Source organism: Onychostoma macrolepis, chromosome 14, assembly GCF_012432095.1.
Source record: "Onychostoma macrolepis isolate SWU-2019 chromosome 14, ASM1243209v1, whole genome shotgun sequence".
NCBI classification, from domain to species: Eukaryota; Metazoa; Chordata; class Actinopteri; order Cypriniformes; family Cyprinidae; genus Onychostoma; species Onychostoma macrolepis.
This window is the reverse complement of record NC_081168.1, coordinates 26,593,312-26,665,400: the sequence shown is the minus strand read 5'-3', so window position 1 is coordinate 26,665,400 and position 72,089 is coordinate 26,593,312. Positions and strand designations below refer to the sequence as shown.

Sequence of the window (72,089 nt, the reverse complement as noted above, 5' to 3'; positions counted from 1 at the left end):
TGGTTGTCTTTTTTTCCACTCTATTTCTATCTCTGCCTTTTCTAGAGAGTAATGCACCTTTTTTCAGCTTCCTCATCTGCTGGGGAGAAAAAAAAAAAAGTTTACGAGACCAAACAACAATCCAGGCAAATGCTGGTAGTGCCAAAAAAAAAAAACATATAGCAAGTAGAGAAGGCATCTGACCCTTGAAAAGCAATGCCAAGCTGCAGTGAAATCAAGCATACGATATTTGAATTGAGGGATATTGTCAAATTCGCATATGTCCATGCACGGCACCCTTCAAAGAGGCTTTTCTGATCTCATCATCTCACCCCTGAGATCATCCCTTCATCTGTATTTAGATTAGATGTTCCCTTCATGCTTTGCACAGTATGTATAAACCCTCTTATTGCAAGTCTATCATTCTCATATTCGTTCTTTTCAAGTGATCCTACAATGCAAGTCTTTTTAGGTGTCTTTAGAAGCATTTGACGAGACATTACTTAGCTCTTCCATTCACAATGACTGCTGCATCGGCCCATCACTGCTGAATCACATGTGTCGTAGAAGATTGCTTAAACGCTCACTTTTCTGTCAAGATGAAACCACACATTTGCACCGGCAACATCAAAGACCAAAGTCTTGTAATCATTCAAGGGGTGTCCATGCTGAATTTTGTATCTTCTTTTTAGGTTTTCTACTGCACTAACTTCACTAAAAAGTGCTTCATTCTTTTGTTTGACCACTGAGATGGCAATCAGTTTGCAGACAACTTCATAAATACAGCAAGTGTGGAATCTTTTTAGAGCCAAATTGCTTCTGACAATATGTGTCTGCTGGTTTTCTTCCAATATTATTGCTCATGATCATGTATCAAAGGAAAATGTGCTCCTGGAATGATTTTCGATGTACAGTCACTATTCTATTGGTTTCAGAAGTCATTTTTCTGTGAATGTTGGGATAGTGGATTCCCAGCACTCATTATCTGAGATAAGAATGGTGTATGCTCACCTACATTTGTTTGTGCAAAATATGATTCTGATATAAAAATGGACTACTGCTCGTGAAGCAGAGCTGTACTTATACAGGCTAACTTACTTACATCTTAAAAATGTAATAGTAAATGTTGTAGAATTTAGGTTAATTGTTAGTTCATGTTAACTAATGGGTAACACTTTAGAATAGGGAACACTTATTCACTATTAACTACAACTTTTCCCTCAATAAATTCCTAATTTGCTGCTTATTAATAGTTAGTAAGGTAGTTGTTATGTTTATGTAAGGGATCTAAAATATGCTCATGCAGAATAAGGCATTAATATGGGCTTAATTAGTACTAATAAATGGCTAATATTCTAGTAATATGCATGCTAATAAGCAACTAGTTAAGAGACCCTAAAATAAAGTGTTACCAACTAATATATATATATATATATAATATTATTATTATTTTTTTTTTTTATGAAATCTTACTGTAAAATACTATTTTCATTTTAATAATACTATACTGTTACTACTACTACTAATAATAATAATAGTGAGATTTTAGTTTGGGGACCAATTGTCACTATTAACTAACTATTATCTGTGAATTTTCCTCAATAAACTTTGAATTTGCTGCTTATGAATAGTTTGTAAGGTAGTTGTTATGTTTATGTAAGGGATCTAAAATATGCTCATGCAGAATAAGGCATTAATATGTGCTTTACAATGACTAATAAACAGTCAATATGCTAGTAATATGCATGCTAATAAGCAACTAGTTAATAGTGAGAATTGGTCCCTATACACACATACATACATGCATATTGTCCTCTTTTTCCTTTAAAATACTGTTGCAATCTCGTTGAAATAAGCTGCTTAAAGGGACAAGATGAAAAAAACCTGAACAAAAATTCTCACTTCTTCAAAGAGGTAATGGGCTCTGACGTTAATAAAGCCCATCAATCATTTGCATTTAGCACTGCTCATGTTTTGTGTGTTTCAAGAGCTACCATCTGGGTCACGGTGCCTGCAGCAATATTCATTGTTTTTGCAGCAGAATTTGTGCTGGTGCTAATTGAAACTTGAACAAACAGACATGTTTTGTTTCTGTTAGACGGATAGGGTCTCTGTCTCTCCGTTTCTGTCCTTTTAATCAAAACTGAGAATAGAGTAAAGGGGATTACTGAGCCTTTTGAGATATGCTATGAAAGCACAGAGTGCTCTCAAAAAGATAAACGGGTGTTATGAATCCCAGGCTATGAAATGTTTACAAAACAAGATGCATAGTCTGGTATTACCTATGAAACAAAGAAAATAAAAATGTTTGTGTATCATGGATTAATTAATGATGAGGTTTGTTCAGTCAGAGAGGCAGGAAAGAAAAAGACCAAAGACTGTTAAATTACTTGCTAGTATACTTATTTATTTATTATTATTATTATTATTATTATTAAGGTATATTTTAACTGATCAGTGTTCTCTGGACAAGAACATTTTTCAGTTTCATAAAATGTATTATTCACAACTTATCTTTTTCAAAACATTGTTTTAATAGGTTTGTTAAGTTACATTTTTTATGTTTCATGAATTGTTTACTTTTGAGCCCATCTCAAATTCATTTTTTTTTTCAAATTCAAATGAGCTTTATTGGCATGACTTGTACAGTATTGCCAAAGCATTGTTCATTTACATGAATAAGGAACAAACAATTATATAATACATAGAACAAAAATGGATCTGTAAATTAATTAAGTAAATATGTATATGTATACTTCTTTTTTTTTTTCCACAAACAAGAAAAATATTTAAGACATTGTTAAAAAAATAAAAAATAAAAATAATAAATAAAATAAAATAAATAATTAAATAGATAACCTTTGTACAACATGTAAGAAATGATCTTGCTTCAGTTTTGTCCGCTGGCTGATAGTCTTAGTTTGTGACAGGCTGATACATATCTTGCTGCTGTTGTGATCGTTTTGGAATTTTTCCCTAAAATGTGACTTAATTTTTCTGTATTTAGTAATGTCATAAAATTTGGTTTAATTTGTGGAAATATGCAGCTCTAATGTTGTGATAGTAATCACGGTGCAGCAAGAAATGTTCCTCTGTTTCCACCTCTTTCTGCGAGCACAGTGAACACAGTCTCTGTTCTCGTGGCTGCCATCTTTGTCTGTGTTGTCCTCTCTCTATAGCCAGACAGTGACACTCAGTCTGTACTCCAGTGTCTTTCTTAATTTGTGATCTTTTACACAGCTCAGGTATTCTGCTTGTTTGTAGTCTCTTTTCAGGTGTAAATACAGCTCCATCTTCTTTTGTATTTTAGTGGCATCTTTCCAATAGGCAGTGCAGTTTTGTTTTTGTAACTGTGTGATTTGGTTGGGCCTGATTGTGCTGTGCTGGTTTGGGTGTAGTGTGAGTACCAGCTGTAAAAGTGTGCTCTTCTGCAGGTTCTGCTGCTGCCACTACAGGGCTTTGGCCTGGTAAGAGCTCGGATCACTGCATTTCAGGTGCTGGTGGAATTTCACAGCTCTCTTTTGAATATTAATTAATAGTGGGTATTGTCCTAATTCAGCTCTGCACAAGTTGTTTAGGTTGCTCTGTTAACTTTTAAGATGTTTTTTTTTTTTTGAACAAATTTGGGTGTGCATTATTTCAATTTCTTCTTTTTCCCATTTAGAGAAATCTTGGGTTTTTAGAGGTCCCCATATCTCATTGACATATAGTGCAATTGGTTCGATTATTGCTTTTAGGATTTTTAGCCAGGTTTGAATTGGAATTTCATACTGAATTGTATTTTTGATCATGTAGTAGACTCTCAGTGCCTTTGCTTTCAGTGCATTTACAGCCAGATTGAAGTTTCCTGTTGAGCTGATTTTTAGTCCCACATAGGTGTATTCATGAGTGTGTTGGAGGACCTGGTTTCCTGCTCTGAAAGTGTATTTATTTTCCTTACACCTGGGCAAATAAACCTTGTCTAACTCCTCGTCGTTGTGAGAAAAATTCTGTCCGTTTGTTCCCTATTTTTACAGCACGTGTTGTTTTTATAATTGGTGCTGATTAGATCAAAAGTTTACCCTCCAATCCCGTTTCCAGTAGTTTTACTTCTCTCTCTCTCTCTCTCTCTTTGTTTTAAATATGGTCTTGTATATAGTGACCCTGGACCACAAAACCAGTCATAAGGGTCAATTTTTCTGAAAATCTGGAATCTGAGGGTGCAATCAAAAATAAATAAATAAAAAATAAAAATATTGAGAAAATCACATTTAAAGTTGTCCAAATTAAGTTCTTAGCAATGCATATTACTAATCAAAAATTGAGTTTTGATATATTTACGGTAGGAATAAAAATTGATAATTTTGACCAATACAATGTATTTTTGGCTAAATATACCCCAGCAACTTAAGACTGGTTTTGTGGTCCAGGGTCACATATTATATACTACATATGGACAAAAATATTTGGACAACACCTGACAATCACACCAACAGGAACACTGGATTCTAAATACATGTAAATTATTATGAGTTGGTCCGTCCTTTGCAGCTATAACAACTTCCACTCTTCCGGGAAGGCTTTCTAAGATTTTGTAGTGCTTCTGTTGTAATTTTATTTATTTATTATTATTTATCCAGTGGAGCATTTGTGAGGTCAGCCACTGATGTTGGACAAGAAAGCCTGTCTTGCAAAATCTGTTCCGGTCCATCCCAAAGGTGATGGAAGTGGTGGAGGTCAGGGTTCTGTGTGGGCCAGTCAAGTTCTTCCACACCAAACCCATCCAACCATATCTTTATAGACCTTGCTTTGTGCACAGGGGTACAGTCATGCTGGAAACACATTCAATGAAGCTCAAGCTGCACAGTTTTTGTGTTGATATTAAAGATATGAAATTTTGACTTTTTTTTTTTTGTTTTTGTTTTTTGCATTTAGTTAGGTTGCTGGCATGTCTGCCAGCTCAAAAAAATAAATAAAAAAATAAATAAAAAAAAATTGTTATGGGCTTTCTGAGTCTGAAATTGTGTCAACTGATTTATTTGCCGAGTTACAAAAAGCAATTACTAATACATATACTTTATGCTTTTACTGTACAGTGTATGAATACTAAATATCTGATTCCAAAAGGTCACCTTGACTCAGTGACCCCTGGAGTCATTGAGTCATTGGGTTTCTCTTAGTGGTCAGCTGTCTTTTGACAACGCTATGCATTACTTACAGTGTCCTGAATGACATTCTCTTCTCCAGTTGCGGATTCCAGGCTGTGACATTTCTAGAGGTGTTTGCTTACCTCCATCCCGCCAGTCACTAAAACGTGCCTCTGTATATTTTGTTTGTTTTCTGAAACTAATAAACAGAAAGTTAATAATTTTTATAACAAGCTTTATGATTAAAGTGAACTGTTTCATGAATAATGTGTGATTGACAAAAGGGGAGTGGTACTTTGTCCTTTAATGCAAGACTAAAATTAGCTGTCATTCGTTTTCCATCCAAATGACAGTGACCTTTAACAAAAGAGCCATTCAGAATGATTCCTCTGAGACGGTGATGTCCGGAAATAGATTGGACTGGGACAAAATGAGGAAGTGATATGAAAAGATAAAGTGAGATTATGTGATGTGAAATAGAAGCAAGCAGGGACAAAATCTGAATGAGAGATGAAGTTTGAATGTCTGAAAGTTTTTCATTAGTGTGACTGCAAAGATAAGCTGTTTTCAAAACAGTGCAACAAGCAACTTTTTTCTAATGAGTAGCAGTGTAGTGCAGATGCTTTATTAGCGGATACAAACCAGAATGCTGCCCAGGGACCTATCATGATGTGTGTCTAATAGGCCTAGTGGAGTTCAAAGTTTGGTTTCAACCATGAACACTCTTAAAAATAAAGACTCTTCATTGGCATCTATAACTCCACAAAGAATCTTTCCACAGCACAAAGTGTTCTTTAGAGTGTGAAAAAGCTTCTTTAGATTAATAAAATGTTCTTCACACAAAATAAATTAATGGATGTATGAATGAATGAAGCTCATTGAAGATAAGTGACTGCCTACATTTAATGCACTTTGAGATGCAGTAAAACATAAAAAAAAAAAAAAAAAACTTATGTTCCATTTCAAATTACTTTATGATCACAGGGGCAGATCACTGATTAACAAAGACTTATTTTTACTTAGTTATTTGTATAAATACTGTTTTGACATCAAATCACTTTTACCATAGTGCATGATTTATAAACAAATACATTTTAACGTTTACATCACATAATCTGCTCCATATTTATGACTTTTTTGACATATTAAACTTGCTCAGTAGCTCACCTGGTACAGTATTGGAATTGTGATGCAGAGCAGAGAGTCATTCCACGAAATAACTCAAAGCTTTGTTGAAGGATGCTAACATGGCATGGTTGCTTCAGCAAATGTGTTTTAAATAATAAACAAACATTTGCAGTGGAGAAAAATTATATAGCTTATAGCACCTCTTGTGGCCATGTCGTCTGAAAAATACAGCGAAATGTACCCAGAACAATATATTTCAGGTTTTGCAGAAATGTAGCAAGAGTGACATATTTCCAATGAACTTGGGTAAAAAAAAAAAAAAAAAAGGTATTTTAAGAACTAATCCCTTAAAAGTTGGTTCTTCAAAATGGTTCTTCTGTGGCATTTCTGTGAAAATCTCCCTTTGGATCCTTTTTTTTTTTTTTGTAAGAGTGAATGTGGCTAAAAAAAGGCACTGACTTCTTTGCAAAGTCACTGAAATGCACTTGAACCAAAGTGTGCTCAGATTGTGTGACATTATTTTTAAGAATTTATGATGCTCAACCAATAAATATATATAATATATATATATATATATATATTTCTCTATTTTCATATGAATATTTTCAGTAGCTCATTTATCATTTTGACAGCTGTACATTCATCCTAGTGACTCAGACGGTGGGAGAGCATCTGTGCATTCCCGTCAGGACATGAATAGCCTGAAAAAAGAGCTTGTACCTTATTCACCAACCTTGATAAATAAATAAAGATTGAACCTCTCAGAGTCGTGCACACCTTCATGTTCTGTCATTGCCAGTGATTTACGCTCAAATGTTGAATTGGACCTGACATGTGACATCAAATTTTTAAGGCATTGTAAGTGATCTCACTGTACACAACCCCTGTTTTATTGACATGATTAAAATTGCATGGCCTACATGTTGAAATATGTGCTGTGCTGAAATGTGATCTTGATGGACACTGCAGCACCATATCTATAACCTCATTGTGTCCATGATGTATGCACTTGCCTGGCAGAATCAAAGAGCCTATTTGTTTTCCTGTCATTCTGCCATGATCCAGTATATAATCACTATTCATTTGGGCTATACATTAAAAAAAGAAGAGAAAAAAAAAAAGAAAAGAAAAAAAAAGCCATCATTCTCTATTGTTAAAAGCATTCTGAAGCAGAAAAATTATTCTGGCTATACGTCTTACAATGATTTACTGGGTTTATTTAAACAAATGAATGACAGCAAACAGATCAATTGACAAACAAACAAATAAATACATGGAAAAGAACTGACAAAAGTGAAGAATTGGTCATTGCGAATTTGATGTAAAGGCTTCATCTGGTTAGAATGGCAGTTTCACGGAAAAACATTCTTAAGTATATATATATATTTTTTTTTTTTTGACGACAGACAAGAGGATAAGAACGGGCACTCATGTCAAGCTTGATGAGGATATTGTCAAAAGGTAAACTAAATTCTAATGAATATCAATGCAAATTATAATACAACATGGATGCAGAACTGTCATTTGCTAATTCTATATATTTTTTTCACAGATCCTGTGATAAAGCAGTCTTCAAATACTACAGTGTCGGAATTGCAAGCCCTTAGTTGCAGAAAACAATTTACTTTATAATATACTAGTAGTGTAATGCTAATGCATTTTCTAATGAGCTGAAATACAATTGAAATGTACTTGAAGTGCATTAAAATGCTTCAAATATACTCTAACTGTAGTTCATGAAGTATTAAAAGTACATTTTAAATGTTTTGTTAAGAAATGCATTTAAATTGCACTAAATATACTGAAAGTGGTTCCATTTTATCACAATTTCAATATTACAAATATATTAAAATGTGTAACTTTAAGCATATTAAGTGCATTTCAAGATGTTAAAGTGGTTTCAAATAATACATTTAATATGCACATAGTATAGTTTAAATATATTAAGTGTGTCTGAAAAAGCACAATTTAAATGTTTCTTTCTCACCTGGGCTGCTGTGCAACATCAGGCCCAGGTTTCTGTATTTAATCACTTATTTAATTATTTTGGAGGCTCTTAAAAGTGTGAAATTAACATTGCACTTGTTTGACTGCTTTGATGTCAGAGTTCAGGTCTATAGTAAAACTGCAAACACTTTTGAGGGCCTGAAAACACAAACTTTTTGAAACTGTGCCACCATGCACATGCGTATTACATGTTCAGTCTATAGGTGTGTGCGAGGTGTGAGTTTAGAATGGGATCATTTTAACAATGTAATCTCTATGCAAAGCTTTCCAAAAATCCAAAGGAAAAACGTTCCATCAGGCAATCAAATGAGACCAATGAGAATGTTAGAGGTGCTTGATTTCAAACTGATTCCACACCCTCAAAACACATCTTACACCATCAAATGCTCCATCAGCACTTTCTCTAGTGTGTAGGCACAACCACATCGGACAGACAATGGTGTGTGAACATAATAAAATGTACTGTACTGTAAAATAGATTCAATACAGCACAATGGGCACATTTACATAAGAGGACCTGGATCCCACTCAGTCTTTGATTTGCCAGTGCCCAGTGAACAATGAAGTGTTCTGCAGCTGATGGGCCATTTCCTATTCTATCTTCTCTTTAACCTTCGCAACAGCCTTCTTTTCTTACCGGTAACCAGACAGTTACTCATGACACACTTCAGTACAATGGAGTGTGTGAAACAAATGGGAACAGATTGTATGCCATTCATAGCCAATTAAAAGATTTGCACCAAATATGTTGCCCGTAGCACCTGGAGTGGATGGGAGATTGTAACTATCGCCTCATTTATACTGAAGCACGGATGGTTTGAGGCTAGCTGTGCTTTGCATGACAGTAATGACTGTCTATGTCTAGTTGGCTTTCAGCAGCAAGTTGTTGTCATGGCACCACTTTGATCACATCCGTGTTCTCTTTTCTGTTTCTGTATGATGTATCATCATTGTAGTTGATTAATCCCATTACTCTGGTGTCAGCAGGAAACGTGTTGATGTGGATTTTGTAATGCATCGTAGAATGGGATGTTGATTAAAATGAAGGAAAGTGTTTGTCAACAGCTCAGCACAACAAATATAATCATCTGTGAAAGGTTTTATACATTTCTCATTTATTGTGCGCTGTCCATGGTGCTGAAGTGGCTGGATGCTGAATATGCTTACATGCTGAAACACTGTTTGGCAGTGCTAAAGAATGCATTGTAAATAAAGTTATATTGACATATATGGATGTGCAGACACACTCTGTCTCTTGCTTTTCATCACTAGCTCTCTCTGCACATTCACATTTCAGAAATGCAGATCATTTAAAGCATGTTCAAGGGTGTTTGACAGTGTGCAAAATATAGTCGGACACTTTGCATGTGGCATTTTTGAGTAGCAGCTTAACTAGCTTTCAAATTGATTTGGTGCAGCGCTTCATTAGAGTCAAGGGCAATCTCTGGAAAATAAATAAATAAATAATGAATTAACAGAGGCAAACAGCACCATAAATTTTCACTCTAATAATACTTTACTCCACTGGGCATTGTGCCAAAGGGTAACATATATTATTTTGCTGAGCGAACACCCTTTGTATTGCTTTATTTTAGTGTACCTGTACACAGACACACTGGCCAAATTCTGACTTGCAGTTTTTTAGTCAATTCCTCAGTGACATATTTAGCTTGAATTTGGACTCTCAGTGAGCATATACTGACTATTTAGAAATGTATGTAGAGATAACATGTATTTATTATCAGTGACACAGATTTGATTATTTTAAATTACATTTATTTTAATTCAGTTCAGTTATATTTATATTTAGATTGAAAGTATACAGTTTCATCGTCACTCAATCAGTTATTATTAGACTGTAAAAAGTGGTAAACGGCAATTGTTAAAGTGCTATTTAACCCTTATATTTCATTTTGCTGCTATAAATTAATGTATTTATTTAGGGTGATTTAATGCTATGTTTTTGACATGAATAAAACCAGTTAATTTAGATAACCATCAGTGTATTTTATTGAAGAAGTATACAATTGTGTAAAATGTAGAAACTATTCATTCATTCATTCATTCATTCACTCACTCACTCACTCATTTCCCTTTATATAAACATAAAAGCCATAATGATCAAATCTAAACTTTATCAGCTGTGTGCTTCACACAGTACCATCTAAATTAAATAACTGCATTTATATAATTGATATTATTTAGTATCAGTTTGAATACGTTAGGTTGCACCAATGGAAGTAATTTTCTGAGTCAGATCAGCCAAGAATAGGACAAGAAGGAAACTGCAGGCTGTTTTCACAATTTACAGTTTGCAGTGAAAGTCAATACTAAGTACACAGCATGTTGTATGTGTGTGTGTGTGTATAATACTAGGGAATAAATAAACAATGCTAAAATACTTATTGTTTTAATGTACAGCTTTATTTTGCCTCTTTTAATCTTTAGGGTAATGCATTACGACTATAATTAATAATTACAGTGGCTTTTACTTCTTATGTAGATATTAATTAAGAGAAGAGTGTCGTCTCCAGTGAGCCTGTCCGTAGCTTGTATTCCTAAATTGGTGATGGGAGCCATGGGAAATGAACTATATTTTACAGCACCCCTCAGCTGGATGTGTCGTGATGGTATTTATGGTGCCGTAATGCTATAAAGCCGAAAAATGGGAACATTTATGAAGTGACGGTAGAAAGGCTTTCATCCATCTCAGGCGTTGCGCTGTATGTTTAATTTATATGATTGGCAGTAACAACCCTTTTTTGGCCTTTACTGACAATGTCAGTCAGTTTTATGATCTTTGCCTATACAAAGCACTATTAAGATGATGTGACAGGTTCAGCGAAGGCCAGCCTTGAAAAGATCATACTTTGAAACACTTCAATAATAATAATAATAATAATAATAATAATAATAATAGTAGTAGTAGTAATAATAATAATAATAATAAACCACTTCTTATTTCTTATAAATTTTGAATAAAAATATGTGCACAAATAAAATTCAGATTCAGTCCTGATACATTACTTGCTTCCCTCACTGTGTGACTGTGTGTCTGTCGAATAAAGTGGCATAATTCCTCTCAAAATGATGGATTTGTACATGCAATTATTTATTTATTTATTTATCTTTGCATTTATAATGAAAACGAATGTTTTGTGTGCATAGCTACGACAGCGTTTATGAGAAATGTGAAATGTTTACAATAGTATTTTCACCAAACAAAACTCTCATGCTGGGATATTATCTGCAAGGTTTAATTTTATTCCAACAAATGTTTTATTGAAATAATATTGTTGTATTGCTCCACACTAAAATAAGGTGCTTTGCATTTTGCTTTTCCAAAATATTAAGGAGACAAACCCATTTGGCAAATTCACACAACTGTCCTGTCCAAACAAACAACGCTGAAACATTTCGGCATTAATTACCATTTCAGATTTTTTTTATTATATATTTGAGGGGGAAAGATAAATAAAAATAAAACTGCTACAAAATATGTGCATGACTCACCACTCGACTATAGAAAGGTGTTTCTGTCCTGATTGTTCTTCTTTTAAACAACCAAACCTCATGAGCTGGACTATTTAGTGGACATTTATCATGTTTAAAGAACATCAAGGTAGGGAAAAATTGCTTTGGCTTCACAAAAGAGAAACATTATAGCCTTAAAGGGCTTCAAAATGAATCCAGCATATCCACTTCAAAAGTTACCAAAAAGTTAATTTTAATAAGAACGAAGCATATATGAGAGCTACAGTGGAAGAAAAGACTGTGAAATAACAGGAAAAGTGGATAACAACCTATGAATTTGGGTCTGTTTCTCATAATAAGTGACATTATATGACTTCAGAAGACTTGGGATATAGAAGAATATAGTCAGGACAACTTTTAGGGCACTTATTTTTAGCCCCTATTAATTTCAGTTTTATTATACTGGGAAAGAGTGGCCTGTTCATTCTTCAGCATTACATTATTACATTAACATTACATTTATTAATTTAGCAGATGCTTTTTGCCAAAGCGACTTACAAATGAGGACAATAGAAGCAACCAAAACCAAAAAAAAAAAAAAAAAGCAATAAAGTGCAGGTGCTAAATAAAATATAATTATTTAATTATACATAATAATTAATAAATATTTATAATAAAATATAATTATACATATTGTAAACCAAACGGGTCTGAAACAACATGAGAGTGAGTAAATGATGACAGTATTTTCATCTTTGGGCGAATTATCCCTTTAAGCATTCCAAAAATCATTTCTTCACATTTGACTAGTGAAGTGTTTTGAGTGCATCTTGAATTCAATTTGTTTGAAGAGGTAAATCTCGAGTTATTTACTCAGTTTTCCACAAGGTTGCTTATGCCATCCACAAGTGCTCAGGCACGAGGTGTGCGTTTGCATTCCCTCCAGATTCCGAGCGCACCTCACTCGCTCTAAAGTCGGGTTGTCACCCGATTACGGCGTATCGCTCGCCCAAGCCTCTGAATGCAGAGTGCCAAGTAACGTGTTGCGATTCTCATACAGTATTCAGACAGGCGTTTCATAAATTATGACGCAGTTTCTGCTATCGACATCGTTTTCAAAGACACAGGGGAGGGCGGTACGTACAGGCCAACATTTCAGTCTCAATTTAAGAGCCGAGGGAAAACAACTTAATCAAAGATGGCATGCAGATTATGGTACAATAAGTGTGTCAAGTATATCCTCTAGCATTCCTGTGGCAAACGAACTCTGACTCTGTGATGTCGTGAAAGTGCTGTCAGCCTCCTCTGCTCCTCTTAATGCTTGTTGTTAAGGCGAGATGCTCACTCAGGCAATTTGTTGTGCTTTGAAGTGTGAGAGATATAGACTGAGTTTTAAATTCAATCTGTTCTCATAGATGAATGACAACAGGAAACATCTTTTAAGTGTATATTGAGTGTCTGCGCTTCTGTCTTGTATATAAAATCTTTGAAAATGAGTTAGCATTTTACTGTGTTTAGTTGTGACTCGTCTTGCCTTTAGCTGATTTTCTATTTTTTATTTATTTATTTTTTTTCAGTGTTAAAATACTTTCTTATATCATAGCTTAATATGCAGAGACAACAATAACTAAAACATTTGAAAGTTGAATGCTCAAAAAGTGTAAACACTCTGGCTCAGCGGAACATTGCTCTTTTTATAAACATTACTTTATTTAAAGTGGTTTAAAGGTGCAAATATATTGAGTTTCATAATTGCTGGACGTGAACATGATTTTAAACTAATAATATACACTGCCACTGGCAATGCTACATTTTCAGAAGCCGTCCATCAGCATTGTTAGGTTTGCATGAATAAGACAGAAAGAAAGAAAGAAATCCTTTTAAAAAAGGCTTTATTCTGAGACTGATTTGTCCAGTGAAGAAAAATAAATTCATTTAAATAGATTTTGTTTAATTTTTGCATTTTTATAGCATTGATTCTTTGATTCTTTACAATACATTCACATCTTTACTGGAAATAAAATGGTATCTTAACAGTCATTTAGTGACTAAATCAAATTGGATGTGTTACACAAAAGAAAAAAAAGAAAAAAGAAAACGGTGCTGATGTTGCATTATAAGTGAGTGAGATTGTGTGGATTGACCAACAAAAGTAGACAAATCTAATAGTATCTCACTGTCACATGATCATTTTTTTTTTTTTTTCTGTCCACTGTGCATTAATAAAAAACAGCAGGTGCACTGAACTCCTTCACTGGTTTCAGTTGACATGAAACCCACACCTTCATGGTATGTGCTGCTTCAGGTTCTCTGCGTAGAAAAATATGCTTATATGTTTAAAAAATAAAACAAATAAAAATAAAAATCTAATTTGCGATAATGTCTTACTCTCCAGGTGAAACCAACCTTGAATCTGGATTTGGGCCACATTGCTGCTAATTAGTGACCTTTGCTCTAAAGGATGCAGCATTAAATACTAATAAGCAGATTTCTCAGAAAAGACAGTAATGACATGAGTTAGAATCTTTCAGTCTTGAAACTGAGACTTAGAAAAAAACAACATGAGCATTAGATTAAAGAAATTTTCACATTCACAAACATGTTGGTTCTAATGCCTACTGGTCTCTGTAATGAAATATCCCATGCTTGAAATGTGCTAATATCAAATTTCTTACCATTCTGTTGGGGAACAGGGCTGTTCATTTTTGTCAATTTTGCCTTCCCTTGCTGCAGAACACACATTTGTTCTCCTTTTCCGCTTGGCTAATGGCATTAGTGTTGTATTTGTGGAGGAAGCCGTAAGTAGAACTGTTGCCCCGGATAAAAAAAGAGGCCAGTTGGCTTGCTGTTTGCATCTCCTTGCTGTGAACAGATAAAATGAATGAGATTTGCAAATGGCTGGATACACTTTGGCCAGCCTTTCATGATGATGGAGAGAATTTATTAAGGGAGACTTGAGAAAGTGGTATTAATCAGGTTTGTTTGCCGCCTCCAGACTTCTTACGTCCCCTGCAAGGATATCGGGGTCGGTAATGCCTTTACATAAGTCTTGCTTGTCTCAAGTTGGTTGTTCCATAGGTTGGCACCAGAGTCAGGCAGCTATAAAAGGCTGGCCTTGTCGCATGGAGGTGGCTTGCTTGACCACAGATGTGATTAGAATGGTGTGTAGACCATGATACACTCATTCGAAGGACATTACCTTAATGCAGCACTGATGCAGGGCAAGAGCTGACTTAATTTAATTTTTTTTTTTTTGCAAGTGTTTTGTAAAGTTAATTAAAAATGCATGCAACTTTAGTAGTTGTGGTCATCACCACCAGATGAAGTGTTGGCCACTGGCCAACACTTCACTGCATGGGCAAAACAAAACCAGAGTGATTTGTTGGAGAGATATAAATGTCTCATTTTGTAATATCCAATGACCTTTTCCTGTGCCATTATCCGCAAGGAAGCTGTTTTGTTTTTGAGGCAGTAATAACCTTTTCTTAGTAAACATTGTTGATAGCAAATGCGTCTTTAATAACACAGAAAATGAGCAAGCACCAAACACTTGTTTTTGACAATTATCAGAAATAGAGAGATGATAATTATGCAAGATGCCCATGTTAAATGATACTGTTAATTGAGTATATAAAGATACAGGAACAAAACAAAAGAAATAAACTAATAATATGGTAATATGTCAGGCATTTACAGGGAATTAGAATGTTCTGATCTTCTTGGAAAAAAGATGATTGGCACACACTTTAGTTTGGGAACCAATTCTCACTATTAACTATTAAAGGGTTATTCCACCCCAAAATGAAAATTTTGTCATTAATCACGTACCCCTATGTCGTTCCAAACCTGTAGAAGCTTTGTTCGTCTTCGGAACACAATTTAAGATATTTTGGATGAAAACCGAGAGGTTTGTGATTGTCCCATTGACTGCCAAGTAAATTCCAATGTAAAGGCCCGGAAAAGTATAAAAAACATAGTTAAAATAGTCCATCTGCCATCAGTGGTTCAATCTGACTGTGGATTTTGCCTCAATAAACTCCTAATTTGATGCTTAATAATAGTTAAGTAAGGTAATTGTTAAGTTTAGGTGTGAGTAGTATTAAGCGATCTAAAATATGGTCATGCAAAATAATTAATGTGTGCTTCATAAGCACTAATGAATAGCCAATATGATAGTAATATGCATGCCAATTAAACAACTAGGTAATGGTGATAATTGGTCCTAAAAATAAAGTGTTACCGATTATTACATTATTATTGCACTTGACAAGATTGATTAGAATATCTAAACAAGAACAGTTTTCTTTCCTTTGTTGACGAAAGTTAGGGCGGGACATATTCATAGGCTTGCTCTTTTATTTGAAATAGCCACTAGTTCTTAGTTTTCAGTCTGTTATACTTGAGGGAAAGTGCTGTACAGTTTAACATGTATATCTGCGATATCTTTTGGTGGCACATTAGCATATAGATGAGCTCCAAGACAATAACTAAAAACAAGAAACTCTTTGAGAAGGAAGCTGTCGGGTTCTCTTTCAGAGAAGAACTACCAATAAAGGTGTAACAGTCCTGGTATTGCTATAAGAAGTCAGTGACTTCATCCTGCTGTTCAGGAAAATGCTTTCAGATTTAACTGTATATATGGAGTCATTGTAATTCCTGAAATCAAATGAATTTTCTGTTCCTGTTCTGGGAAAATGTCTAATATTCTGTGGCCATTAGAGCAAACAACACACCTGATGACTCCTGCCCACTCCATTACAGATGCCCTACCATGTTTTACAATTGGCATGTGGATTGAAGGCATGCTTGGCTTTCTGTAAAAGTAAACCCATTTGGACACAGGTAATGGAGAGAAAGATGACTCATCGGAGCATATAACTTTGTTAATTGCTCAGGGGCTCAGAAGCCCAATAACCCTAATTATAGTCAACACTGACACAGCTACTCATAATCTTACTCACGTTTACAGCTGAATTTTGTGAAGCTAAGCATTTATCTCAATTTAGATAATTTGACTTTTGTCGCTTTACCTCGCACCTTAGTTACTGACTGTTTTTTAAATAATGTAAGTCATGCTCAATACATCAGGGAAATTTGGGGAGTTAATTTGATTGTGGTATTCATAGTCTGCCCAGCTGCTTCATACAATGGCTCGGGGTTTGGCTAGATAGCAGTGATCACTTTGAATGAACACCATTTAAAATCATTCATGTATTTGGACTAAATAAAAAGGTTTGCAAGCAACTTCTAAATTGCTAATATTGTATCTCACTGTTAGATGCAGCTGTTTTTGTAGGGCTCTGAAAAGCTTGAAAATTACTTCGGTAATACTTTATTTTGATAGTCCACTTTAGACATTCTACTAACAGTAAGTTACTTTGCAACTACATGTCAACTAGCAGTCATTAGAGTATTAGTAGACTATCTGCTTAATATCTTCTAACACTTTATTTTGATGAGTCCACAACATACAACATACTGACTATGAGAAACTTTGCAAGTATATGTCATCTTATTCTACTAACCCTAAACCTACCCTACTGAGAGTTAGTATACATGCAGTTGCAAATTAATGAGAATTAGTTGGCATGTAGTTGCCATGTAGTTACAAAGTTACTTATAGTTAGTAGAATGTCTAAAGTGGACTATCAAAATAAAGTGTAACCATTACTTCTATCAAACCAGGCTCACTGGAAAAAAAAGTGCCCGTGGCAAGATTTCTACAAAAATACTATTACTATGTTTCTTCCACATTTAGCAACATTTTCAAAATTAAAAGTCTAGTCAGTGCAACTAAAGACCATATTTAGTTTTATCCTTAACTGATGAACATGAATCCGGCAATGTTTTATTACAGTTGTACATGTGGTGAATTATATATTTCCCGTTGTCTTCATGATTCATTATAACAGCATTCATTATATAAAGGCATTCATGATTCTTGATAACGGCTAATAAAGAGCCAATTAATTTATTTGTTTTGCTTTGGCTCCAGAGTGATGTGCCAAGCATGTTTTGTACAGTTCATAAATCGTGGACAGATTTATGACGTTGTCTTGTTATCTGGGGCCTCTCTGTGGAATTTGGCTCTTTGGGTTGTTCAACACCAATCTGATCAAATCTTAATTTGTCTGATTCGCTCTCTGATATCTTACAGCTATGTATTCTTTGGCTGCTGGAGCCTCATTTATAAAGTGTGCGTATGCACAGATTTGATCTTAGAGTGTGGGTACGCTTAAATCCACGCCAGTGCTCATATTTATAAAAACTGTCTTTGACGTGGAAAAGTGCTTAGCTTCATGTCAGGGTCTGAGCAGACGTACACACTTTTTATTGTCAGAGTATTGCAGGTTTTTGAAAATGTTAGCTCTTGCAGCTCGCTGTTCTAAATTATGATGATTGGTGATATTTTATATGTTAATGAAATTAATTAGGAGTCGTTTACAAGGCAGAGAGTTGAAACCATTCAATTGTGCGCAAGTTTAAGATCATTTGCGATTCATAGATTTCACATCTGAAAGAGACGCGTATGCGCAATTTCTGTTCGTACGTTCATTCTATGAATCGCTCGTACGCAAATCTAAGAAATGATCGTAAGATCAAATTTAGGATGGTTTCTGCGCAGCATTTTATAAATGAGGCCCCTTGTCTTTTTTCCCTATTATGTTTCTGTTACCTGAAGATTCTTTGTGAAGTTAAATCCAGAGGATACAATATAATGCACTGCAAAAGGTCCTAAGTGTAATGGAGTGAACGAGACGTGAGGCGTGCGGATCCATGCGCAAGCTTTTATTGACAGATGTGGTCACAATCAAGCATAGGTCAGACAATGGCAAACAGGTATGTAGAAGACAAGACAAGAGCAGTCCGGAAAACAAGCGAGGGTCAATCGACGGCGAACATAATCCAACAGGGCAAGACTATAATCCAGGCGAGGTACAAACAAAATCCAAAAACAGCAAGGCAAAGGATTAATCCAAGATACAAAGGTGAGAATCAGGAAACAGGAAATCAGGCACAAAACTAGGCGTGACCCCAGCCAACATGTATATGTGGGCCCCACATGGTTTATGCTGGGTCTACATGGGTACCAAGTGGGCATGGTCCCAAAATGGGCATCTTATCTGGGGCCCACTTGGGTCAGCTAAGTAGGTCCCACATGGTCAAAAACAGATGGGCTCCCTATGTGGGTCCTAGTTGGGTCACAAATGGGAAATGAGTGCATGGGCTCGAAATGGGCAACACAAATGGGGCCCATATGGGTTTAACCAATGGGTTAGACGTGGGCAAATACAATCAATCCCATATAGTCTGCCTACACTGGCCCAAGGTAAAGCCCACATAGGCAACGTCTATATGGGTTCAGAATGGGGAAACACATATGGGGCCCTCTTGGTCAAACCATATGGGTAAAACATGGGCAAACACAATCATTCCCATATAGATTTCCTACACTGGCCCAAGATAGTACACACAAAGGCAACCTCTATATGGGTTCTGATGGGGAAAAACATATGGGGCCCTCTTTGCCAAACCATATGGGTAAAACATGGGCAAACACAATCATTCCCATATAGATTGCCTACACTGGCCCAAGGTAGCACCCACATAGGCAAACTCTATATGGGTTCTGAATGGGGAAACACGTACGGAGCCCTCTTTGCCAAACTATATGGGTCAGACATGGGCAAACACAATCAGTCCCATATAGGTTGGCTACACTGGCCCAAGGTAGTACCCACAAAGGCAAACTCTATATGGGTTCTGAATGGGGAAACACGTACGGAGCCCTCTTTGCCAAACTATATGGGTCAGACATGGGCAAACACAATCAGTCCCATATAGGTTGGCTACATGGGCTTAAGGTAGTACCCACATGGGTAATCTCTGTATGGGTTGTGAATGGGGAAATACATATGGGGTAGTGATGGGTCATTCATGAATGATCTGTTCATTATGTCTGTCATGTGACAAATGAATGAAAGACTTTGAAGGTAAAGGAATTATTTATCTTCCCCATAAAGTATATTTGGCTGCATTATAATGATTTCGTAATTTGGAATATGATCAAGATTGTGTAGGTGGATGTGTTCGGGAATTTGGCTGGTAAAAATATAATATTTAACACCACTTAAATGATTGAAATGACTTGAATAAAGATTTGTTCATTTTGATGAACGAGATCAAAGGAAAGAGTCAGTAAGATCCGAACTATCGAAGATCACTAATATGGGGCCCTCTTGGGTAAGACATAAGCATTCTGGATAAGACATGAGCAAACATAATCAGTCCTATATAGGCTGACTACATGGGCCCTAGGCTGTACACAAATAGGTACAGATTGGCAGTGTGTTTGGGATCTATGTGAGTACAGTATTGACTTTATTCTCCAGAGAAACAAGCACGTCACCATCTTCAGAATATTGTCTTTGAACTTGTGCGGTAGCTCTGTATATTTCTATGGCATCGCTGTCTAAGTTATTTAGCTGGTAAAGTGGTTTTATGTATTGTAGAGTTAACGAAAGTTAGCGTAAACATTGTAATGTTTAAAGCAAATGTCTTGACAAATGTCAGTAGACCAGGAAGATTTTAAAACAAGCGGTTCATTTATAAATCTGTCCGATCACAGAAGATGGCAAACACAGCACTAAAAAGGGGCGGGGCTAAGGTGAAAAGGCAACTCCAGACCTGGAGGGCCGGTGTATAGCATACTTTAATTTCAACAAACACACCTGTCTCTAATTCACAAATAATTTTGAACACTGTGATTAGCTTGTTTGGTGTGTTTGGTTAGAGACAGAACTAAACTCAACAGTACATTTAGGATTGTTGGAAGAGTTCATGATCGAGTCAGGAGTTGAAGAGCCCTATATACAAATTAAATTAAACCCAGTGTGCCATCAGCAATGGCCTGCAAAGCACATGCTTATCTCCATATATTTATTTCAAAATCTAAATGGTTGAAAATATCCAGAAAATGGTCATTGTGCAATATGACGAATGGGTTACAGAAGGCTAATTATCTATCAAAATAATGGGATTATAGTGGCTTTGAGATGCAGAACTCAAACCCCTAGCAACAGCTGCCTGATTCCACAGAAGTACTCCAGAGTTTTATGGTCAGTTGGTTAGTAACAGATAATGAAATAGCCCAAGCGAAGAAAGATAGAATGGAAATTCATGTTTCTGATGGGAAAATCCAATGTAAATCCAGAAATTGTATTTGCAGCATGATACAGGAGTTCAGAATGAAGTGCCCTTTCATTCAGTTAGCATATTGTGTTTTGTGTTGAGTTTTCTTTTTGGACCAACAGTACAGACTTTTCTTTTCAGTCTAGTCAGCACATGACCGACCTTCAAAGTTGAAATATGATTGAAATAATGTCAGTTGCTGTTTTAACGTTGACACAATGTTGATATAAAGTTTATTGCCAAATCATTGAAAAATGATTTTAACAAAAACAAATCATTACAAAAAAAAAAAAGACAATTAAAATATCTGTTGAATCAATGTCATGTCCTTAACAAGAAATATCTGCCTTGAATATTATTAATATATTATTTATTAGCATTTTATGATATTTTGATCAAAACACCTCTTCAAAAATCCAAATGTAAATGTACAAATATAATTATTATCATTAGTAACAATAATTATAATGGATGCAGTTTTAATCTCAAAAGAGCAGTGAGATTTTGTGTGTATTTACAATTTTGTGTGTGTGTGCCTACAGTTTACCATGCATTATTGAACTTTTATTCATACACTGTCATCAGAACACTATTTGACCAATTTATCAAATAATACAGCCTAAAAAATAAAACAATGCACATGTTTCTTTAATAATAATAAAAAAAAAAAAAAAAACTCTTTACTTTCGTTACCACTCTGAAACAATTGCAATTGGTTGTTTCACCTGGTTGCTTTCATCATGATTGGTTAATCTGACTGTCATCCATGAAACTGGCCAATGACAAAAGTGCGCGCCTTCTTACTAGTACATTTGAAAATACGTCAGTTTGGTGATGTGCTTGATTGCGAGATTACTCGGTCAGTTCCGGTTATGTGCCTGTTAAAGTCTTATTAATTTGAGTTGTGGCATGTCAATGGAGAACAGAAGCTGGAGTGTGAACACAGAGGAAGGGGCAGACTGGATGTGGTCCTGCAAACATGGCGATATCAGGTAACAAAACATTTTTCAGTCAAACCATAGTAAAGTTATGTTTTGTGTCCATAATTTATGTGAGTGAGAAGAAATCAAAGTGAGAGTCTATAATTGGGATTAGCGTATTAGCGCTGGCTAGTAAATTATGTATTTCAATGCAGCGTCTGAGTTTGCTGTGTGTTTGTATTAATGTCAGCTAAATTAGTTTAAAACTCAAACTCGTGAGAAGTAAAGGAGCATCGGAATAAGTAAAGTGAATGAGAAAACAATTTACACTCAGAAACACTGGAATCTATAGGATAGTTGAGAAATGTTATATATGTTGTGTCGATGACCGTTTCTGAGTAATTTTTAATATTTTAATATGACTTCAAATATTGATAACTGCTAATGATAAGATATTGGTTTACATTTTAAATCAAGCACACGTTTTTCAGGGAAAACAGGCACCCAACACAGAGACTACAGTAAGATGTTATTCAGTTTTAACTGTTTCTAGACCTCACATTGGGATTAATATCTGTAGTATTAAGTATGATTCTAATCATTATAAGTACATTTGTAAGACATTTCCCCACTGGTGATAGAAAATGTGAGTAACTTTTTTTCCTCCTGTTGTCTTTCTTCCTCTGAGGTGGCACAAAGAAAGAGAAATAGAACTTGTCACCATCATCAGTCCTTTATTTCATTCACTGGGGAACATCACAACCTTCAGATGTGTCTTATCAGGATAAATGCAGCTGCAGGGAAAATTATTTGAAGGTAGGTTTGATTGTGGTGTACAAATTGGCTTTTTGTTTAAGCTACAGTTGTGTTTACCTTGCTATGATATCTATGGAAAGGGTCCATTTTTGTGAATCCTCTTTGTCTTTCTTTTGGGGATTCACATTTTTCTGATGAGATTGTCATGCATTAGGTTTATGTTTAAATTTTCAATCATCACTAACAGTTTCAAAGCATAATGGCAAATGGCAGTACAATTTAATTACATTTTAAGATTGTTTAAAGGAATGGTTAAAAAAATTAAAATAACAAATCATTCTTTTTAAGGACTCGTCAGCCCCATCCTACTCCAGATTCACCAAGGATCCAGCTGAAGCCCCGTTCACACTACAAGCGACACGCAACGACAAAGCAACACGATCCCATTCATTTCAATGGAGAGCTGGCGATTTCCGGCGACAGAGGCTGTTGGCGACCGGATGTGGCGTGTCCAGCGACGCGACAAAGTTCAGAATCATTCAACTTTATGCAAATGAAGAGCGACTTTCGGGAGCAATAGCCAATAGGAAGGAAGACGGTAGAGCTCATGTGATCGTTCTCCTCTCAGCCGTAGATAAACATACACAATGGAAAAAAGTAGGCTCTGCTTCTCATTCATATTTGTATGTACGGATTTAATTTATATTTATATTATATTTAGTCTTTTGCCTCCCAAATGTTTTTATTTAGCAGCAAGAAACCTGATTCGCTGTGAAGGCAACCAGTAGTGAGAACGCCCGCTAGCAACCTCATCGCCAGCCCCTGTGACCACAGCTTCATTACTGGCCATTTGGAGGAGGATTGTCCTTTATCTGCTACACTGCACTGCCACTTCTGGTATGGATTCACAGACCTTTTGTGAAATGTGAGATGTTTCCTTAAAGGGACAGTTCACCCCAAAATGAAAGTTCTACCATCATTTACCCTTCAGCACCCTTATGTTTTTTTTCAAACCTGTATGAAGTTCTTTCTTCTGTTGAAGACAAAAGATATTTTGAAGAATGTTGATAACCAAACAGTTCATAGTAGCCATTGACTTCCATACAGTAGTAGGAAAAATAAAATTACTGTGGAAATCAATGGGGCCTGTTAACTGTCTAGTTACCAGCGTTTGGAACAACATAAGGGTGAGTGAATGATGACAGAATTTTCATTTTTGAATGAAATATCCCTTTAATACAATGTATAATTATGATTCTGGATTAAAAGTGTTATGTTTCTCTACAAATATTATCATATATTAGAAATATATGGGGACACATATACAGTGCCTTGCGGAAAAAAAATCCACATTTTGTTATGCTGCTGCCTTATGTTAAACTGCTTTAAATTACTTTTTTCCACATCAATCTACACACCATACTGACAAAGCAAAAACAGAATTGTCACAACTTCGTAAATGTATTAAAAATAAAAAACTGACATAAGTATTCATACCCTTAACTAAATATTTAGCTGAAGAACCTTTACAGTCTCAAGTGTTTTTGTTTGATGCGACAAGCTTTGCTCATCAGCATTTGGCAATTATCTGCCATCCTTCTCATCTCTTCACCTCTCAAGCTCTGTCAGGTTGGATGGGGCAGACGCACATTTTCAGGTTTCTCCAGAAATATTTGATTTTTTACATATCAAAAAAGGTTTGGAAACACTGATTTAATCATTCAGACCATTTTTTAAAAATTATTATTCATTCAAGATTAAACATTTTAAATAGACTGCAGCCATTAACATTTTGTCAGAACTTCTAGTAAATTACATTTTATTTTTAGTTGTCTGTTCAGAATCGTGATGTCTGAAACTAAAAAAATTGGAATTCTCTATGCATCCAGAATCATGCAGCTCTAACTTATGTCATCATTTAATCACCCTCAAGTTGCTCCAAACCTGTATGAATTTCATTATTCTGCTCAACACAAAAGATATTTTGAAAACGGTTGTGGGGTACCATGGACTTCATATTATTTTTTTCATACTGTGGAGGTCAATGGTGCCTCACAAAAAAAAAAAAAAAACTTTTATGCATTATTTTGTCGATCTATTCCGTCCATGTCAGAGAATCTGAACATGAGAAACTACCTAACAGAAAAATATCTAAAATGCATATGCATACATTATAACCTGATTTTATGATTACAAATTGAAATCAGAATTGTCTGAATAAATAAACAGTAATTCTCTATTAATTTGCCCTTCCAGTGATATTCCAATACATTTACCATTCCAATTGAAGTTTTTTCTTATCATTTGTATAAGTTATTTCATATGATATTTTAACCGTATGTTATGTTTATGGTAAGTAACATAATATTTCACATTTACTAAACGCATCCTAAAAAAGTTGAATGGCATAAACACTTTGGTTTTTACTCTGTTGTTTTCCTTACTGTAGGGGAGGGCAGCATCCTCATACATCATCTTCCTGAAAAATTTTAAAAAGTCCTAAGCACAAAAGTGCTAATTTAATGTTATCTCGTATAGCTGTATATCTAAAAAAAATAATAAATATTTGTTTTGCAGAGGCTCTTTAGAAGACTGCACTGATGTCAAAGGTCAACCGGCAAGAAGCTGAGGGGGAACTCTCAAAATTGGTACAAGAGACAGAGGAGGACTGAGGGTGTCTAGAATGCACAAATGTCTGTCTGCAGTGTAAGCAGTACTGAAAAATGTATTGTTGCTGCTGCTTCTAACTGTCCCCAGTTTTTTTTTTTTTTTTCTTGTGCAAATGTTCAAAGCTTTCAGTAAACACTGGTTCAAATACAGTTTCAAAATGTGTGTTAACTTTAACAGTTACATTAATTATAACAATTAGGTATCAGAATATAGCATAATATGATGGGTAGTTTCAATAAATTTGAAATTAAGCATATTGTCTTGTTGGGCCCACCCTAACACCCAGATAGGTTTTGCATATGATCCCTAGTTGGGCCCCACCTAAAACCCAGTGAAATCCTGCATAAAACCCACATGGATAAGTTGCATGGGGCCAACATGGAACCCGTGGACAAACCCACTTACAACCCATACTTAGATGGATCCCAGATGGGTATTGCATATGATCTCTTGTTGGGCCCCACCTAAAACCCAGGGAAATCCTGCATAAAACCCACATGGGTAAGCTGCACAGGGCCAACATGGAACCCGTGGACAAACCCACTTACAACCCATATTTAGATGGAACCCAGATGGGTTTTGCATATCATCCCTAGTTGGGCCCCACCTAAAGCCCAGGGAAATCCTGCATAAAACCAGTCATAAGACATGCAACAGTCTGTGTGGTGCAACAGTCAATATGATTGAAGGGCGACCACCGATGGCGAGTGGACGGAAGACCACAAACCGGATTCGTGACACTAAGACAGGAGAAATGGTGAAGATACACTGTTCCAGCATTGGAAAACTGTATTTTTAAGTGTTATACATGCAATGTTTTAAATAAATCTTTTGATATTTTGTAATTATTTTGTCTGTTTTAGTTGAATGCCAGTAGTACCTATGTAGAGTAAAAATAAAATGAATTCTATATAAAAATTATAAAATCTATATGAAATCTATATGCAAATAAATGACAGTGTTGCCAGTAAGTTACTGTAAAACCTCTTTGAAATGTGTACAGTACAGTGTACAGTAGCTTTGCTTCTCTTCACATAATCAAATAAAGATTCATGGTAAGATACATCTCAGGTGGTTGCTTTAGCTGAAATATTCAGTAACACTTTATTTCGATAGTCCACTTTAGACATTCTACTAACAATAAGTAACTTTGCAACTACATGTCAACTAGCAGTCATTGGAGTATTAGTAGACTGTCAGCTTAATAACTTTTAACACTTTATTTTGATGGGTCCACAACATACAACATACTGACAATGAGAAACTTTGCAAGTATATGCTTATTTTACTAACCCTAAACCTACCCTAACAGTCTACTCTGAGAGTTAGTAGACATGTAGTTGCAAATTAATGAGAATTAGTTGACATGTAGTTACAAAGTTACTTATAGTTTGTAGAATGTCTAAAGTGGACTATCAAAATAAAGTGTAACCAAATATACTTTTACATATTCATTGCTTTCTGTGTTAGGCAAAAATGTCAATGAATCATTTGACCTCAAGGACAATTTGTTTACTTAATTGCATATATTAGAATATCTGAATCTATTAATTTGCTACTGAGATTGCTTAACCTTTATTCTTTCAAGGTATATTCTGTAAGTTTTAATTTATATTAATTTGACACTTATCCGTTCCTATAGTACATTGTGAACTTTTTGCTGACATCTAAGGGTCTGGATGGCTGAAATTAGTTCAGTAACTGCTGCTGCTTCTCCAGTTTGTCTATCATTTGTTTTGTCCTTCTTTCACCCACGATTTTCTCTGTCTACCTCTCATGCTGCACATTGCAAATATAGTTTGATCTGAGAAATGCTGGAGGCTGTGAAGGTACAGGCTTGAATGGGAGACAAGCTATCAGTGGGTCAGTCCTGTCCCTGGTAATGAGTATAAGGCAAACTGTGCAGTTTGTCTTAGAGCGCTTATTTGTCCTCTGGGGTTTTTGGGTATCTGTCTCTTATTTTTCCACATCGAAGGTGGCAACTCTATACTTATCATTAGGAGCGTTAGCATAAGCCTACATTTAATGGGTAAAATAATTTTGATGGACAGCTGTTGGTCTGAACTCAGCACATATCTAGTCTAACAAAAGATGATTATGATCAATTTTGACCTCTTGGGAAGAGGGCTGATCCTCTAGAAAGCACTAGCAAACTTACTAATCAGTCTAGTGACAAACATGATGGATCACTCTATGCTTTGGTGCTGCAAACTAATGCATCAACACCATTACAACAATGACTCCAATCTGTTAGTGACCTGCCTATGGAGGTAGAGCTGGACTAAAGGTGCTAAAAGTTGCTAGTGTGCCAAGATTATGGGCCTAGTCATCTAAAATAATAAGTCTACTGGATTGTGCAATGTCAGAATCAGAATCAGAATCAGAATTAGATTTATTCGCCAGATGTGCGCAAACACACAAGGAATTTGTTGTGTTTTTTTTTTTTAAGGTGCTCCTGGTACATACATACATAATTCCGTGTAATGTTCACAGACTTAATTAACCATCCGAATCTGTGGTGGCATCACGGAATCGCCGAAAATTCCGCGATGGGCTCACAGAAGGCATCAGCCGTGGTCCATGCACGGATTCACTGGTTCAACACCAGAGCTGCATCGGACCACGTAAAAAGAGTGACTCCGATACAGTTATACTTTCACTGGAGTACCTGAACCCACCCCTACCCTAAACCTACCCAGTTCTGAACAATAATGATGACGATAAATTTCCCAGTATCGCGTCGGCATATTGATGCTAAGGGTTTCCATGCGTGGAGCACGGCTGATGCCTGTCACTGACTTACATTGGTATCACTTCTGTGAGCCCATCACAGAATTTTTTCTGTGAGCCCATCACGGAATTTTCGGCGGAATTTACACGGAATTCTGTGAGATCATGTTGCATACACACACATCTGACATGAACATGAAAAAACATATAAATAGTAAGACTTAACAATAAATAATAAAAATAATAATAATAAGTATGAGTCTGGAACAGTAGATTTATGTACAGATTTGTGCATTATTTACTCTATATACAGCTGTATAAATAAACAGATATGTATGTGTATTTACATAATACTTGAGAAAGAGGCAATAATTAAAGATGGAGAATGAATTACAGAACACCGGTAATGATCCATGTGTTAGCTATTTAAGCTGGAGATGGCATGGGGGAAAAAACAGTTTTTATGCCTAGATGTTCTAGTGCACTGTAGCGTCTGCCTGAAGGGAGAAGAACAATGTGCAGTTAGTTCTGGCATGCATCCATTCTTTTCTTTTCAATGAAGGAATCATTTACATGTCCCAATTTCTACAAAAAATTAAAATAAATAAATAAATAAGGTAAGTTTGCAAACCATAAGATCAAATCTATGCACATAGACTAATATAAATCAGTAATATATTCACTATAATGATGGGAGTACACTACTAGTGTCTTTAACACTCTTCTCAATTTTTTAACTAATATGGCTAACACATACCACAGTCCACATGCCATTTGTGGCCACTGTAACTGAATATGGCAGGCTGACAGCAAGTATGTCATTAAAAATGTCCATCCATTTCACTTGAGCTACTAAACTGAGAAAGTGGTCAGTAAAAACACTGTTTTATTCATTTGCGAGCAGATGTTCTTTGCTCTCTTCTTGTTAATGCCAACGCAGTATTTGTGTCTTGCCACAGACAGATGCATTTTGCTGACTTGGAGCCAATAACATGAATCTAAGTCTTACTGCCACATCTGGCCAGTTAAAGAAGGTTATAAACATGGTCTGAATCATACTAGTGAACAAAATTACATTTAAAATTAAAATCTATTCCATTTGAAAACTTTGCACTGAGGCTGTTATTAAAGGATGGGGCATTTCACTTGCAAAGAGACCTTGTAGAAAAAAAAAAAAAAAGTGTAGGATACAAATGTTAAATACATGTATGCTGTATTTTTGACGAATCACTTGAGATGAGCTGTCTACTTTAAATTCTATTGATTTTGTTAAATTTACTTTTGTAAATAAATAAATAAAAGCTTGAATACATCTGAATAAATTTACGTCAACGTAGAGAACACAACATTAGGATTCTTATAAATATCTGACTTGTTTGCCGTCACATCACATTTGATTACATACTCAAAATTGTGTTTAGCCAAAGCAGTCTTGCATGCTGAAGTCAGATCATTACCTCTGCTGTTCCACTGTGTTAGAATCCACAGCCTGTTACACTGGTTGATAGAGCCGATGAAAACAACTTCCTTCTTTCCCTTTCAAAGATGTCAGAGGAGATTAAGATTTGTCTCACGTGTGGCCGATATGATTTTTCTGCAGGACGAGCAGCAGTCAGGGAGATGGAATAGGCCATTAGTTTTGATTGCGAAGAGGCCTCCCTTTATGCACTGCTTCTTCTGAAACATTGTGTGTCTTCAGTTTGACCCCCTTTTATATTTTGAGTATGTTGTTTTTCGTTCAATGAATTTGCATGTAGCATATGATAACATATCACATAAACATGCTAAAATAAAGATTATCTTTTTTGTTTTCTCTTATTCTCTATTCTAGTTGCTTGAGTCACAACTGCTATTTTATGTGTGGTGTGCTAGAAGACATTAACATAAATGAGATTTGTGAGTATGTGTACTTCCTTGACCTCACGACCCAATCCTGCAATGAGTGCAAAGCGCCCAAGGGTGGTTTTACAGCTTAAATTTAGTTTAATACCCATTTAGAATTGTAATAAGAGTGGAATATTTTGTTATACTTGGCATGGTGTTTTCTAAATATTTAATAAATGGTGCTCTCAAAACATGCTTATGGGTAAGAAAAAAACTAAAGTATTAAGAATCTTAGGGAGTGTTCAAGCAACCCTGAACATGCATTATATGTTCCTCAGGTGTGAGACCTGAACACACTACTGATGTGTTGTCTATACCTAAAGATCAAGTATATACCTAAAAAATAAATAAATAAATAAATACCTTAAAAAAAAAAAAAAAGCATCCTACTATACATACCTACTATATACCTAAAAAAAATCTGCTGTTACTTTTTCACCCTCTCTCCCTTCTTTCTCTCAAAGTAAACCTTTGAATTCTGAGCACGACCACCATAGTCCTTCAAGGACAGTCTGCCTGCAAAGAGTACATATAGCCTTTACAATTCCAAGGCTGTCTAAAGCAGCAGACATTGATAAAGCAGAGAATCCTCACAAATGATGGCACTAATTTCTGAAGAAAACGTATCACTTGAAAAAAAGTTGAAAGCTAAATTTGACAAAATTTTCAACCCCCGTTGTTGCTGTATGAGATGTACCACAAGTGCAATTTCTTTAATTCAGATTTTGACACTTGAACAATTGATCAAATAAAGCCTGTTGTAAACATCACAGCTGCAACTTGTCTCTTTATTTTCCTCACCAGAGATTCTGGGATTTGAGTGCAGCACCTCTCTGATAAGCCTGTAATGGAATTGCTCAGTGGCTGTATAAGGACTGTGCCCAACTGCAGTGATTTTGTTTCATCCATGCGGGAATCACCACTTTGCCTCAGCTAGAGTTCGGAGAAGCCTACCTGCACTGACTGAAGGCATACCTTCACATGAAAAACCACTCTACCAAAAGACGTTTCCTCTCTAAGCAACAAAATCAATTAGGTCCTCGCTTCACACTTTCCAGCACTCTCTGAAACAGATATTTCACAAGCGCATCTACTGGAAATAAAATATTAAACCACTGCTTATTTTATACACAAGTAAAGAACAAATGGCTTTTCGGAAGTTGCTACCGTATGTATTTTGCTCCCTCATTAGAATGCAGCCGTAATGTTTTTTTTTTTTTTTTTTGGTCACGACAAAATATGTGATGCGTTTTAAATGAACTTGGTTGGATGAATTGTCTTAGCAGCGCTGAGACAAAGGTGTTAACTGCACCATCTCTGATGCCAATTATCTGGAGTTTTGGATTTTAATTAATCAGTTTTCAAGAGAAAGAGGCCCTCTGGTACCCACTAATGGGCCTAACGGCAGCACATTGTCACCGTTTTTATGTTTAATTAGTGACCACATCCATAATAGTGCCTCTAAGGCAGCCATGTTAGCTTGTCAAAATGCCCGCATTCAGTAATTACAGAAGAGTAATGACAGAATTCCTGGAGTTTTTCAGCATCTCAACGTTAATGAATGTCTGTTCAAGGAAGAAGAAAGTGTGGATGGATGGATAGTTGGATGCATGGATTGATATATAAATACATGGAGAGAGGGATGGATGGATGGATAGACAGGCATTTAACTCTATGAAAGACAAAACCACAAGTATCATAATAGTCCGTACAACTCATGCTATAATCTGAGTCATACTCCGTATGATGAATATATTGGAATTTAAGTCATTATTCCCAAAAAAAAACAAAACAAAAAAATTCCTCTCTGTCGTAGCTCTCAAATCTCAGTTGCTTGGATGTATTGTATATAAACCTGATTTAACCTGAATAATGTCAAACACCATTGATTCTGATCTTTTGTTGTTGTTATTGTTGTTGTTTTTGAGGTCAACTATTAAAGTACTTCTAAGATTAACAAAGCTAATAATAGATCATGTCTCAAAAGTCAAATAACTCAAAAAGTCAAATATGATTTGTGACATAATATTTCATCAACAGACGCAACTAATAAGTCATTCCTTCTCACAAGCCCATGTTCTTTCACTTCTCCAGTACTACGTTTCTAAGTGGTGACTGCTGTCTCACAGCATTGGTTTAATACCAATCACTGAATATGCTACTTCAATTCTCTACTGCATATTCCCTGGCATATGATTTTAGTTGGGAAAATGTTATTGGGCTGAAAGCTCTCAAGCTTAAAGGATAAGTGAGTAACACACATAAATTACCTTGACTTTGGCACCTTGCATTAGCTTTTCTCGACTGCTGTCATTTTACCTTAAGGGCATGGGAAGCTAATGGACAACTTGTGTCGGAGGGATAGATCTGGTGCTGGGCGTCATGCTGGCAGATTAAATGCCAGTGTCATGGAACAGTGTCAGCAATTTGTGGCCCAGGCAGCTTGTCCATTGGCCGGAAGGTCCCATGTCTCATTCTACCCCCAGGTGATAAAGGAAATATGCAGGGACTAGGCACTTTACCCAGCGACACTAATCTTCAGGTGTTCTGCTAATAACACTTAAGTGCACAAACTTACATACTATATCAGTGTTTTATAAATGAACATGCTGTGTTGGTGTTCCCACCAGGTTTCTTAACCAACCAGCAAGGCTTTTAATGGTCAGCAAAAGTTAGCTCGGACCAGCATTGAAGGTCATGCTTGTCCAAGCCATTTTTTATTATTTTTTTCAGCAAACTGTAGTGTTATGATTGATCAAAGTCAACTCACCTGAATAAAACAGATGGTTTAATTATTTTCTTTCCCACAGACGGCAGAACACTGTCTGGCTGCTTGTCAGGACTGGATGGCATCATGGACACCTGCTGTAAATGAATTGAACACAGAAAATAGAAGGTGGTCTGTAGTATCCAGCCAGTTTCAGTAAAAAAAAAAAAAAAAAATATATATATATATATATATATATATATATATATATATATATATATATATATATATATATATATATATATATATATATATATATATACAATTTAATGTCATAGTAGAATGTACAGAAACATCCAGCACTGTGTGACTGCTTCACAGTGAGTCCTAGTGACTGATCTGTCAAAGTGATGGACAGTTTTAAGCTATATAGGGAAGGCTGACAAGTTGTCTGACAGAGATGTTGTCACAAGGGCAATATTTCAGGAACTGTAAGGTACAAAAGTTTAATTACACAAATTGTAGTCTATTCTATGTTTAAAGGGGTCATATAATGGTACATGCACTTTTACAAGTTGATTGTACTGAAATGTGTGTTAGCAGTGCCTGTACACAACCATCATAAAATGATAAAAATCCATCCAGTGTTTTTTTTTTAATCTCCTTATTTGTTTTACCCTGTCTCAAATCAAGCCGTTCCGGACGCCCCTCCCACGATGGTTGATTGACAGCAGTGTTTCAACACAGACCCGCCCTTGCTCGTGAGCGAGCTGTCAATCATAGTCCGCGCGTCATTGTTGATATACGCTGGAGCTGTCTATGAGCAGAATGGCGTCTAAGCGATTGTGGTGTTCTGTTCTCGGGTGCAATAATGAACACAGCAGTCATTTTGATGTTCCTAAGTCCGAACCGCTGAAGACACAGTGGCTGAGTTTTGCTTTTGAAGGGAATATTCCCCACGAGCAACGTCAATGTTTTCATGTTTGCGGGAATCATTTTTCACCAGACTGCTTTATAAATGAAGGTCAGTATAAAGCTGGTTTTGCTAAGAAGCTGCTCCTGAAAAAAGAATCGGTACCAACTATTCGTGTTCCTGCTGAACCTCCAGAAGAAGTGAGTGTAACGTTTAATTAACCTTTATATTAATCTTTATATTAATCTTTGCAAATCGCTAGCACGCTTCACGATGTATGTGGCTAATGTTTACATTCAGGGTACATGCATGTTTTCTATTTACGACGTTCTCAATATAATTAATAATCCCACGTTTATAATGAACAAAACGTTACGGTTGCACAGTATCCTCAGAGACTCCCGCTGCCATTCTTCAAAATATACCCTCAACTGTTGTCAAGGCAACACTCCACGTGTGTTGTGTCAAAAACGCCCCACAGAACAGAGGGGCGGGGCGAGCAAAGCTCACTAGCATTTAAAAACACACGCACTAAAACGGTGTGCTGAACAGAGAGCTGTTTTTGAGCAGGTAAAATGAGTGTTTTCTTACAATACTAATGAGAATTTTTAATTAAAGTATATTACAAACTTTCAATTTAGACCCTAAAGAATCATATTAGCTTGTACAAAAATGGCATTATATGACCCCTTTAAACACCAACTTCAAAGCTGCTTTAAAGGGACAGTTCACCCAAAAATTTAAATTGTCATCATTAAAATTGATCTTCATGTTGATCCAAACCTGTGTGATGATCATTCTCTTATTAATAACAATAATGATGATGATAACGCTCAAAACACAAATATTATTATCTTCCAAAATAAAATGAAATAAAACTTAATTTTAGGGTCTCTTAACTAGTTGCTCATTAGCATGCATATTAATAGAATATTAGCCATTTATTAGTAGTAATTAAGCACATATTAATGCCTTATTCTACATGACCTTATTCTACATCCCTAATGCTACCCAATACCTAAACTTAACAACTACCTTACTAACTATTAATAAGAAGCAAATTAGGAGTTTATTGAGGGAAAATTCATAGTTAATAGTTAATAAGTGCTCCCTATTCTAAAGTGTTACCAAATACTTTATTTATTTGTTTGTTAATTCGTTCATTCATACATTACTTTTCAGTAGATATTGCAGTGTAACCCTGCTTGGTTTCTTGAAGTGACCTACAAGTGTAACTCAGTAGAGAATAACATGTCATGTAAATATGTTTTTTTTTTTTTTTTTTGGTACCTTGGCTGGTTTGACCTGTCATGGTTAAAGAAATTGACAATAAATCTGCCACTGGCAGCAAGTCCTTTTTAAATTAAATTATTCAAATTCAAATTCAAATCAAGCGATTCATTCAAAATGGCTGATTCTATTAGAAATGAAACAAGTGACTATTTTTATGAATGTATCGTTGAATCATTGGCTCATTTGAATCGTTCGAAAACAGATTAATTCAGGATTGAAACCCCTTTTGCTCTGCACTGTTGTATAAAATTAATAGCGATCACGCATATGTGCTGATATTCAGGTAAGCACTTTTGCTTGTGTGATAGATATTGAAAATAAGAACTCACACAGGAGTATTTTTTAATATTTGTATTATTTTAATTATAAAGGCATTCTAACTGAATTCTAATAGACATAATCACACAGTGAATGCACACCTTCAATGCTATGTCAGGGGATTGTGAATCAAGGAAATATCATACGTTCTGTTGTCTTTCTTTCAAGAATGTCAAAAGTTGTGTTTGAACCATTTTCTGTGAAAAATGACGAAAATTTGCTTGAGCTTGTGGACAGCTCGAATTGAGTTTTAATTGGCCAAACGCAGTTAGGTCATAAAGTATCATACGTAAAAAATTGTATTTCATTTACATGATGAGATGTGGTTTACACAACATTATTAATCTAAGGCGGATGGTGGTTTTACTGAAGGAAGGCTTTTTTTTTAATTGTTTTTTTTGTTTGTTTTTATTTTAACAAATCACTATCCCTCCATATCCCCCCTCAAACTGAGCCCTGGCTGTAAGCAAGCAGTCATATTTCAAACGTTGCAATAAATAATAGCATAATCAGTAAGGATGCTAGCAGTCACTAAGTGATATAATGTAAAAATTGCACCTGCCTAGATAAAAATACCAAAATGTATTATGAAGCATGACAGAGGCATAGTCAGAACTATGCTATTTGTAGAAAAAAAAAAAATTGCTGATGTATCTACCATCACTGCACATTGTTGTTTTAAGGTGAAATGTGTAGCCTTTTATTTTACAGTAATGTTCTATGTGAATTTATTGTGTGAGTACTATACCCTTTACCCATATTAAGTCCAATTAGTTACCTTAAATTACTCATACATTTTTGAGCGTTTTTAAGGGAGTAAACTCTCTAAATAGATATGGAATGGATCTTCTTTTTTCACTTGAAGGTGCCGGAACACTGATTCCACTTCGGTTCGATTTTCTTTTTGTCATTGCCTGTTGAGATCACCAGCAGAGAGTGTCACCTTCACTGTCCCAAAGAAGAAGCACAAAGGTTGTTACAAAGGGAGAAGGAGAGTAGACAATCAGAGGAGTGTTGCTGGGATTAGGGCTTTCTAACGTTCAATCCTCTGTGAACTCTTTGCATACTGTATGAGGAATTACAACCTGAAGGATTCCAACTATTTCATGTAGACCACGACTAGGTGCTCAGAAAGAAAACAAAAAGTGAAGGTGTGCTCTCTAGCTATTAATTTTGAACCATTCTCTGCAGATTGTTCAACTCTCCCTGCAACTTCCACTAATTTATTTATGTTAGAGTGTATATCCCTCCCAGGCAAATGTCAAACAGTGCAGGCCACCCTGGCCACTCACATTCTGAACATATAAACTGATGTTCACTGCTCAGACATCTTTCTAATGGGAGATTTCAGCCATGTTGGCATGGAGCAAATGAGGAGGGTGACGAGATAACACAGCTGAGGCAAATTAACCAATAATCAGGTAACAAGATAGGTGGGGTCAAGACAATTGAACCAAACAAGCCATGTGCTCATACAAAACAAAAACACAAGCACATGGCAAGCAAAACAAAATCACTAGCCATGTGCAAAACAGGACAAGAACACGCAGCTAGTGAGAAGACTCATAAGCCGCGTGTTCACATAAACATGAAACACATGAAAGCACGCAGCCAGTGAAAAAACACAAGCTGCGTGCCACACAGAACAAGACAAAACAAGAGAAAGTATGCAGTCGAAAAACAAGCTGTGCAACAAAACAAAGACAACAAAAAAGCATGCGGTTCCGAACAAAACACAACACACATGGACAGAGGAGCGCATGGCCCGAGCGAACTCGAGACCACACGCTCCCACAGCAAGACCAACCTGGAGTGTGAGTGTCCGAACCCCGACACGAAAACCAGAACCGAGCCTGAACAAGACAGGAGTGCCGGGATCCGAACACCACGCTCCGACATGAAACAGAGCATGCAGACGAGAGAGCAGAAAACAAGACAAGAAGGGAGTGTCAGAGCTCTGTCACAAAACCACGAATAAACTAGACCGAAGTGACAGAACCCTGACAGGCTCGGCCTACCCTGATGAGGTACCAACAAGTCTCACCAAATTAACACCTCCTTGCTCCTCACACTCTTATCTCATTTCCAAGTCTGCTTTGATCCATCAGCACACTTTTCATGTCTGGAAAAACCCATCTCACTTCAATTCCCTCTAAACTCGTCATTAAAGTAGAGAACATTTTCATATTCAGGAAACGGAAAATCAACAATCGACAAATTTGGCTGAGACTTTTATCCAAAGCAACTAAAATCATATTCAATGTACCCATTTTTATCAATTCAGACTTTACCTCGGAATCGAACCCATGACATTGGTGTTGCTAGCATGCTCTACTGTTCGAGCTACAGGAACTTCTTCTACAAGAATACCCGATGCACTTCACTGAGCAACTCCCTCCTGTATTCCCCGCTATATTAAATTATTCTTTATCATCACATAAAGTGCCATAATGCCAAATCCCCCATCATAGTGCTATTCCCCAAAAACAGGAAAAGATTACAGGACTGAATGACTACAGATCTGATGCTCTGACACCACAAATTGACTTACTCAAAATCTCTCCTTCAATCTGCTACTGGATCTTCGATATCCAGAAAGCAATGGAAGTAAGCAAACCGATAGCAACCTGGCAGGTCGTTGCAACAATGCCCCTACTTGTCTCTAACCTTGGTGACACTCCTCTCCCTTTCCGTTATCATTTTACGTAAGTGTACTGCTTGCACAGTAATTTATCAAGTTTGCAGATGACATTACTATAGTAGGCCTTATCTCTAACAATGATGAGTCCATCTATCGAGAGAAGGTGGCCCTGGTGACAGCATGGTGTTCTGCCAACAATCTGCGGCTGAACACAAAAAAAGACCATGAAGAGAATAAATTTCAGGAAGAGCTAGCAAAGGCACTCTCCCTGAAAATAAATGCCTTTTTGAAATCTCTTGGGACCGCTATTTCTGACTCCCTGGGTTGACAATAATCACCACTATAATCAAAAAAGCCCAACAGAGGATGTTCTGTCTGTGGCAACTTCAGCTGTACCTCTCTTCTCCCATCCTGGTTCAGTTCTGGAGGGCAGTCATTGAAAGCATCCTCGCCTCTTCCATCACTGTTTGTTTTCTTCGCTCCAAGACCAGGATACCGTGGGTGAATGGCTCTTCTGAGATCACTGGCTGCCACCTATCATCAGTCGAGGTGCTTTACACTGTGAGAGCTTCAAATAAGGCTCGGAAGATCACCTCAGATCTGTCACATCCTGGACATCCGCTTTTTACCTTCCGGCGGACGATGGAAGTCCATATGTACAAGAACTACCCGTCATAATATCTTCCCGTCAGCTGCTTCTTCCCTGAGGCTGTCGGTCTCCACAATGGGCTCTTGGACAAAAATAACTGCACTTGTTGGAACTGATCCAGCTTTGATGACCAAACCTCACATTTTTTCACATACATTATGTATGACATAAAAAGCATACCCAATAAAAGCACAAAGCATATTTAAATGTGATAAGTTGTAATAATAATAATAATAAATCAAATAAAAATGTAATTTTTAGAATGACACAATCAACCACGCAAACTGATAGATAGATAGATAGATAGATAGATAGACAGACAGACAGACTGACTGACTGACTGACTGATTGATTGTCTGGAATGACAAAGCCAGGTTTGTAATGACAACAGTGTTAGTAGTTTGCCAGAATTTTCATTTTTGGTGAACCCTCTTAACCTTCCTATTTCTACCCACAAGCACTGCTGCAGCTCAAACATAGAGATGACACTAGCACTGCCAAGGTCATGGGCCTGATTCCAAGTGAATGCATAAACTGATCAAATATATGCATTGCAAGTGACTTTGAAAAAAAGTGCTTGAATGTGAATGTTTTACCGTTGTGAATGTTTTACCGTTATATTTTTCAAAATATCATTTTTTGTGTGTTCCAGTCAGTCAGTCAGTCACACAGGTTTGGAATGGCATAAGGGTGAGAAAATCCATTTAGGGTGAGCTATCCCTTTAAGTCCCGTTGGCGTAACCTGAGGTTAAGTGCCTTTTTCATCGTTCTAAACTATCCCATGCACTGCATTTCCCTGATAAATTAAATCCTTTGGTCAAATGGGGTGAGCCAGAATTAAATATATAAATATATGTAACTTATTATTTTTTATTATTTGTAGAGCTGCAGGTGAATTGGCCCTCTGCACTCTCAGAAATAAAGGTACAAAAGCTGTCACTGGGGTGGTACCTTTTCAAAAGGTACACTTTTGTACCTATTAGGTTCAAATATGTACACTTAAAGTACTAATATGTACCTTTAAGGTACAAAAATGGACCCTTTAGGTACAAACATCTACCTTTTGAAAAAGTACCGCCCCAGTGACACCTTTTGTACCTTTATTTCTGAGAGTGTGGGATTTCCTCCAGGGCTCCAGATGGTTGGTGGATATGTGGTGCTGAGGACCAACAAGTTCACTCTGTCTAGCCAGATGTGTACGTGAGTAAGATTAAGAAACAAATGGGAGAAAAGTCTAAGATTAATACCATTTGTCTAGTAACTGTCAGTTTAAGTTGGTGAATTCAGCGTAGACTCCATTGATTTGTTTTGAGCCTCAAGGAAGGTGTTTCTGTGTGTGACTACCAAAATATAATTAATCAATGCAACTAGCAGGGTTTCAAGGCCTTTGAGTAAACATGAAATAACATTGCAAGGCCAGCAGACACTTTGAACATGGTTGGTAGTATTTGTTACTGTCCTTGAGAAAATATTATGCACATTTCATGCAAGCCGCACAAAAGCACACATCAGTTTAACTCCCCCATTCTATGAGCTATATGTAATCACACACATTTATGAATTGATCCTCTCATCACTTTAGCTGATGAATTGTATTTTAATGACGCTAATCAGTCCAGTTTCACCTCAGGAGTTCACTTCCACCTCGGCGACTTTGCCAGTTAATGCAGCGCAACATGTCATGAATATTTTCAGAGGCTGGCTGTTTTGATGGACAACCGCCTATTTCAGTGTGAACTTCCACCATCAGAAATAGATGATGATATCTGACGATATATCCACATTGACCTTTTTTCCAGAGTGATATATATATATGTAAAAGTAAAAGAGCCTTCCTTAATATCAACAGTAACACCCACACCAGCTCATTTTCATATAAAGTGGCCTCACAGGATACATTTCTTTGGATAAATGTGACTCTATGCCAAGATTTTGCCCTCACTGACAATGCAAAGCTTCAGGTTGTTGCACTTCTTTAGGAGGGCATTTAAAATATCTGTCTCTGTCCTTGACATATAGTAAGTGGTGGTCTAAGGCTTTTTTCTTTGTTAAACCTTTCATATTAGTTACCAGCCATATTTTACCATTAAAACCTGTACCAACAAATCCAAAGTTCTGTCATGAAACTCTAGATGGCGCTGTCCGATAGGTCTAACTCAATCTGACATTATGACATCATTATCACATAGTGCAGCTGATTGGCCCTTTTGTATCAGCAGCCAGTGAGTTTGCCGCTCAACATCCAAATAGTGCTAGTGATTGCTGTAGCAGTTGCATTGTGCTCAGAAACCCTCCGCCTTCCCCAGGTCCACCTGTATAGATCTGCTACATGGTGATTCATGTATGCTATATATGGGGGTTATTTCATATATAATGTAGTAGTATTTGTTACATGCTCAGAGCAACATGTTGTATGAAGGTGTATTGGCAGTAGGAAGTCTCGGTACTTGCTCTGCTACAGCAGCAATGTAGCAGATCTATTCCTCCAAGACCAAACATATTAACTTTGCCATGTACATTACCATGCCAAACCCTCAGAGAGTTGTTATGATAGAACTGTATAAGTGATATTCAATATCTCTTTAGCTTATGTTTAATTTAAATCCCACTGCACGAAGATTGAAAATTATTTTATTTTTGGAAAAACTTTACACTTCCTACCTGGAGTTTTTTATTTATTTTTTTTTTTAGTAATATGCTATTTAGTTAGTTCAGTCACATCACTTACTGGCTTTTTGTCTTTATTATACTGTGCCACAGCTCTGATGTTCCACCTGGACTTACTTTATGAATAAATTCACAAAGGTTTTTTTTAATTTTTTAATTTTTTTTTATTAATTTATTTATTTTTTATCTGAGGAAGTTTGTAGTTTTTCTATGATAAACAGTCTTTGAGAAACCGAGTGCTCCATGAACTGTCAAAACTTGTGATGGAAGAATAAGCGCAGGTGTCTAAAGAGGTGAGGTTGCTTGGTGAATCTCACAGTATTGTTTGTTTTTAGTAAGAAGCAAATCATCATAATAATAGCCACATTAATGGTTCCATCAGTTACTGTCTTGCTAATTCATGCTAAAATTGTAGCACAAATGGACCGTGCGCTGCATTCTGCAGTCTTTTGAAGCCATACAATAGCTTGTGTCAGGAACAAACCAATGTTTTGTTCCTAAGTTGTTATTTAAAACCATGTTCTTCATAAAATCTGGCTAATTAATGATACATATGAGAAAGCTTCATGTGTGTAGTTCGGTCTGGCTGGTTTAAATATAAGGATGTGGATGAGATTTTAGAGCTAGGACTGAAGATGCAGCATTATTGCTCACTGTGTCTTTGTTTTTGAGAACTGTGACAATGACGCACATATGTCTAGAGAGCATAAACAGTAAATTTCTTGGAAGCATGTCTCATTAAAAAAAAAAAAAAAAACTAGAAAGAAATACTAATCAGCTGTTCAGTACAGTCTCATCTTCATAGACAGCAGTGATGGATGTCATCCCTTGCCATTTATTCTCAAACTAGATTTGTCATGTCCTCTCAAAGTGGGTCAGTTTGTAGACCAGAGTAAATCCATTTAACACCTTTTTCAGTGTCTTACATGAACCACTACGAATCAGCAGACAGAATCATTAAATAGATTAGAGCCTTTCTCCATCCAGGCTAATAACCAAATGACACAGTGTATTTGATCCAGTTTATGTGGGTATGGGAACCCTTACTGACATCTTTCGGAAAGCCCCGGGCAGTATTGATGGGAATGAGTCAGGTCGCTTTCACCAGCGCTGACAGCTTTGAGAGGTCAGCGCTAATAAATAAACTCGACATCTACGAAGGCAAGCTAGTCGAGAGCAACAGCTTATCAAAAGTGAAGACATGCCGCTCAAAGTAGGTCAGGACGACTCATCAAGCAGCCTCTGGCCCCGTGTCCTCCATGGCTCTTACGAGCCGGTCGGGTGCGGGACAGTCATCGGGATGCGACGTAGCTGGAGGGAGACACATCATGCTCCTCTCAAATGTCTCAGTGCTGAAGTGACAGCACAGGTTTAAAGGAGTTCTGAAGTTCCCGCTCTCAGAGGTAGTCACTGAAGATTTCACCCCACTCTTTTCTTCATGTAAGGCTCCAGCTACTGCGCTGAGGTGCCAAGGTCCTGAGGGCATCCGCCTACACTTCTCTAGCGGTGGGGATTCATCAGCAGGCCTTCAACCGTGGGTGGAAGAGACTTCTTAAAGAGTCTTTATTCTAGATGTTTTCTTTTTTTGAAAACACAAGTTCTTCGCTGTCTGTCTGCGACTTACAAAGAAAAATGTGAGCGCTTTAGCACATCCTGGGAGAAGACTGGCGACTTTTTTTATAAATTGGATCAACGGTGAGGGCTTGTAGACAGAACAATAGTCTCAGTTTAGTAATTGGTGAGTTATATTAAAGGGTTTATATTGTGACAAATCACCTTGGTCTTTTGAGATAAAAAGAAAAGGCAGGTTCATACTGTGCCAACATTTCTGATACTCTAAAGCTGGCTGTTGTTAATGCTGGGGAACAAGTTCACACTGACACAACAAACATCTCCAATGTAAAGAAAATAATCTTTAAAGAAAGTTCCTGTAAAGAAACAGGTTACCGATGAAGTCCTGCTTAATGCATTGTGAATTATATTTGTAAATAATCATTAAATGTTTAACTGTTTTTTGTTTTTGTTTTTTCCCCTTCCATTTCCCTAAACTATATTGTTTAACATTTGCGATTCTTTTTTTTTTTTTTTTTAATTTAGAAATTCAAACTTTTAAATAATTTTCATAATGTTCATACCTAATTACTACTCATACCAAAATCCCACCTGAAAATCAACTTTTAAAAATAACATTTATTTTGATGGCGAAGTTTATATCTTAATAGAAGACTGAAATGTGTTTTGTTTTCTTTATTAATACAGGACATTAATGCAATAAAATGCACTACAAATAAATAAATATATCATGATCAATTGAAATTGACAGCTATATTTTTTCTTCTCCATTGAGGCAGTGCCAGTTAGGCACATTGGTTTCTATGTTGAGTTGGCAGGAATGCCATGTCATGGCAACGGTTCACCATGATGTCAGATTATGTTAGAGTCTGCTGGAGTCTTTTTGGAAAATCATACCAGATTGCTCAAACATTCCAAAACCTGTCAAGCGAAGATTGAATATGTTTAGACAGTGAAAACAAACGACAACAGGCTTGACATACTGAGCCAACACAACCCAACAAACCTTGGATGTTGGTGTTTGTTGATGTGTTTGGACAGTTTGAACTAGACTTAAGCTGCCAAATGATTCATTCTGTAGCCCTAGTGGCATTTTAGTCATGAACGAATTAGTGTTTTTAAACAAATCTTTTAGGTGAAAATAGTGATTACTTTTAAATAATACCATAATAGATTCAATCAGCTAAAGGTGTATTATAAAGGGATAGTTTGTCCAAAACAAGCAATTCTGTCATCATTTACTCACAGATGGAATATACTCTGGAAGTCATTGGGGCCCATCAACTGTTAGGTTACCGATATTCTTCAAAATATCTGATTTTAGGTTCAATGGGAGAACTCTTGCAGGGTTTGAGCAACTTGGCAGTAAGTAAGTCATGACAGAATTTTTATTTTTCGTCTCTTTAACTTTTTCTTTTTTTTTTTTTTTAACACAGTGAATTCATGCTGATATGCAGTTGAATTTCGGGCATTAAGATGTGTGTTATGCACACACAGGAAATATAATAGAGTGATCTTTGCGCAAGAGAGAAACAATCAAACTCAGACTTTCAGAAAAAACCTGCTCCTTGCTCCAGGCAAAATCATGTAACTCCTCTCCCCCCTCTGCGCTGCAAACACACTCTTGTGACTACTCTTCCCTGCTCTCTCCTCTCTCTCTAGTTTATCTTTCTGTTCGTGATTTTGGCTGTGGCATTTCCGGCCAACTATCTGATGGAGTGTTATGAGTGTGAGGTGGAGGGTTTTTGGAATACAATATAGCACATTTAATGGGGGAGTCACACACTAAACTATCCGTTACCATCAAGTTTAGCAGCAGTGAATGGGTGCCGTCAGAATTAGAGTCCAAACAGCTAATAACATACATCACAATAATCCACAAGTAAAAGACACTACTCCAGTCTATCAATCCATGTTTGTAATAAACAATGTTATTTTTGTTTATCTAAAATAAATACAATAGGAAATTGAATTATTGAAATATAGGCTTAATGTACAATTGAGGTAGTAATGAGGTCATGTCACCATTATTTATTATATTATTAAGCATTATTTTTCAGTGATTTAACACTCTGGAGTCAATTGTTTTGTTGAAAGTACACAATGACACATTTTAATAATAGAAAATGAATTAGCTTGGAAGTAATCTTCTTTCTTTCTTTCTCTCTACACTTGTAAGCTACATTTTATTATACTTTTTTATATATCATATTTGCCAGACAATCAGAATCAAGTATTCTATAAGACTGGTATTGTACTAATTTATAGAGATCATTTTTTAGCAACCATAACTGGTGATTTGAAAATGATTGAATTAAATAGGTGATTTGAACTTAAATAGGCCAATCACAGCACTCTGATACTGAAGAAAACAGTAATTAGCAGTTTGTTTACATCCATAATCGTGATTAAAGCAACTGAGCATCCAGTTAATCAAACTAATATATGTTTTCCAAAAACGTTCATAAATTCATATTACTGTAAAGATCAGTTGGTGGATTTTGTAATGTCTAATCACACACTGTTTTCCTCACTGAAATTAAGCTGTACATAGCCATATATTAACATTGGAAGGCAAGAACAGTTTGGACTCCAGCTTTGACTAATTATAGATAATTTGGCAAGCGAAGAACATTCAGGCTCAATGTTCCTGGAACAGAATCGCAGAATGACAATTTTTAATTATTCCTATTAGTATTTTTGAAACATCACAGTAATGGTGGGGAATACAGTGCATATCTGTACCAGCATTAGCATATCATTCTGTTTGAATGTTGAATTATTATTATTATTTTTTATCTTATAAGGTACCTACCAAATAAATAAATAAATACAATTTATTGGTAACACTTTAGGGTAACACTTTATTTTAAGGTGTCCTTGTTACACGTTACATGTATTTACTATTATAATAACAGTAAATTATGCATAATTACATGCAAGTAACCCTAACCATACAGTAAGTACATGTAGTTATTTAATATTACTCAGTACAGATGTTACATGTAGTTATTTAATATTACTCTGGTCTGATGAAGAGCCTGTTTAGGAGTTTTTGCAAAATTAGGAGTTTACAAGTCATACAGACATGGCCAAAAATATTGGCACCCTTGGTAAATATGATCAAAGAAGGCTGTGAAAATTAATCTTCATTGTTAATCCTTTTGATCTTTTATTTTGAAAAAAATAAAAATCACAAAAGTATAACCTTTCATTGGATAATAAGAATTTAAAATGGGGGGAAATATCATTATGAAATAAATGTTTTTTATTTTTTTTATTTTTTTTTTTTAAATACACATTGGCCACAATTAATGGCACCCTTTTATTCAATACTTTTTGAAACCTCCATTTGCCAGTTTAACAGCTCTAAATGTTCTCCTATAATGCCTGATGAGGTTAGAGAACACCTGAGAAGAGATCAGAGACCATTCCTTCATCCAGAATCACTCCAGACCCTTTAGATTCCCAGCTCCATGTTGGTGCTTCTTCTCTTCAGTTCACCCCACTCATTTTCTATAGGGTTCAGGTCAGAGGACTGGAATGGCCATAGCAGAAGCTTGGTTTTGTGCTCAGTCACCTATTTTTGTGATAGAATCCATGATGCCATGTGTCTAAACAAGATGTCCAGGACCTCCAGCAGAAATATGGGCCCACAACATCAAAAATGCTTAATTGTACACATGGGGTACTTTTTATCCCTGTGTTCACCAAACCCATCTTGACTGTTTGCTGCTAAAAAGCTCTTTTTTTGTTTCATCTGACCATAGCAGCCAGTCCCATTTGAAGTTCCAGTCGTGTCTGATAACTGAATATGCTGGAGTTTGTTTTTGGATGAGCTAGGATATTTTTTTCTTGAAACTCTCCCAAACAACATGTGGTGATGTAGGCGTGTAACGCAAGTGGCAGGACACAGTATACGTAAAATACTTTATTTTACAGAAGAGTCAATAGAGAACCAGGAAGGAGGATGAACGGATGAGTATAACTGTCCTTGGAAGTCTTCTTAGCATCTCGAAGCAGAGAATTAACAGACTGGCATGTCTTTACAGGGATTTGAGAGGAACAGAGACACATCGACTGGGCACACTCCTCAGGAAGCTGGAGACGAGGGGAACCAGGACATTCACTAAGGAGGAACAGAAAAAGTAACTCACACAAGTAAGTCTCTTTGAGATCTGTACAGCGAAGGAGAGTCCACTTCGTAAATACGAGACCGGACAAATGTGCTGACTCCGGTGTGCACCTTTGTACTGGCTGCTGATGAGGTGATTGAATGAGTGACAGCTGCAAGTGATCAGAACTCCGGTGATAGTTGTGTTTGGGTGGAGGTGGAGTCTGGCCGTTCTGTGACAAGGCGCTGTTTGACAATTTATTTATTTTTTTGTCAAATTTTGTGATTTTTTTTTTTTCAAACTCTCCTTCTCACCGTGCATTAGGACACACATCCTCTTCCAGGCAGTTTCGTAACACTTTATGTTGATTGGAAATTCTTAAGTATTGCCCTGATTGTGGAAATGGGAATTTTCACTGCTCTAGCTCTTTTCTTAAAGCCACTTCACTAATTTGTGAAGCTCAATTATCTTTTGCTGCACATCAGGAATATATGCTTTGGTTTTTCTCATTGTGACTGATGATTAAGCGAATTTCAGCTTTGTTTTCCCTCCTATTTATATTTCTGTGAAACAGGAAGCCATGGCTGGATAATTTCATGTTCACAATCACCCCGGAGTGCTCAAAATTGTGAATATGAATGGGGATATACTTCAGAGATATTTTACTCATAAGAATTTCTAGCGGTACCAATAATTGTGGACAATGTGTATTAGAGAAAAACATTTATTTCATAATGATATTTCTCCCCATTTTAAATTCTTATTATCCAATGAAAGGTTAGATTTTTTTTATTTTTTTAAAGATCAAGAATAAAAGATCAAAAGGATTAACAATTCAGATTAATTTTCACAGCCTTCTTTGAACATATTTACCAAGGGTGCCGATATTTTTGGCCATGACTGTAGGTAATAGCGATAATTTGAACTTAAAATAAAGTATGACCCATTTATTTTGCTCAAAACAGTATTCGGAATATTTGTAAAATATTTTATTCAAAGCCCTATGAATTATGTCAAAAAGAGTTATTGTGTTTTTATTATTTTATTTTATTTTATTTTATTATCTGAACTTAAATGAGTCATCAATATTTCTGGTCCAAGTGAAATAAGGTAAATTTCAAAATTTTAAATGTACAGTATATTCTATAACGCACAAGCATATAGATTATCTCAAAGATAATAGACATGGACTGAAAGAAAGCCACATTAATTACACATTAATTAGTAGATGATAAACAAACAATACTAATTGTATTAATAATCAAATGAATGAATGAATGAATGAATGACGTGAAGCTGTAGATAAAACAAAGATTATTGGTATACATTTTGCAAGAAAACACAATTTCAGTCTTACTAATTAAAAAAAAAAGAAAAACAAAAGAAAACTGGTCTTTAAATTAACGTGCTTATTTATTTATTTATTTAAATTTACCACCAATTTCTGAGTGAAATTTGTTTAAAATGAAATCACACCCAATTTTCCTAAATATGTAGAATGCACAGTTCTGATGATCAATTTTGATGATGTTCAAAGTACACAGATATTTATATGGTATTTATTTTTGATTGTAAATTACCAGCTGTGTTCTTCTGACAGATATATAGGCTAGACAGAGAAGGACAACAGGTAAATCTCTGTACCCTTCAAGCAAGGAGCACTTGATCTTAAAATCTGGCAGTGTTTGCTTGTATAATTGCTTGCATACATCAGCAAAACCGCAGCTCTATCAATTTAAATAGTTGACCTTCAAAATGTGAAACTCCACGGGACAAACAGGCTTGTTTTGGAATTATTTAACAACTATTGTCATAAGTTTGAGGGCAGCCAAGATGATTGCAGTCAAATCATTTGTTATGATTGTTGATCACACACACACACACACACACACACACCTATTTTGGGCAGCCCCGTGCTGCCACAGTCGGACGGACCGCACATCCCTCTTCCTGACGGCAGGTTTCGGCGTTTGCTATTTTTCAGCTGTCGGTCCACTTTTAAAAACTCAGACACAGCTACTTGGCTGATCAAGTCACACACCATCAGCTAGACAAGAGTTTGCTTTTATCAGGCCTCCATCTTAATTACACTTTGCTCGTTAAATGCAGGAGCGTCTGAAAAAGGGTCCGGGCTTTCGTTCTTTTATAGATCTTTTGTGTGTGTGTGTGTCCAGTTTGAAGGAGCCAAAAGCTGAAGATGCACGGAGAGGTTAAGCAGGCATCAGCACCGAGGGCCCATCTGCTGGGCCCCTGTGGACGGGTCAGTGGCTTGATGAGGGCCGTTCATAATCTCTAGCGCAGCAGGTTCTGTCAGAGGTGTGTGGATGGGTTGCAGTGACATGTCTTCTCTCAGCAGGGTGCCGACAGGAACCAGGTCTAAGCAAGCAATAACTGGCTGATCCATGCCAGGACGTGCCACCCTGTCCTGCCACTGCCACTGCCTAAAGTCATCAGTTCCGCCAAGTACAAGAGAGGAGGAGAGGGGCAAGGACAAATCATGAGTGGAATAAGAAAATAAAGTAGCCGAGGTCAGTAGTTTGGGTAATTTCTCAAATAAGTACACTTTTGATTACTTAAAAAAAGTTTTACAGCCTTAAGGTCACATTAGCAAAATGTCCACCTTTAGGTCGTGGTAAACATGTCTTTGTAAAATCTAACTGATTTACAGATTTTCCTAAAGTAAACATAAGAATAACATTAATATTGTTAAAAATATGTTACAGTAAGATGATTTTAAGATGATAAACATTTATATGTATCACCCCTTCAGCACTGCATTGTATTGTATGTTTTGCTTGTTTACAAACATAAGCATTTAAATATAATCTTACAAAGACTTACTAAGCTTATTTATTATAGTAATTTGCTATATTGTTATAAAGATCTAATTGATTTGCATTCTAATTTATCATAATTTCATTATATATTTTTGGCCATATAAATATCAGCAACTACACCAAACTGCATATTTTGCTGAGTTTGGGCCTCTGAGTTTGGAGTTTGGGCCTCATTTAATATGATCTCCATATTTTCATGCATCATATTATTTTAGCCATAAAAGCCTGATATAAATATGACTCCCAACAAACAACACATATGTAAATATATATTTATTGATTTGTTTGTTTCTACAGATTCAATAGACAATTTCATTTAAAATATGTATTTTCTATAATTTAATACATCAGGCTTTATACTGTAGGGTTACTATTATTATGTGTTATTCTTTGTTAACATGCAGATTGTTTTTTTTTTGTTTTTTTGTCTCATATTATGAGTGTTGCTTTTTTTATAATGTTGACAGCAGGGATGTTTGTTTGTTTGCCTTTCTTTTCTAAAGACTCAATAAACTATTTAAATGAAAAAAAATGTATATATATATTTTATTTCATATATCAGTCTTTATAGAGTTAATATTACTTGTTATTTTTTTGTTTGCATGCCGTTTGTTTATTTATCTCATACTATAAGTGTTGCTTTTTTAAGACATTGACAGCAGTAATGCATGTTTGTTTATTTATTTATTTATTTTTGAGAAATAGCCTTGGCCATACTGTTCTGAATTAAATTCTGAATTAAATTTTAAATAGTTAGACTGGATACAAATTCTAAAACTATGAAGTGGAAATGACAATTTCCCCCTGGAATTTATTTGAGAGATTAAATGTTAAAATGTTAAAATGCCTAATCAATATAACACATCAAATGTTACACTTCAGTACTTTTTAGGAGTAAATTCATCATAAAAATAAGGGAGAAAAACGGTTTAATACTATCGTAAAGCATGCTTTAAAATTAGAATTCTGCGCCAACCTTTTAGACAATGGTGGTAATAAAACTGCTGGTGCCCGAACATCATCTCAGACAAGAGAAGCAGAATGACCCTGTGCTCGAATAAGTCTTGGCAAGGAGTTAATTCCCAGACCGCCCAAAAATGAGCTGCCTTTCTGCACCACAGTGGGACACTGCAAATGTCCCACATATGCTTTATCAGTACAAGTGAGCAGTTGATACTGTTTCCCTCTCACTCGGTGATAAGAGAGCCTGCTGCTCTGCGGTATGTTCCCATCGCCTCTCCCTCGTCCCCCCTCTATCATTTCTATCCAGGCTGCTCGCAACCTGTTTTCCCAAGTGCCAGCGGCCAGGCCTGTTCTGAGGATGGGTTTACTGTGTCTCAGCCCCTAGAGATGCTGTCCGTTTGCTGGCTGGAGGCCTAGTAACCGAGCCTGGGCATCCATCCCTCCCCTCCATGTGCTCGCTGATGTACTGGGGCCCTCCTGCCTGTCTATCATGCGAGTGGAGTTATGTCTCCTTCCCGCTTGGACGATCTGTCGACTGGGCAGAAGCGTGTCATCCGCCACGCAAAGTCTCCCATTTATAGCTGTTTTGCTGTACGCAGACAGATCCAAGCTGTGGTAATATTCATGCTAGGCGGTGACAAGGCCCCATGTGCCAGCAAACAGGCCAGACAAACTGGGCCATATGGAGGCTTAGCGGACGGATTTCGGAGTTAGTCGTCTGTTTTGCTTGTTGGGAATGCAAACATGTTGCCATGATTCCATCCTCTTTATTTGCATATGGGCTGTAATATTATATACTATTTGGTTTGCTTTCAAGGGTGAAATGCAGAAGAAACAAAATGGTAAAAAAGGCTTTAGTTAAGAAGTTTTAGGTAATTGTTTCTGGACACCAATACTCAGGTATAAACAGTTATCAGAAAGAAACTGTAGTATTTGGACCAATCAGACACACAATTTTGCATTTGATTTAACAAACCAATTAGTTATTAGATTAACAAATAGTCACAGACCCCTCACCCAATACACATACTCGGTGCCAGTATGTCTGTCAATGACTTCAGACCCCCGGTTCCATGGCAACCAATCTGATAACACTAGTTTTATTGATCAAAGGAATACGGGCAAAGAAACACTCACTTAATTTCCCCTTAGGAAAATGGACTTTTCTCTAATTAATTCATAGGAAAACCTTTATTTGAATTAACACACATATCATTCAGGTCATTCTGTATATTATTACTGTTCTTGTATATGTTTTTGTGTATTGTATACTGTTTTATGCATGCTTATGATAGATCACTTGTTAATATCACTTTAACTCATACCATGTTTGGTCTCTATCAGTTCGTCTTCGGATGATCTAATTGAGAGTGAATATTACATGTTGATACCTATGCAACATATTAGTGTCCTAAGAATCTTTAATAGTTTGTATATCAACTTCCAATCAACTTTATGTATATCTTTTGTATATCAACTTTATGACAAAGGGTCATAAACCCCTCCAGTATTTCCAAACTCCCGCTTGGAAATTCTGCTTTTCTCATTGGTCAAGCCCATCCTGAGAGGCGTGACTCTTCTCAGACCTTAAAGGGCTCACGCACAGTTCCGCCTTCTGACTTCTGCAAAAGCTCTTCTGCTAAATTTCCGGATTGCTGCCCTTGTGGAGAGCCTGAGCCGCTAAGGGTGTGCCCGGTGGGCTCCAACATATCTCAGTCGGCGGTTCTTATCAGATACTGAGAAGATGAGGATGTGAGCTAGAACGCTTCTTGACCCTTAAGTTTTTGTGCCAGGCCTTGCAGCCTTGACTTTCCATTCAACCAAAGGTCCTCGGACCTCAGATGATCTCTTTCTTAGCTCTTTTTCACTTTCTACCTGGGAAGGAACTCCCAGTCGCCACCGAGCCAGAATAACATATTTTGGAATTCATCACTCTTCAACCCGGGAGAACGTGATTGCGAGTCCAAAACCTTGAAACCATCAAGACTTTTCATCCAAGACTGCATTCCGGACACGCACCAACGACCAAGGAAGTGCAAGTATGGTACATGTAACTAAACTAAACAGAGGTTTAGTATAGGTTATACACCCCGTTATAAACGGCGCTGATGATTTTACTCAGGTGGTTAACTGACTCTTTCCCCCACTGCATTCTGTTTTCTCTAATGGCTTCGTTCATCCACTTTAGCTCCCCTTTTGTATATACGCGTGAGTGTATGTATATTTGTTTGTTTGTTTAGATTAGTTATGTGTGTTAGCGTTTAGTTAATAAAAGTTGTGTGCACAAATTACATGAGTTTCTGGTTCTGCCTTGCAAATTAATGTTCCTTTATGATTTTTGATCCTTACCACATGCTCTAATGCATTAATACTTAGGAAAGTATTTTCTGTGGCCACGAAAATATCCTTTCTTAGAGTTGATATAAACTTACACTGAATGTTCGTTGGACGAACAAATCAGTTGATGTCAATTTAATTCTGCTACAGTTATTACTGTCAGCCGATATAAATAACTGTAATTAATCATAATTAATTGTAATTATTTATATGAATTTCCCTTTTGAACTAATTTGCTACAAAACAATTCTAGAAATATAGAAGCAATTATCTTCTAGTAGCCTCATCAAACTGAACATTATAAATGCATAAAGCTAACCGACATTCATTACAACAGAATGTTTTTTTTTTTTTTTATCACAACAACATTTTTCCCCTCCAATACTTATTTATTTATTTGCTTATTTATTTATTTGTTTTATTTACACACATTTTTTTTTCCGCCTGTCTAGAAAAAATGTCAATAATAACACAATTTCCTTTTATTCTGAAACAAGTTTCAACCTGAACACACACACACACACACACATACAGTAGCCTGACTACGTCAGACTTCGTACTTCCGCCCAATTTCAGTTCGCTTCTGTACTCAGTCTGATATAGCAAATCAGCTCCCAGATTATCTCCGGCTCCGAACCAGCCGTCCAACCAACGAACAGAGGGCAGGCTGAGAGCCGTGACGTAGATGCTAAGCGCCGAATTTAAGATTGTAGTTTACGTTAGGGAAATCTAAAATGACAACGGACATGGAGACACGGGATGCTATTCGCTCTCTTGTGGAGAATATTCACTCCGGTATTTCGCTCGATGGTTTTGTTTTCGCTGCATACCTGTGTTTACAGCGGAAGTTCGAGGCGGCTGAGCCGGCGCATAACATACACAGGGCTGGACTGGGACAAAAAATCGGCCCTGGCATTTTTTGGTCCTGGTGGCCCACCACCATATATATATATATATATACACTACCATTCAAAAGTTTTTGAACAGTAAGATTTTTCATTATTTTTTATATTTTTTTTAAAGAAGTCTCTCCTGCTAACCAAGTCTGCATTTCTTTGATCCAAAATACAGCAAAAACAGTAATATTGTGAAATATTTTTACTATTTAAAATAACTGTTTATTTGAATATATTTTAAAATGTAATTTATTCCTGTGATCAAAGATGAATTTTCAGCATCATAACTCCAGTCACATGATCGTTCACAAATCATTAATTTGCTGCTCAAAATACATTTATTATTATTATGTTGAAAACAGCTGAGTATATATTTTTTCAGGTTTCTTTGATGAATAGAAAGTTCCGATGAATAGCATTTATCTGAAATAGAAATATTTTGTAACATTATAAATGTCTTTATCATCATATTTGAACAATTTAAAGCATCCTTGCTAAATAAAAGTATTAATTTCCATAATTTTTAATTTCCAAAACAAAAATTATACTGACTCCAATCTTTTGAATGGTGTATTGTATAATGTTACAAAAGCTTTTTTATTTCAGATAAATGCTGATCTTTGGATCTTTCTATTCATCAAAGAAACCATTAATAATAATACATATTTCTTGAGCAGCAAATCAGCATATTAGAATAATTTCTGAAGGATCATGTGACACTGAAGACTGGAGTATTGATGCTGAAAATTCATCTTTGATCACAGGAATAAATTACATTTTAAAATATATTCAAATAGAAAGCAGTTATTTTAAATAGTAAACATATTTCACAATATTACCGCTTTTGCTGTATTTTGGATAAAATAAATGCAGGCTTGGTGAGCAGAAGAGAATTCTTTTAAAAAAACATTCAAAATCTTACTGTTCAATAACTTTTGACTGGTAGTGTAGATATGTATCATTGTGCATCGAGTTGTTTTGGATAACAAAAAAACGTCAGGTCTGACAATATCGTGTCTTTTCGAATTTAAATCTAGATTTATTCACATTGGCCCATGGAGACCTCTATGAACACACTTGACATGACTTGGCCAAAAAATCGCAGTGGACAAACACTTTTTAATAAAACATAAATTCGTCCACCGCGATTTTTTGGCCAATGGTACACTAATGGCACGCACACAGGATAGATGCCTGCCTCCGTTGCGAGTCCCAATCAAGCACTTTACCGATTCAACTGCTCTCCTCTCCTCCTCCTGCTGGCTCTTTACGCCGCATCACTCACCGCAGAGCAAGCCTGTTCTTGATAAAGCTGCTGTGAAAACGTGGGAAAAGCCGACGAGGAAGAAGTTGGGGTGAAGCGTTCTTTATATAGGCGGAGCAAAACACTTCATGGCTCCATCTATAGCATTGTGATTGGGTGGTTTACGCTGTCAATAGAGGAGACAAACCAATGGGCCACTGGCTGCTCGTGATGGTCCTTGGCAAAAAAATAAAAAATAAATAAATTCTGTCGGCCCCTTCAGTGCGTCGGCCCACCGGGAAAATGCCCGGTATGCCAGATTACCATTCCAGCCCTAAACATACGTCATAACCAAACGTTATGTGATTGGCTTACGGTTACACCAATGATTTTAAACTTCAGACAAGTGCCCCCCACCCCACGAGAAAGTAAACGCTTGTTAGTTATGCCCTTCCAGACTCTGTCTAAGAAGCAAAGTGAAATAGCAGAGTTTGGTATTACCAGACTATACATACAGTGTATGTACTGTATATGTATATATATATATATATATATATATACTGTATATATATATAGAGAGAGAGAGCGTTACGTTGACCTAGTTTCCTTAGTTCCCTTGATTAGTTAATTAGCTCACCTGTTTCTGTTTCTCCTTGATTACTTTTAGTATTTAAAGCCTGTGTTCTCCCCTGGTTCTTTGTCTGCTATTTATTTGATCTACGTGTTTGCTCCTGGATTATTTCTGTTTCTTATTTGGATTATCATTAAAAGACTCTGTTTTGTTCATTCTCCCTCGTCATGTGCTTTATTAGTAAAATACAACGTAACAGATCGAGAGAGACCACCTTTATAGAGACCACCAATCAAACATCAAACCCAAAGCGATTATCGGCCAATAGTGATATATATATATATTGTGACGTGTGTCCCGAGCACTCATCAACGTCGCCCTGGAAACAGAGGAGGAACACCTGCACGCAATCTGCCCAGGCTGGTTGGTCACAGCTGAAACTCATCAGAAGACAGCCACAAAAGCCGCCGAGTCACGACTGGGAACATAACACCCGGTTGCCAGCCCGTGCCCAAGCCGCCGACCTCTCCCGCCTCTCACGTCACTGGCTACTCACCAGGAACCCCAGCGCTGCCCAAGTAGCAGAGCGCGTCGTCGTGGATTGTCTTCTCCGTGCCCTTCCTCGTTCGCTTCGACAAGCGGCAGGCATGCGGAACCCACTCACCGTCGGAGATCTGGTGGAGGCCATTGAGCTGGCGGAGGTGGCCCAATGTCGCGAGGCTGGCATCCGGAGGGCATCTCGCGGCCAGTGAGCAGGCCGGCGGTTCCCGGTCCCCTGGATGAGCCGATGCCCACGGATCCTCCCCGTTCACCACACCAGGCCTGGTTGGCAGGTTGCATCGTCCACCATGAACCACCATTGGAAGCGCCGCGGGTGAAGGTAAAGGTAAATGGACGACCCTACCAAGCACTCCTGGACTCGGGCATCGTGGTCAGCCTAGTGCAGCCGACAGTGTTTCCCCCTTGGCTGGAGTCCAAAGCCCGCCTACCCATCACGTGTGTATATGGTGATACTCGCCAGGTCCCCGCTCGGCACGTCACCATTTCGGCCGCCCCAGGCTCCTGGCCCGTCGAGGTGGGGATCGTGAAGGATCTACCCGTTCCTGCTCCTCGGAAGAAACTGGACGGGCTTTGACCGCCTGCTCGCCGCCGCCACACAGCCTGCCAGCCCTGCCGGGAACCGCCAAGGACGAACGTTCAACCGAGGTCCCCGACGGCACCCCGTCCTACTAGCGTCAGACAGCACCAAAGACGGGGAGTCCCCCTCCCAAACCGCTAACCTTTTCTATGATGTTTTCCAACATGTTACGGGAGGTGGGGCCTTTGCAAAGGAACAACTCGGGGACGATCGGTTGAAACACTGCTGGACACAAGTGAGGGTGATTGAGGGGAAGGAGACACAGCCGCCGCCACACCCGGTTCCTCACTTTGTTGTCCAGAATGGCCTGCTTTACTGTGTCGCATCATGGAGGGGGGAGGAAAAGAAGCTATTAGTGGTGCCACGGTCGAAGATAGAGACCGTGATGGAGCTGGCCCACTCGCATCCGATGGCCAGCCACCTGGGGGCACGAAACACCATTCAACGGATCCGAGACCATTTTCACTGGCCAGGTCTGGATGCTGAGGTGAAACGGTTTTGTCAAGCCTGTCCGACGTGCCAACAGACATCACCTCGCACCCCTCCCCCAAGTCCGTTGATTCCGCTACCCATCATCGAGGTGCCCTTCGAGCGGATAGGGATGGACCTGGTCGGGCTGCTGCCGAAGTCCGCCCGGGGACACGAACACATCCTCGTGATAGTGGACTACTCCACTTGCTGCCCGGAAGCCATTCCCCTACGCAAAGCCACTTCCAAGGCCATCGCTCAGGGGCTGTTCCTCCTTTGTAGTCGAGTCGGCATCCCCACGGAGATATTGACCGACCAGGGCACCCCGTTCATGTCCCGGATGATGGCAGACCTCTGTCGCCTCCTGAAGGTGAAACAACTATGGACCACGGTCTACCATCCTACACGTGTTTTAATCAAACGTTGAAGCAGATGCTCCGTCGTGTGGCCACTGACGACAAGCAGGACTGGGACCAGATGCTGCCGTATGTCCTCTTTGGCATCAGGGAAGTCCCCCAGGCTTCTTCCGGTTTCACCCCCTTTGAGCTCTTGTTTGGACGTCAGCCTCACAGCCTACTCGACGTCGCGTCAACCATCAAACACATCTGTGAGACAGGGTCATGCCGTTAGTCCGGGAGCACCTCACGAAAGCCCAGCAAGCCCAGCAATGCCACTACAACAGGACAGCCCAGCCACGAGAGTTTCAGCCAGATCACGTCATGGTCCTAGTCCCGATGGCCGCCTGCAAGTTCCTCACTAAGTGGCAAGGACCCTATACGGTGACCGAGCGAGTGGGGCCCGTTACATACCGAGTGTGGCAGCCCAGAAGGAGAAAAGAGGATCGATTGTACAATATCAACTTCCTAAAGCGATGGGTCGGGACTAGGACCCAGCTGGCCGCTCTGGCCACCACTGACCCCGTGGTTGTCGACGTCAACCCCCACCTATCGGCTGCCCAAAAGAAGGAGTAGCAACATCTGGTCGGTCAATTCTCCGATGTGTTCTCCCCACTCCCTGGGCGGACCCACGTTCTCCAACATGATGTTCGCACACCACCCGGAACCATTATCAGGTAGCGGCCTTACTGGGTTCCGGAGGCTCGGCGACACGCCATTGAGGAGGAAGTGCAGGAGAAGCTGAGGTTAGGGGTAATAGAGCCATCGCGCAGCCTGTGGTCCAGCCCCATTGTCATGGTCCCAAAACCAGACGGCACCCTCCGCTGGTGTGACTTCCGCCGCCTCAACGAAGTCTCCGAGTTCGATGGCTATCCGATGCCACGAGTCGACGAGCTGCTAGATCATCTGGGGAGAGCCTGGTTCATTTCCACGTTAGATCTCACCAAGGGCTACTGGCAAGTGCCGCTGACGGAAGAGGCTAAACCAAAGACTGCCTTCTCTACACCCAGCGGCCACTGGCAGTACCGGGTTCTCCCCTTCGGCCTACACGGGGCCCCAGCCACTTTCCAGCAGATGATGGACGTCCTGATGAGGCCCCACCAGTCCTATGCGGCGGATGACATCGTCATACACTCGGAAAGCTGGGAGGATCACTTGGAGCGGTTCCGTAGGGTGCTTGTCGAGCTGCGCCGGGCTGGACTGATCGCCAATCTCGAAAATGTCACCTGGCGCTCTACGAAGCTAAGTACTTGGGCTTCCAGGTGGGCCGGAGCCTCATCAAACCTCAGGAAAAGAAGGTGGTAGCCATCCTCTCGGCCAACGCTAACGCTGACGGGCTCTCGCGGTTTTGGGCAGCTTTCGCAGGTCTGTCAGTGTTCACTCCCCACCCGACCCCAACCTCCCCATTGTCCCGCGGGACCAGGACGACGCTTGGGGGGGGGGGGTGACGCGTGTCCCGAGCACTCATCAGCGTCGCCCTGGAAACAGAGGAGGAACACCTGCATGCAATCTGCCCGGGCTGGTCGGTCGAGTTACACACACTGGTGAGACATGTCTCCAGAAGATTTTCCGCTAACCCTTACTCTGTTTGACTTCCAGAGAGCAGTGTGTGACCGGCCAGCCACAGCATTTGAGCACAGCACAGACACCCAGCACCTGGGCACTCGGACTAGAGACAGAGGCGGATCACGGAGCACCATTTCACCGCACCAGGACACGTTGGCACTTTCTCACTCACCAATAAACGCACCCTTCGGGGCCTTTATTGACCTCCTCTTGTCGTGTGATTCTTCAGCCCGTTACAATATGTATATATATATATATATATATATATATTATATATATACAGTCATGGCCAAAAATATTGGCACCCTTGGTAAATATGACCAAAGAAGGCTGTGAAAATTAATCTGCATTGTTAATCCTTTTGATCTTTTGTTTAAAAAAATCACAAAAATCTAACCTTTCATAGGATAATAAGAATTTAAAATGGGGGAAATATCATTATGAAATAAATGTTTTTTTCTCAAATACATGTTGGACACAGTTATTGGCATCCCTAGAAATTCTTATGAGTAAAATATCTCTGAAGTATATTCCCATTCATATTCACAATTTTGAGCACTCCAGGGTGATTATGAACGTGAACTTATCCAGCCATGGCTTCCTGTTTCACAGAAATATTAATATGGGGGAAAACAAAGCCCAAATTCCCTTAATCATCCATCACAATGAGAAAAAATATATATTTCTGATGTGCAGCAAAAGATAATTGAGCTTCACAAATTAGTGAAGTGGTTTTAAGTAAAGAACTAGAGCAGTGCAAATTCCCATTTCCACCATCAGGGCAATAATTAAGAATTTCCAATCAACATAAAATGTTACGAAAATGCCTGGAAGAGGACGTGTGTCTGTATCGTCCTAATGCACGGTGAGAAGGAGAGTTTGAGTGGCTAAAGACTCTCCAAGGACCACAGCTGGAGAATATTGTAATGGGCTGTGTTTGGATCTTCCAACCGTACAATAATCCAAACACAAACCTAAAAAACAACACAAAAATGGGTCACTGAGCACAAAACCAAGCTTCTGCTATGGCCATTGCAGTCCTCTGACCTGAACCCTATAGAAAATGAGTGGTGTGAACTGAAGAGAAGAAGCACCAACATGGAGCTGGGAATCGAAAGGGTCTGGAGTGATTCTGGATGAAGGAATGGTCTCTGATCTCTTGTCAGGTGTTTTCTAACCTCATCAGTCACTGGAGAAAATTTAGAGCTGTTAAACTGGCAAATGGAGGTTTCAAAAAGTATTGAATAAAAGGGTGCCGTTAACTGTGGCCAATGTGTATTGGATAAAAACATTTATTTCATAATGATATTTCCCCCATTTTAAATTGGTATTATCCAATGAAAGGTTAGAATTTTTTCTTCTTTTTTTTTTTCTAATAAAAGATCAAAAGTATTAGCAATGCATATACATTTTCACAGCCTTCTTTGATCATATTTACCAAGGGTGCTAATATTTTTGGTCATGACTGTATGTATATATATATATATATATATATATATATGAGGTACAATTAATATTTCTTCATTAAATAACTTCTAAAGTAATTTTAAAACTTTTTGTGAGACATAATTTCACAAACCACCCATCGTGTCTCTCTATAAGCAAGCTGCAGGCTGCACAGTTGACACTGGAATTGTCACTTGCACAATCGAGGCAGTGTTGCATAGTCACTGAAGTTTATGAATTGCATTTCATTTTTATTCTTGCCAGTGTTTAACCATTCAGCAGTTTCGCGCTCTCAGCGCACACATAACGCTAGGTTCACACGTATTCCTTTCACAGTGCGTAGGCCTTGCGGTGCGTATTTTTTTCCGCGCTCATATTGACAGATTAAAGCATTCACACTGCAGACTTTTGTGGTATGGCAGTGCGTTCCATGAGCAGTCTGCAACAGTGCAGTAATTGTTTCCATGTAGTTGACATGTAGTTACAAAGTTACTTATAGTTAGTAGAATGTCTAAAGTGGACTATCGAAATAAATTGTAACCAAAAAAAAAAAAAGTACAGCTGATTGTTTCTGTCAGTGGTAAGTTTTAATTTATAATGTTTGTGATAACTTAAGAAAGTATTTTAATTGTTTTGCCACTTGCTTGAGCAACATGTGTTGTGCTTTGTGTAAGCTAATGTGCAACAAATTGCATGTGTAAAAACAAAAATGCACTGCATGATCGAACATTTAGGTGAGATAAATATACATTTTTGAAAAATTAAAAAAAAAAAAAAAAAAAAAAGGTTCCCCTCCACTCCTCAAATTAAAATAATAAAAATAAAAAAATCCTCTCTCACAAAAGTCACAAGAGGGGAATTCCCCCCATTTTCAAAAATGAAATTCAGGCCTTGAATAAATGTCTAAAATTCCTGATTGGAGTATTACTATAAATTCTACATGATAAAAATAAGGCTTTAAAAACATTGGTATGGGTGATCATATATATAGTATACTAATGCCCTTTTAAATCTCACCTAATTATGTTGCTTTTGCCAAGTGAACTCCCAAATTTACATTAAGCACACTGTCAATATGGTGCTCTATTTAATCTATTTTCTTGACTGCTTGCCTGACCATCTCATTTATTGATAAAATTAATACTGGCACTAAATTTACATTAAATATGGGGCTGCCAAAAAGCTGTTTAGCCTTTTGGCTTACAAGTGACAAGTCAAATTTGTTAAAATATTTGTAAACATGACTATCTGTAATATAATTTGTGTTAATTGTTGTGATCGATTATCAATATAATATTTGCTGGCATGTCATTTTGTATTTGCATGAAGAAACAATGTAAAAAAGATAACACATTGAAAACATCCACATTCAAATATGGTTCACAGTTCAGCCCTTAACATGAAGAGAACCTAGTGAAATTAACCCTATACGGCCTACTGCATCATATTTAATATGCTAATTTCTATGGCTTCTAAATTGCATCAATCAGGGCTGTGTTTCCCAAAAGCATTGTAAGCCTAAATTGATCGTTTCTCCATTGGTTTCAATGGTTTCAGTGCTTTTGGGAAACGTAGCCCAGTATGATAAACTTTGCTGAAAAGCCTTGTTGTGTTCAATTGACTACATGCCTTCTGTCGACTAATTGATGGTTTTACTTTTTTTTTTTTTTTTACATTTCATTTCATGTGATTGTGAAATATGATACATGCATTTGTACTGTACATATCTCAACCATCCTTACATTGCATAACATGTTTTTCCCCATAATAAAAAACTACAGAGCTTTGATTATGAAATTAAATTTAAATATCATCTTAAGACATATTATTTTGGCAATATTGAGTGACAACTGATATGTGTATCTATTTTAATATAAGTATCTGGTATACTTAATTATCTCATTGAAGTACATTACAAGCTACCAGAATTTCATTTTACTTTTTGTCCAAATAAATGTTAGCAACTGCACCAAACTGCATATTTTTGCTCAGTTTCTGCCTCTGAATAAATATGATATATATATATATTTTTTTCCTTCTCAAGTATGAGCTTTGTATTCTCACTATGTCGTACTATATGAGCCATGAAAGCCTAATGTTTCAAATATGAATCTCAACAAAAACTCTATATAAACTATATTTTTGGTTTATATTTTGTCTACAGGTTCAATGAACTGTTCCATTTTTTTCTGACTATTCTTTCATATGTCAGGCTTTACAGAGCTAAGACAATCCTGCAAATAACAAAGTCAGATGAGGACATACATTTTAAATGTATTTTTATATGTTAAAAATACGTTTGGCCTTGTTTTGGTTTAATCGTGGTTCGTATTGACTTCTTGCCAGTGGATTTGGCTCCCATGGTGTCCTGACTGCTGCTGTTGAGCATATTCCACTCAGCTGAAGCAGTTGCATCTGGTCCTCAGTGACCTGATGTTTTGTTTGTGTTGCGGGGCTGTCTGACATGATTGAGAGGATGCTGTACTGCAAAATTCTTGAAGAAACTGAATCAAACACAGTGAGCTTTTCATACGGCTTCCTGGTGCTCTCGCTTCAGAAGACGTGAATTTACTTGGCAGCTTCCTTCTTTAATGTATAACTTAAAGACATGTTTGACTTGACCTGAAATCCAAAGTGCACATGAATGGTAGAAGAACCATTGACTTGCAATCAGCTCCATACAGGCCAAGAACTTCATACATTCAGTTAGAGTCGGTCACTTCCTCTGCTGATTCCCTGACCTTCACTATGAAGGAAAGTCTTTTTTTATAGCACACAGAGTAAATCTAGAAAAACTGTGGGTACGGTCAGGAGACTGGACTCGTGTCAGAGCCGTGGCAGTGGTCATGCACATGCTCAAGATATCTATGGGCCATTGAGCTCCCGTGGGGACGCAGGTTCAAGTGTGGACTCTGTTGTTTCCTGATCCCATATATATCCCATCTCTCCTGGTTCATTTCCCATTAACCTTTGCTTTCCTATCTGAAATAAGGAAGCAAAAAATCCCCAAAATAAAACAAAAAAGGGCCTCTGACTGGTTCTTCTTGACTAGCATTGAGACCATCATTGCATAGCACAAAATAATATAGCCTACTGTTTATATACCACTGTGGTTAATCTCTGTCAGACGCGTCACATTAAATAAATAGCCCTTCAGCTATAACCTTTACGCAGATGAGACCCCAGTTACATTGTTCAATGTATTATATTAAGAAATGGAGTGCAATTACAAGATCTTGGCTGGGTTTGTTGATAATATTGAAAGTCATACTTTAAAGATCATCTTACCTTGTTGCATGTTATTTTATGATGTAAAAAAAAATGGTCTCCCAAACCAGTATGATGATCACTTGTTATAAGGAAAAATATTTTTGTAGTTTTACGTGAAATGGAAAATGCATTTATAAAGACATTAGTAAAGACATTTATAATGCTAGTAAAGATTGTTTTATTTTTTTTTCTTTCAAATAAATGCAGTTCTTTTAAACTTTATATTCATCGTGAATAAATAAATAAATAACCCTTTCTACAAAAATAAGCATTTTTAGCTGTTTGCAACACTGATAACAATAATACATGTTTCTTGAGCAGCAAATCAGCATATTACAATGATTGCTGAATGATCATTCTGAAAATGCACCTTTGTCATCACAGGAATAAATTATGATTTAAAATATATTAAAATTGAAAACAGTTAATTTAATAATAATAATAATAACCCCAAACTTTTCAATTATATATATGTTTATATTTGAATACTATATATTCATTACTATTTACATAATACTTAGGGAAACACTGCCTTTATTTTCACCTCTCTTAATCAGGCTCTGGCTCGGATATGAGGGTAGTTTAAAACATGGTGTTGTATAAACTGTATAGCATTTTTTTATGTCACTCTTCAGAATATTTGTTTAACATTTAGAAAAGAGGATTTGACCTCCTGAGGCTCAGCTCTGTATGTTGATCGGTTTAGAAGTATTGTTGTTTCACGTCATTGTACTCAAACAATTGCTTCAGCTTCTTCTCAGCTAATTTCTTAGGAAAATTTGATGAATTTTAGCTAATCAGAGCGTCTTTGTTTTGTAAGCCGCTTAGCACTGGGGAGAATATTTAGAAGAAAACATTTGCAAAACAAATCGATTTGAAATATGCAGTGTGCATTAATATTTCATGAAACAATATGAATATTTGATATCAATCTGTATTTCGCTTATTGAGTTATATTTCGCTGTCTGAGACTCAAAGGTGTTTTTTTTTTTTTTTTTATTGTAAGAAATTACTGTATAATGAAAGACAAAAGCACGCTAAAAACTGCCATATTCTAACAAGCGTAGAAATGAATGGCATTGCATTTTATTTGACAAGCCTTCAATAATCAACCTTCAAGTAAAATATGGTATTTTCAAGTTACATGCATATGAATGACCAAGCAAAATTCAATTTACCAGTGGAAAGCTTGAAATCATCACTGAAGAAAAAAATAAAAAAATAAATAAATATCACATACTGTATCTCTTGTTTGAGGTGGCTTCAGTTTAGGCATGAATGCTGAATGTCTGTTTTGTCAAGTAAACTTATGAATGCCCTGAAGCCTACGAAGATTAATACATTTGCATACTAGATGTGGAAGAAATGAGAGTATACAACATCATCATAGTCATCAACAACAACCATGGGCCCATGCCTGTAGGCGCCTGATGCCTTATTGACAATTCTATTCCATAAATTCTTGTCTAGTGTAGGACAGCTCAAATCCTAAAGGATTGATCCACGCTAGTGTCTGATGGCATTAGTCCATTCTCTGTGGGGTCTTCCTCTTCTGTTTGGACCATCCATCATGCCGTAGTTCAAAACTAAAAAGACAGTGAATGAGCATCTGAGTTCCAAGTATATACTCTTCTATCAGACCAGCAATGCCTTAAACATAAATATAGAGTGTATAATGCTATTTATTATTTTTTAATTAAACACTAATTCGTTAAATTAATCAAACGTGTAACAAAAGGTTATATTTCAAATAGAAATTTGAACTTTGTGAAAGAATCCTGAAAAAAAAAAAAAATCATAATTTCTACAAAATCATGAAGTAGCACAACTGTTTTCAACACTGACAGTAATAAGAAATGTTTCTTGAGCACTAAATCAGCATATTTGAATCATGTGACCCTGAAGACTGGAGTCATGGCTGCTGAAAATTTGGCTTTGCCACCACAGGAATAAATTACAAGCATGCTGTCATGTTCATGTTGTCTTTATGGACGTGTATGTTGATATGCATTCCTGTTTCCTTTAGTCTCTGAGTTTCTCCCCGGTTTAGTTCATGTATCCCTTCTTGTCTTACAGTGCGTCCGAAATCACATACTGTCTGAGTAGGTACTACATTTGAATTTGAAGTTACTTTGCAAACAGTAGACAAGTATATTCTGTGTAGTGTGAATATGAGTATTATGAAATTCAGATGCCGCCATGTTACTGTCATATGACTTATCAGTGTCAGTTGCAAAAATTGTGCACACTTCAGAATCTCGGCAGAAGTAGTAAGTCATAGAGGTACTTTTCACCTACTGTTTTTCAAATTCTATGAGCTTGGACCTACTACTGTTTTTCATATACTGTATAGGGAAGTATTAAATTTTGGACACAGCATTATATGCAGTTTATGCCCTCGGTTACTGATTTGTTTCACCTGTATCTTCTTGTTTAGTTCCCTTGTCTTGGACTGTGTATTTATAACCCTTGTTTCGTTCGTTTCTTTGTCAATTCTTGTAACATTTCAGTTCTTGTTACACTTTTTTAGTTTACCTGCTGTATTTACAAGCATTTTATTTGATAAAATACTGACTGCTGTTTGATTTAACCACACTGTGACACATATATTACAACAGAAAACACTTATACAAATATATTTGTTATTTTAGATTATATTATAAACTAAAACGGCTGTGTTATATTATAAAATGGCTGCCTTTATGTACTCATGATAAATATGCTAACTGTGTTTGTGTTCTTTTAAATGGTGTCCAGTTGAATTGTACTTTGGTGTTCTGTGTAAGTGGGACTTTGTGCACAATTCTAAATAACATCAATGATTCACATTCACCATATTCCTGATATATCACATATTCCTAAGTGACATTTGTATAAAACCCTGCAATTTAAATTTCAATGAAGTGCTCAGAGCTGGTCAGTGTGCTGGCTTCTCCTGGGAGAGCAGCAACGCAGGCAAGATTCAAGCAAGCAAACACCATCTGGGAGGGTTTGTATCCTATCTGCAAATCTAGCAGGGAGCAATCTGAAGTTTGTCAACACACATATTGATTTGACATGACCTTTGATAATGTCAAAGCTTCCTAATGTGCCCCCTGCAGCCTGCCACTGCAGCCAGCACAGCTTAGTATAGCTGAAGCTTTTCTGTCCGCTGTTGCAAGGACAAAACTGTGTGTGTGTGTGTTTAAGGAAGAAGTGCCATTGATACGGCGACTTATTAGGGAAAAAAAAAGATCAAATAGAAAAGTCACTCTCAGAAATAAAAATAAATAATATTTCCCCAGACTACATACAAGATAACTGTTATATGTGGCATTTTGCTCTATATCAAGATTCTATATAGAGCTTCTATATCTATATAGAGCTATAAAGATTGCTCTATATCAAGCTCTATATCAACTCAATTAAACAGTTCATTAACATATATGCAGTGAATGGCAGAAAGCAAATTATCTATATATTAAATAATATATATTAGGAATTTGAATGTGTGATTTTTAGATGGTTTATGAGAAACATGTTGAACATTTCAGTTGTTTTTGTTTCATTAAAAATTTTAACAGTCAAAAGGGAGGCATTTAACAGTTGTTTCTCCTGATTTTTAAGTGGACTATAAATGTTCATGTCAATTTAATTCCAGTGGCACTTTACATTTAACCCAGAGGAAATGAGGAAAACTTAAGGGTCAGTATTTTTATTTTGTGTTTGGCTAAGACTCGCAAAACTTTATGCCCCATTTGTGACTCAAGCACGAGGTTGAGAGGTACTTCATTATAAATATATCCATTAATGTCCCTCTTCTCTCTGTCTTACACACAAATGCTGAATCAATATGGCTGCCGATTAATGCAGTTGTGCTGATGTACTTATAAAAAGCTTTCATAGCTCACTGGACAGTGAAATCACCCCAGGAGCTGGAGACCTTACAAAGCAGAGGCCTGGAGTAATGCCAGAAATGAACAACTACAGCATGGAGAAGCACCAGTGGCGAAACCGGGCCGAGAGAGGATCCAAACAAATGCTCCTCTCAGTGTTATGCTAAACGCTTTGTTGCCGTCGCAGATAAAGACCTCTGCTGTCAATGCAGACGACAGTGCACCCTATAAAACGCCTTTAGAGATTTTCTTGACTTGAGCATGCGGTTGAATTAATGCTAGCCGACATTGATTTGTTTCCTGCAAACCAGAATCACTCCATACAAATTGAATTTCTACCCAAGTGATCTCAGACATGGGGTTTCATACATAAATGTGAATGTTATTTAGTATTCAGTGTTTAATGACCACTGTGGCGATTATCTTTTCCAAAAGTAAATACATAAAATCATGAAGTTCATATTATAAAGTCCATCAGACATTCTTGAATGACCCGTAAGATGCATAAATAGTCTAATTTAAACAAAACTAGTTCTGTTCCCTGAGGAGATCAGGAAAATTAGTATTTCACAGGAGTACTTTACTACTTTGTGATTTTAATCATGTTCTAATCAAACAAGTTTTTCCACGCATGACCTCTGTGAAAATTCTGCAGCAAATTATTGTTTTTTGGCTAACTCATAAGTGCGAGTGTTTTCTGAGAAATCTAATTCCATCTGGGTTGGCATTTTTGTGATTGTGGTTTATTATGTATTTTTACATTGTTTCCTCTCATTGGAGCAAGTGCAGTAACTAAACTAAATGTATCATCTCTGGTGCCCCTTCATTATGAATTTAGACCTTTTTGCCAGTAGTCTGGGAAAAATAACAGCTGTTAGTTTAAGTACTGCTGACATTCCATCTGACATAACAATTGAAATGTATTAAATAATACAATTTAGATCAGTGAAACTACACAGAACAGCCACTGTAAAAGCTCCATCAAGTATGATTATCACCTTAATGAATTAATATCCATAATTATATACATTTTCTAAATATATGTGTGTATATATATATATATATATTACAATAAATAACAATAATCTATCTGTCTATCTATCTATCTATCTATCTATCTATCTATCTATCTATCTATCTATCATTGTTTCATTTTCTAAATTATAATTATTCCAAACCTTTTTAGTGTATCAGTTTCAATCAATCAGCAAACAAAATCAAACAAACAAACTCTTCTCAACATTGATAATAATAAGACATGAGTACCAACTCAGCATATTATATTTATTTCTGAAGGATTATGTGACACTGAAGACTGGAGCAATGATGCTGAAAATTAAACTGTGCCATCATAGGAATAAATTACATTAAGGATTTAATTACATAATTCCCACAAATATACATAATGATCACATACTAATAAAATACATAATTGATTCATTACAAATTTCACCTTCTTTGATTTTTTTTTTTGTTTCACTAACCCTTTTATCTATTGTCCTGCCTCAGGTTGTTTTTTGTTTTTGCAGCATCTTTTCACTGAAATGATATCATGTCCAGAGAATGTCTTTATCAATCACTGCTGTGCTCTTTCGACAATGACTGTTCCAGGTCTGCCACGGCATGCTGTGCTTCCCAAAGCGGAGAGGAAGCGACATGGACAGCTTGATTGACCTTGTAGTGCATTTCCTCGGCTGCTCTCCTGGCAGCGGTACAGAAGCGCGTCCCCTCCATCGCCACTCCTGGTCATGCATGCGGGACGTTTGCAGCAGCCTGTAATGGATTAGAAGAACCAGTGGTGAGTCATAACTGGATGTCATGGATCTTAGATTTTGACCGCAGCTCATTAGAACACATGTTGTGCCGGTTTCGAAAGGACAAGAGACCCATAATGCTTAGTGGTGACAAAGGAACAAGATGGAATCTCCTTTATTGTGTCGTTAACGGAAGATGACTGGAGAGAATTGTTGGTAATGTCCTCTGGGAGGAAAGCAAAGAGTCTAATAATCTACAATGAAAGGAATTTTTGTCAATGACCTCTAGGAATCACACACACACACACACACACACACACACACACACACAAGTCAGTTGTAAGACTAGAAGAGGAAAGCTTGTCAAGACAAACTTTGAATGTTGGCTCAACAACTTTTGTCTGGAAAACAATGGCTAGATTGAGAAAGCAGTACATCCTTTACATTTTTTTTTTTTTTTTTTATCATCTCACTATACTTTTTTTTTCTTGGAAATTGCAAGTTGACATTTAAATGTTCGAAGTATGTTATCAAAACATGTACAACTTGAAAAATTGCTTATGGACTCAAATTTAGATTTCTCGTGTTTGTCTGAAACATGGTTAGCTAAAACCTTTCCCAGTACATCTTTAGCAATGCCTGGGTATAAATATTTCAGACAAGATAGAAAAAATGGCAGAGGAGGAGGGCTTCTTATTTATGTTAAAGATCATTTTATAAGTAAACAAGTTAATCTTGAATGCTCAAATGATTTTGAATGTATTGCTGTTTTAATTACTTTATCTTCTCAAATGTCTTTCACTATTGTTGCAGTTTATAGGCCCCCTTCCTCTGATATTTCATTTTTTGATCATTTTAGAAAACTTTTCAAAGAAATTGAGACAAGTAAAGAGTGTATTGTTTTGGGGGATTTTAATCTTAACTGGTCTGATAAAATGACCAAAAAGAAATTGAAGGAAGTAACTAAATTATATGATTTTACACAATTGGTTGAGGGCCCTACACGAATTACAGCTACTTCTCGAACCTTATTAGATCTTATCTTTACTAATAAACCAGATAGAATTATAAAAACTTTTAATTTTTTAACTGGAATATCAGATCACAATTTAATACTTGTTTCTAGGAAGTTGAATAAGAATAGATTTATATATCATAAAACTAATCAGAGTATCCAGAATCATTCATATAGAATACCAAAAAAGGATATGAGTGCTTTTGAAGAAGATCTTGGACAAATTGACTGGCAATCACTTTTATTTTCTGAAAATTCTGAAAATTTGGAAATTGCACATAGAAAATTTATAGAGGAGCTAAAAAATGTAAGGAATAAATATACAAAACTAGTTAGAAATAAGCTTAGAAATAATAATTTGCCATGGATCAATGAACAGGTATGGATACTTATGAAAAAGCGTGATACTGCTTTAAAAAAAGCTGTAAAATCTGGTTTGCAACAAGATCGACTTCTTTTCAATAGTTTAAGAAATAAGGTAGTTAAGACATTACGGCAGGCTAAGTCACAATTTTTTGTTAATATTCTAAATGAGGCTAAAGGTAATAGTAAAAGGGTATGGCAAACCATTAATAAATTGACAAAGAAAGACATTAAATCATGTAATAAATGTTTGGAATTGGATTTTAAAGGAAGTATAATTGATAAACCTGATGAAATTGTTGATGTATTTAATAATTACTTTGTTGACTCAGTACAAAATTTGAGTGATAAATTTGGAATAAGACACAAAGAAATTAATTCAGTGAATTTAGTAAAACCTGCACTTCATTTGACAACAGTTACAGAGTGTATAGTTCAGGACATCATAAAAGATTTTAAGAATTCCAATGCCAAAGATATAGATGGTTTAGATTGTAATTTCTTAAAAAATAATAGTGATATCTTTCTAGAACCTATTACTCATTTTGTGAATTTATCAATTAAACAATCTATATTCCCAAGTTGTTGGAAAATGGGGTTAGTTACCCCAGTTTTTAAGACAGGTGATCCAACTAATGTGGTAAATTATAGGCCGATTTCAATTTTATCAGTAGTGTCTAAAATAGTAGAAAAAGTAGTAACTGAGCAAATTGTGAATTTCGTAGATACACAAAATAATTTATTGTGTCCTATGCAATTTGGGTTTCGTAAACAGCATTCGACTGAAACTGCTGTATGTTATTTTATTGAGCAAATTCGGTCAAAATTAGATAAGGGTGGGGTTGTGGGTGCTGTGTTCCTTGATTTACAAAAGGCATTCGATACACTAAATCACAATATTTTATTATCTAAATTATCACATTTAAATTTTTGGGAAGATACAATAAAATGGATTGAGTCTTATCTTATATCAAGGAAACAGTGTACCCGAATTAATACATGTATATCTTCTTTAAGAGATTGTCCCACAGGAGTTCCTCAGGGGTCAACCCTAGGGCCATTACTCTTTAGTTTGTATCTGAATGATTTTCCAGATGTTTGTCCTGATGTACATATTCAAATCTACGCAGATGATACTGTGATTTATGTACATGATAAAACAAAAGAAAAGGTGGCCCAAAAATTATCTATTGCAATGACAAAAATTTTAG

General features: G+C 36.9%; 2 long non-coding RNA genes across 2 annotated transcripts; both read left to right on the top strand.

Moving 5' to 3' along the window:
• Positions 1 to 21,668: 21,668 nt before the first annotated feature.
• Positions 21,669 to 26,120, top strand: LOC131553872 (uncharacterized). The gene is made up of 4 exons (XR_009274283.1): positions 21,669 to 21,898; positions 22,515 to 22,642; positions 22,931 to 23,479; positions 25,160 to 26,120. It is a non-coding gene; the product is annotated as an uncharacterized LOC131553872 (long non-coding RNA).
• A 7,004-nt stretch (positions 26,121 to 33,124) lies between these two features.
• LOC131553873 (uncharacterized) lies at positions 33,125 to 69,993 on the top strand. Its single transcript, XR_009274284.1, has 5 exons — positions 33,125 to 33,686; positions 46,679 to 46,787; positions 48,916 to 49,001; positions 49,098 to 49,269; positions 69,358 to 69,993. It is a non-coding gene; the product is annotated as an uncharacterized LOC131553873 (long non-coding RNA).
• Positions 69,994 to 72,089: the final 2,096 nt, after the last annotated feature.